At 35.1% G+C, this 61,764-nt stretch overlaps 1 protein-coding gene across 1 annotated transcript; it reads left to right on the top strand.

The window, feature by feature from the left end:
• The first annotated feature begins 1,804 nt into the window (after nt 1-1,804).
• On the top strand, nt 1,805-30,633 carry KIF14 (kinesin family member 14). The gene is made up of 29 exons (XM_010563419.1): nt 1,805-2,919; nt 3,304-3,558; nt 5,032-5,119; nt 7,301-7,399; nt 8,990-9,042; nt 9,400-9,430; nt 9,783-9,890; nt 11,017-11,133; nt 11,773-11,891; nt 12,198-12,370; nt 12,720-12,867; nt 12,980-13,043; nt 13,256-13,440; nt 14,200-14,302; nt 14,531-14,691; nt 15,571-15,718; nt 16,434-16,586; nt 17,142-17,268; nt 17,861-17,954; nt 18,976-19,114; nt 21,396-21,496; nt 23,921-24,015; nt 24,788-25,009; nt 25,161-25,345; nt 25,925-26,083; nt 26,653-26,772; nt 29,239-29,313; nt 29,971-30,109; nt 30,242-30,633. The coding sequence occupies exons 1-29, from the start codon at nt 1,805-1,807 to the stop codon at nt 30,631-30,633; spliced, it is 4,968 nt and encodes a 1,655-aa protein (XP_010561721.1).
• The last annotated feature ends 31,131 nt before the right edge of the window (nt 30,634-61,764 follow it).

The following is a 61,764-nucleotide window of genomic DNA, read 5'->3' as shown; positions in this document are numbered from 1 at the left end:
TCGGGAGCTGCAGAGCCGGGTCGGCAGCGCGGGGTGGCGGGCTCCGGAGGCGTTGCCCCGCAAAGTCCCCCCCCCCGGCTCGGTCAGTCAGCCGCTGCTTTCTCCCCGCCTTCACCCTGAGGGCGCGGGCGGGCTCGGCGACCCGGCGGGGCTGAGGGGTGCCTGCAGTCGAGAGTCCTACGGGGGCTCGCCTGAAGAGGGTAGGGTTGCTGAGGGATAGTGAAGCCATCGGTTCCTCCTACGTTTTCACCCAGCTTTGAACGCTCGGATTTCATCTCTAATTAGTATTTGTAATCAATTAAAAATGAGGAACGAGCGTGCTTTCAACAAGACTCGAACCTTATTCCACATTTTAGAATGAAGGAGCTTTTAGCGGGGAGATTAAGTTTTCCACAGAAAAGCTTTGTGAATATTCGCAAGGCACAGCTGTAGCAACAAGAGGGGAGAACTTCTGTTCTTATACTAGTTATTTTAAAGCTGAACGGAAAAGATGGACTTTTCAGCAAACACTAAAGCAATTCATGGCTTACAACCATGTTTCTTTGTTTACCGACTGCTAGAGGGAACCACAAAACGCCTATTTTACAACTCATGTAACATAAGTAGTTTCCTGTATCAAACTGGATTGAGCAATAAATACACTCTGGCTTGAAATTCTTGGAATTTTCCTTCCAACTTTTGAGCTATGAAAACTTTGTGCAGTCATGGCGTGTGTAGAAGTGGATGTAATTGCATAAATTCTGAGAGTACTCCAAAAGCTGTAACTTGCAAGTGTAGCATTAAAAGAAACTTCTATTGGAGCAATGGTTAAATGGTTGCTTCTACATCACCTGCTCTCATCTTGCTTCCCCCCCATCTGCTGCTTTTGTTAATGATATATGCAATTTTTGAAGGATCTAAGGCAGGTGACTTACTGTTGACTTATGGCAAATTAATTGCAGCTGGCAAGTCTGTAGTGGGTAGTAATGTCAAACCTGTAACAACCCAATAACTATGATCCATATGCAACAGTGAAAGCATACTTTTCTATACAGATTGGATATATACAGATTTCTAAATATTTACCTGTAGAAAGAATGTGGAACACCTTTTACAGTTTTTCTTCTGTCCCCTAGGCTAGGGATCTTTTTGTTTTGCTATGTATGTACTATAGTGAACTAAAACAATGTCCAAACGTATTGTAATAGTCGTCTTTAACTGTCTTATTCTGATAGTGGGTTTTATATTATATATCAAGATCCTGAAAAAAAATCTGCTTTCTGTATTCATAGACTTCCTTTTTTTGTTGTTCTGTTTGAGTCTGTTAGTTGTGAAACACTAAGAGCATAAATAGTTGTGAGTGGAGGCACAAACTTTAATTCCTTTTCTTTGAGGATCATGGTAGATCATTTGGAAGAAATGTCCACGGTGATCTTTGTTGCTGAATAGATTGTTCTTTGTACCAACTGGTGCTTTTTCGTGATGTTTGGTTTACTTCCTGAAACAAATCATAGAACTCAATAAATGGAATCAAATAGCCTATTATTGGTGGAAGCAGTCATTCAAATATAGAAGTTACTTTTTTTTTTAAGTGCGGGAGGTGAAACAGGATACTAATTGTAATTAATGTTTGGGAACATGTATTTACTGCAGTAAACATCAAGAGCTCCTCGTGCATCGAAACATAACTTGCACTGGATGTGAGCATCATAAAAAATTTTTGCTTTGTTTCCCTAGATTCCTTAAGAAGATGCAACTAGAAATGATGTTTTAGGAAACGTGTAGTACTTACTAAAAACCTAATGTTAACTTGCTGGAAGACAAAATGCCTATTTACACAGTTCCTGCGAGAAGCCCCTCTGAGGCACAATGTATTACCACTTTGCAGAAGACTTCTTCGCAGAATACCTTTACCAGCAGCAAGGTGTCTGGGCAGCAACTGAAATCACAGGTGTCAGGAGAGGAAAAGGATATTCTACTTTCACGTTCTCAGAATAAGACTGAGGAAGTTAATAGGACCTATGTGATTTCAGCCTGTAAAAAAGTGGGTGACACATCAACTACATTTAAACCTGAAGGCAGGTTAACACTCCGGAGGAGAACTGGAGCCAGCAAAAAATTAGTGTCCACTAGTGAACAACTGCATGCACACGCAACACAGGGCATGGAAAATATACAAATGGAGAAAAGACTGGCTCTGCAGAGGCGTGTGAGGACTGGCTCCATAGAGAAGAGTAAAATTAATCAGAATACTGTGCCTGGAATAGAAAATACTGACTCTGCTGCACAAAGAAATTACAAGATTGCGCTTCCACCAAATATGAATAATAATGATACCTGTGATACTAAACCAAGCTTTAAGTTAGCTGAGGGTCAGTCAAGTACAGAGTTGCAGTGTCACCCTAACAGCAAGGATTCCCTTTGCTTTGTTGATGGTCTGTGTGAAAATGATAGCTGCACACATTTAAAATATAGGACAAGCACTGCTGACACAAAACTTCAAAATAAAGTTCCTAAATCAGAACAATTAGTTACCTCAAAATATATTAATAGGCTATCAGGAGAACAAGTGAATGAAAAAGGCAATATAAATAAGCTAGCTGGAAGGCAAAGGTTACAACACTTCGTTATAAAACATAACAGTGTGGAAAGACCAAGGACACCAATGAAATGTTCAACAGAAGGATTTAAGCTTAAACCAAAGAACAGCACTTCTCGGGATCAGCCATCTCCGTCCACTTCAAATAAACGAACACCTCATCTTCAAATTTTAGCCAAAAAGAAAACTAATGTCTCCAGCTCTCCTTCTGTGAGTAGAAGTTCAGAAACAAAAGACAACACTGAAACTCTAGCTGAGAGCAATAGCACTGAGAAAGATGCTTTCAAAGTGGAAAACAGCAAAGTGATTGTAGCTGTGCGTGTACGGCCTTTCAGTAACAGGTTTGTATCCTGGACTTATTTCTGATGTTAATAGTAGCTTTTATAGTGTATGTTGATTCCCACTTTGTATTTTTTTAATTGTTTAATCATTGACCCAATAAGGATATAATACATATTTTGAAATTAGTTGATATTTCATGCAACATCAAGACAAATATTTTATTAAAAGTTTGAATTCACTTTATAGGTGTTTGGGGCTATTTTTTACATATTCATTAGCTGAAGTATTTTGATCTTGAATACTTTGTATGTTCATCAAACAGGTTTTTTTAACAATGATTACCAACCTTTTTATTTTCCATAAGGTCATTGAAATGATGTAACTTAAAGCATGTAGCTTATGCTTTTTAATTTTTTAACTTTTTTTTTTCCTCTCCCATTCAGAGAGAAAAATGAAAACTTACTCCCTGTAATCTCCATGAGTGGTTCAGAGACAGCTGTACAAAATCCAGCCACAAACCAAGTTTACAGCTTTAGTTATGACTTCTCTTTCTGGTCTTTTGACAAGTGTCATCCTAATTTTGCAAGCCAAGCAATGATTTATAAAACTTTGGCAGTGCCGCTCCTAGAAAGAGCTTTTGAGGGATATAACACTTGTCTTTTTGCTTACGGGCAGACTGGTTCTGGAAAATCGTACACGTAAGTTCCTAATAATAGTTGTTAAAATTCTGTAGGAGCCAATTGTTATGCATTGTAAAGTCATGAAAAGAGTTTGTGTGGACTAGATTTCATAGTTATTGAATTGTGTTAAAACGGTCTTGCTATTTTAAAAGAAAAATAATTAAAACAATATAATAATTAAGACAAAGTTAGCTGTAGAATATTTTTATTTGTTTGACACTGACCTCTTTCTACTTCTAGTGAAGAAAATAAAAGCTCTCTCCAGAGATTTTAGTGAAGAAAAACCTTTATTAATGTTGAGAGCTTCTCGGACTATCCCAGTGCCATTGTTCACCACTGTTGGTCATTTTTTGTGTAAAGTGACATGTTCTAAAGTATATTATGTTTTTTGGACAAGACCTTTAAGAGATCATTCTAATTATGGTCCTGACTGTTTCAGAACTTAAATAAAAAATCCAGTTTGTGGCACTGCTTATTTGAAATCTAATTTTTACTTGTCTAGGATTATTTTGTGTAACATTTTGAGAGTTTATAGCCAATTTTATACACCTTGTGTGTATTTTTCAATAGAATGCCTAGTGAACTGTTTTGTTTCCAAGCATGCATCTATTAAAATCAGTTCTATGAGCTTTATAATTCCCATGACGTGCTATAGACTTTGATATACATAGTTGAGGACCAGAAATGTTTCTATTGAATTTAACATAATTTTAATGTTTCTATTCAATTTATAATCAATATAGAACTTATACGGAGGTAGGATTTTCCTTTTTAAGTAGGAACTAATTTTTACTTATAATGTCTATTTACCTTGGCCTAAAAGAAAGATATGCTTAGTATTGCAATTGTTATCCTATTTGTAGGTTTGTTGGTTGTTCATTGCTTTTTGTTTTTTTTTCTTTTCCTCCACTTTCTGGTAAACAATTACTTACCTTCACCCCTTTGTATTTTAAGCAAGGCTGAAATTAATATCAGTAATAACTGTGTCCTCAGGTCAAGTGTACACAACAAATTTCTGCTGACAACTATGTTGTGCAGCTGTGTGCGTCTCTGGGCTGTAGCTGAATTAGTCCAGTACACTGGTGTTTTGCAGTGGCAGAACTAGACAGGAAAAAAACTACACCAGAGGTGGAGAGGGGCTTAGGTTACTACACTGTCAGTGTGCAGAGAATAAAATGCATGCATGTTAGGATATCAAACATCTATAAGTTTACTGTTTATAGTATAGCTTACTCTTCAGTTGCTGTAGGGTTTTAGTTTTACTTACGTTTTCAACCTATTTTTCAATGGAGATTAGAAAAGACCTCTGGACATTATCCTGTCCAACTCTCCGCTCAAGCAAGTGCCAACTTAGATCAGGTTTATTTCTGTTGCTTATTACTTTTTTAACTTAGAAGCATGTGGCACTTCAACTTTAGAACTATACAAGTATTATTAAAACTAGCTATAGACAGTTACAAAACTGAACTAGCAGTTTTTTTGTAAATACAGGATGATGGGATTTGATGAAGACCGCGGAATAATTCCAAGACTTTGTGAAGATCTTTTCACTCAAATAGCACAAATGGACAAGCAACAGGTGGTATGCTCATGCTATTGACCTTATATTGAGTTATGAGGAAACTGATGCATTTCAGTATTTTGATACCTGTTTCATTCTTTCATTTTATACCTTAGTGCTGATCCATTTGTTAATGTCTGTATTCTTTTGTTGATTCAGCTCTTACTTCTGTTCTGATTAACAGGGTTCCCTAAATAGTTAAAATCAACATTGTTTTGCTTCCTTAATGACAACTATGTAAAAAAGAAATATGGGCATGATTTTCTTGATGTGTCACCAGACTAGGATCTTTCCTCTATATAGCATGACTTACAAGATAATATTTATGTAAGGAAAGGTAAAAAGAAATCCTAGTGGGTTCCATACTTTCAGTGGAGGCATAAAAAATAGAACTTAAAAAATATGAATTTATCTAAACGTTGTCACGTATCAAAGCAAAATACACTTTAATAGTATTCTAATTCTAGTATTCTAGCTCAGTATTCTTGCTAAAATTAAAAAAAAAAAAAATCAACTACTCCCACCTGGATTTTTTTTTTTTTAAGACTTCAAAATTTTCATTGTAAATAATGTTTTGTTTCCTTCTCTGTTTTGAAAATAGATCTTTATTTGTCCATAACTCTATATGAAACAGTGGTCTTCTGAGAGGGGGTAGGAATGTTTCACCTGATCACAATGTATTTTGATTTGAATTCCTGTCCTACACCTATGGTATATGGATTTAAAAACAACAAAGTAGTAGTCCTTTACAGAGTATTTTAATGAAGGGTTACATTCTGTTTCTGCCCCAACTAACTGGTGTAGTAATGGTAAATTTACAGAATCATAACTGGAGATGCAATTACCTTAAAGTCTTAAAAATTTTTTTTAAACTACTCATTTCATATCTTAAGAAGAAAAGCCTGAAACGGAGAATGCAGGTATGCAGGGGGTTGGGTTGTGGGAATTCTTCAGGTACGATTAGTTTTCTGTCTGACTGTTACGGCTTTTCTAAGACTGAATTTCTGGAACGGAATCACTTTTGAGGAACCAGCTTGATTACAGTACAGTGCCTGAGATTTGAATTGTGCATCTAAAGCTTTCCGTGGTAATAACACAAATCATAATTTGTGGTTAGAAACTCTGAATGCCTCTTAAAATTGTGAAAAGGATTAGAAACTTATATTTCAGCTCTTTCTTGGGTAAGGAGTATCTGATGCAAAACATGCTGGTGACAAAGGCTGTTCTTTGCATTCTTTTTCTCTGTGTGTTTGTCCATGTCTGTAAGGATTGACTCGCAGGTCAGTAGATGTTAACATTCAATTAAGCTTATGCAGGCAAACTTTTCCATTTTTAACTATTCCAAATTTCTTTATTGCTTTATGTTTGCATTCTTGACTTTGAATCCTAATACCAGTGAACACATAATATTCTGATCCTATGGTAGATTTGATAGGCACTGAGAAATCTAAGAAGGTTATTTATTACTGGATTTGGCTAGAGAGTATAACTTTGAAAAAAACACAGAGATGCTAGATATGTTTGTTGTTCCTTTGCTTATGCATTGTGAATGAGTGATTCTGCTGCTGCAAATTGTCTCAAATCTTATATTTTTTACTTCAATGTTTTAGGTTTTTTGCTACAATCTTCCTTGTCTCTTAAAGAAAATTCCATTCTATTTAAGAAGGGAAAAAAAAAAAAAATTACCTGGATGCCTTCAGAGGAAGGAGATGAGTTTTTGTGAAAGTTTGTTAGGGTTTTTTGTTTGTTTTTTTTGTTTGTTTTATTTTTTGTTTTTTTAAATTGCTCTAGGTAAAATCAAGGTTTATCTTTCCGTTCTGTTCCATGTCAGGATGTTGACAATGTGTCATGCTGTAGAAGCACAATCCCGAAGGGAATGAAACTAGTGCAGGTGCAAACAAAACTATGTTTTCATGTTCTAAAAACCCAACACTGAAGCTTCTGAGATGGATGTATATACATTTTTTTAAGCTTGATAGCTGTCATCTGGGAACGGCTGTGGAGGGAATTCCAATAAATTGTGTTCTTGGCAATAGCAGATCCCTGGTTTAGGATATTGTTTTCTTGGAAAGTCCCTTCAGTACAAATGCTTGTAACATTGAATAGCAGGATCTGGTAATCTAGGTTAATTTGTGAAACAAAGGATGCTGAAAATGTTTTGTGGACTACATTAATAACTCTTATTATTAATTTTATTAGATTTTGTATCATCTTGAAATGAGCTTTTTTGAAGTATACAATGAGAAAATTCATGATTTGCTTGTCTTTAAAGCTGAAAGTGGACAGAAGAAACAACCAGTAAGTTGCTCACAGAAAGAAGTATATGCATAATCTCAAAGTAGTGGCATTTATTCTGTAAACACAAATGACAAGTGATCATTGTTTTGTTATCCACGTACCTTAGATTGTTGTGAATAATGGGTTTCAAGTAAAAAAAAAAACCCTCACTATATGACTTTAAGCAAAATGCTTGGCAATTCAGAAATGCTAAGCAACACCAAAATCTCACTGAAATAGAAACAAAGCAATTCAGTAGAACCTCAAAATTGTTAACATATCTATCTGCAAAACGAAGATGATCTTATCAGCCTTTATAAAAAATCTTTTAGAATATTATTAACTAAATCTCCAGTTTATATTGTCTTTTGTGCAATATAATTTGAGTTATAATCTTGTAATTTGGATTGAGTTCTAAAGTAGACAGGTGACAGTGTCAGGAGGCTTCCAGTGGTGTTTGGGGGGGACGGGGGGCAAAAGTATTTGCCTAATTGTATTTGATCCAACAGTCTCCTCAGTTCTCAACGCTACTGAAAATTCACTTTCTGAAAATATCTATTTATTGTTTATCTACTGGGATGCCTGTTTGCCACTGCCTCTACATATCTAACTGCAGTCCATAGTATATTAATGAAAAAATGTTAATACTTGCAAAGGGAGAATTTTTCCCTACTTTGTTTCCTCTGTGTATTTACGTTGCCCAGCTACAGAAAACTACTATCATGTAAGAGCTTAATACCGAAGTGGATAATATCTTCCCAATTCTTTCCCCTGGATTATTTACTACTTAGTGCTATGGGGCTGTCAGGAAGTTCCTTTTTTTTTTTCAGTTGGTTGGTTGGTTGTTTCCCAAGAAACTTGGGGGGGGGGGGGAATTCAGTTGTCTGATTAACTAGTTAAGGATCACTAGTTAAACTAGTTCAGCTAGTTTTGAATGCTTGTGTGTTAGAATATGTAAAACCATAAATTAAAGAAATTTGTGTTGAGTAGGGGATGTAGGGAAGGAATTTATTACGTTTTATATATTAAAAAAAAATACTTTCTGTACTTTGACATATTGAACACTATACTGGCCACTTGTGTGTAAACTATGAGTATTAGTTTATGATATAGAAGATACACTGCTTTCAACTTGCTGTTGAAATAAGTCCTTTATCCAAAGCTTGGGACTTGTGTGGACTAGTTATACAGAAGTAAAGAGTATACTATCTTGTTTATAGTAGGAGGGCTTTCATCTGAGTTTTGTCAATGATTTTGAGCTAAGCTATTTAATTTGGAAACATAATAGATTTCTGTTGCAGAAAAGGTTTGGTTTTTTTTTTTTTTTTTTTCTGATGTAAATGTCTTATATAAGATACATGTTCTTGCAGTTAGCTCTGTGAGCAGTGGCCTGGTACAGTCTGCTGTGATTTCTCAGGCAGCTGGAAAAATTCAGTTGTAGGTATTTTCCTGAAAATATCATTTTAGATGATTCATACTAGGTTTTGTTTGATAAATGTCATACTAGATAGACTTTCTCTTAATTTTAAGATATTCCTGAGTGCTAGGTCTAGCTAATGCACTCCTAATAATTGTTATTTTAATTAATTTATTTATTTTTATTCTCAACAGCTTCGTGTAAGAGAACATCCAGTGTTAGGTCCATATGTGGAAGGCCTGACAGTGTAAGTGTTAACTGTTCACATTTTAATAGGTATATGGTGTAATCCTGAAAGAGTGTGCCAATTATTATCTTGAGGCTCTGTGAAAGCTTGTGTACTCACCAGTAAATTAGGCAAGATCTTAGTGTCACGTAGTTTTATGAAAATGCATACCCATGTCTAGCTTTATTTGACACATTTCGTTTAGTGTATTGCTTTAGTGAAATAAGTGTGTGGGAGTCTCAAGACAACTGGAGCTTTCATGGTATGTTTGTATTATGTCTGTAACTGAGGAAATGTTTCAGAATGCAGGCAGCAGGGGAAAATGTAGAAAGAAAACAGTCTGAACCCAAGCTTTTTTTTTTTTTTCTCTCACCTTAGGAATGTTGTCAGTTCTTACTCTGATATCCAGGTAAGAGTTTTTTCTTTACTAAAAGGGAACGTAAATATTTCTACTTGTTCCTTTCTTCACTGCTGAAAACTAAGTTCCATGGATGGGAAGAAAATGCTTTACAGACTGTCCAGTAGTCTATGATATTTCAGTTGATTTTGTAAAAGGCTAATGAAGACTAGCCCTATATAAGGGAGCTAAGTAGATAGATACAGGCAAGCGTCACTCTCTTCACATGGTTATCTCTTAAGTTTTAATTTGTCCCTTATAGAGTCATGATTTGTGTTAATCACTCTATTTGCAAACATTTTAATCTTCAGTTAACTACCCAAAGTAGGTTTTGGTTTCACATCCTGACTTTTATCTTTTACAGAGTTGGCTTGAACTAGGAAATAAGCAGAGAGCAACAGCTGCTACAGTAATGAATGACAAGAGCTCTAGATCTCATTCTGTCTTCACCCTTGTCATGACACAAACCAAGGTATTGCTGGGTTTTTTATATCTGTTCAAACCAGGTAGTAAAAAGGTATTTTGTGTGCTGCCTAGAAAACTGTTGTGAGAATATACTTGAAGAAGATGAATAAAGCACAGGGCATTTTAACATGTCTTTCTGCACGGCAAAACTTGTTTTATTTTACATGCTTTGAGTAGTTTCTGATGTGTCTGTGCTACATATATTTATAGCAGCAATATAAATATGTCTAGACTGGCAGATCTGGGAGTAGTTCCAAGCTTCTGAGTGTGAGTTTTGAGATATAATTGGAATCCTAATTGAGACCAGACCTATTTTCACACTGCTGCCAATACATCTTAGCTTCTAAGAAGGTTAAGCTGTGCAAAGTGGATAGCTGTGCTGAGTTCCTGCAGGTGATGAGCTGGGACAATAGTAGGAGATGCAGTTTCTGCTCAGTTGCAACACAGTTCACAGAGTAAATGTTTCTTTACTTCAGGATGTCTCTCACCCATGTGTCTCCAGCATATAGGGACTACAACTCCTCACCTGATTTACAGATGTGTAACAGACAAAACGTGACTAAGTGAGATGAGCTTGAAAACAGAAGTGAAATAGGTAGAGCTCCTCAGAAGTCTACAGACTGTCAGTTTTCTCCATGCACAAATAACTTGTTGGTTTGGGTTTTTTGTTGTTCTTGATGGGTTTAATTTTTTTGGCCCAGTTTCCTAATCTCCTTCCTTCTTCCGCTCATGGTTCTCACCACTAGATTATTTCTTTTCTCTATCAGAACTAGTCCTGAGACTTTTCCACTGACTACTTAGCTGATCTTCATTGGTCTAAGTCAGTAACAGCTAAAGATTTCCATGGTTATTGGATAGCCACAGTAGTCAAACTTCAGATCCAAACCCCTAGTTTGCTAATCTGTTATGTTTGCAGTTTATGCTTATACGGTTATTCAATGGCAAACAATTGATACTATGGTTAAAAGTCTGAATTTAGTCTCCTTCAAGGGATGTACATGAAGGTACCTTGTCAAAAAGTAAATGGAAGTGTAGATTTTTTTAATGTATTTAAAGTGAACAGCTTGTTAGATTTCTGCTTGTCCTTGGCCTTTTTGTTTTGGTTTGAATGCAAACATCTCCCTTTTTTCCAGGTAAAACTTGTGGATGAAGAACAATGTGATCATAGGCTTACCAGTCACATAAATCTAATTGATCTAGCTGGTAGTGAATGCTGCTCAACAGCTCAGACCACTGGAGAAAGGCTGAAGGTAAACCAAGACTGGAAATCTGTGGAAAAGGACAGACTCCAAAGAATACCCCTAAACTCCAAAGCATCCCTCATCTACCAGGACTCTTGGGCAGGAACTGTAGTTATAAAAGGATATGTAGACCTTCTGCTTTTAAGTATTGCATAGCATATTGCTAATGAGGTTGGGTGGCCCTAAGAAGCTGTTTTGACTGTGCAGTATGGCAGGCCAGATCTTGCTTAGGACAGCACTCCCCACACTATGCAGGCCTAATGATCCTTTAGAAGGAATGAGGAAAAACTGTCCACATGACTTTCCAAATCATGAATTGGATATTGCATGGAGTTGGGGCTTGCCCCTTTTTTGGGGGGTTTAAGTAAATAGAGTTTCTTATAAGAGACTTTCTTTCAGGCTGCCCTCATAAGTTTGATGGTTCTTAACACTTCTTACTTTAAAGCCAGGGTCTCTGTTCTTTTCAAATGAAGATCTTCTAGGATACTCTGGCAGCTTATTGTTGTTTTTTAACATCAGTGGTGACATTTATTATGTTACAGCTGTACCATACATTGAATAAGCACAATTAAATCAACAGTACAGTCAATAACATCACAGAAGAAAATACAACTGTATTATAAGTATTTTTATTTTTGTTTTATGTAGGAGGGTGTGAGTATCAATAAATCACTGTTAACCCTTGGAAAAGTTATTTCTGCACTGTCTAAACAATCTCAAAATGGAAAGAAAACTTTCATTCCTTACCGGGAATCTGTCCTTACTTGGTATGTATGCTTCAGGATTTTTTATATAGAAGTAAAATCTTTCTCATCCTCTTCTCTTCAGGAGGCATCACTTCCCCTCCTTCCCTCCCTCTCTCTCAAATGTCCTATGGAGGGAAGAAATTAGAGTGTTGCATCAGGTAAAGGACAAACAGGACTTTGGTTTGTATTTTAGGTAGCTAACAATCACTCTCAAACAAGTAGCAAGACCCTAGGTGTTTTGTATTTAATCTGTTCAGATTGAGAAGTTTTAATTTTTCTTTAAATGTGGTGGCCAGGGATTGACTTCTACTCTCCTGTCAAATGAAGGTTGTTAAAGGAAAGTCTTGGTGGAAATTCGCAAACTGCTATGATTGCTACAGTAAGTCCAGCTGCCAGCAGTACTGAAGAAACACTCAGCACTCTTCGCTATGCAAAACAAGCTTGTTCAATTATCAACATTGCTAAAGTAAATGAAGATGTGAATGCCAAGCTAATCAGAGGTGAGGTTGACTTCTGCAGTCTTTGAGGGTTTTTCATCTGCATGTGTGTTTAACTTACTGCTCTGTAAGAGTTGTTGTTACTGGTAGTCTATTGTGTTGACTGACTACTTGTCAACTAGGCTAATACAACCTAGGATATCTTCCTTTTAATATTATTCTTTTGTGAGCTGCTTTTTTTGGCCAAAGTTCAGATGATATCTTATGCTACACTTGAGAACATGGAATGGGGAAAGGTGTTTTATTTTTAATTAAATGACAGGGTGAATTTTCTAGTATTGTACTGAAATGTCTAAACCCTATTTTGTCTTTGTTTTTTGTGCATGCTGTGTGTCTGGTTTGTCTAATGTAGAATTGAAAGCTGAAATTGAAAAACTGAAGGCAGCTCAGAAAAGCGCTCTGAACACTGATCCTGAAAAATACAGATGTTGTTTGCAGGAAATAACGTCTTTGAGGGTAAAATTGCACCAGCAGGAGAGGGACACAGCAGAAATGCAAAGGTTGGGCAATCATTAATGTTTTACTTCAAAATAGAAATGGTAAAATTTACATGGTGTAATTTTTCTCCTTTTCTCCTAATCTGTTGTGTTATTTTCCTCTCGATATATTAAGGGCCTGGAAAGAAAAATTTGAACAAGCAGAAAAAAGGAAATTAGAAGATATAAAAGAATTGCAGGTATGTTTTCTTTCTCCGCTTCACTTTCCTATAGGAGATAGTACAGAAAATATAACATCAGCAAGCCTTGCAGCAGAATTAGTAGTTGTAAGATTTGGTTTCCTTAATTCTATTCTTTTAACAGACCACTGTGATGACTTAGAAAAATTTGATACAGATACTTGAACACACAAAGTAAATTGTTTATTTATACAGAGCTATCTTTTATCTAGAAAGCAGGAATAGCATTCAAAATGGACAATCATTTACCAAACCTTGTCAATCTCAATGAAGATCCTCAGCTTTCTGAGGTCCTGTTGTATATGATCAAAGAAGGAGAAACTACAGTTGGAAGGTATACACCAAATTCGAAACATGATATCCAGCTTTCCGGAGTGCTAATTGCTGATGACCATTGGTATGTAGTGTTTTTATACTTTAAGTGAGAGCAGGAAATATTTCTTCTCACCCTTCCCTTTCTTTTGGAGTCACTCTTCCTTCTGGCAGTAACAAAATATGGTTTTCTCTCCAGGAAAATACTATTTAGGCATAATATTTGTACTGCTCAATGATTAAAGTAACGTCCTTCTGTTCCCTCCAGAAATCTGTTAACCAAGGTGTTTTAATTTCTTTGTTAACTTGATTCATGTAGCAAAGTTTTCTATTTGTGCTGAAGTGCTGGATAAGGACCTGATGAAACGATAATGTGTGATAACTATTACATTAAGTTCAATGGAAAAGCGAAATGCCTTGACAGTTCTTACTTAAAACTAAAAATAGAGAGCAACTTGGCCATATTGCAGAAATATTATTTAAAGTGTATTCTATGCAACTGATCCCAGACAAACTGCTATAAGAAACTTAACTAATCAGTTACTGAAAACATGAAAGATGTGGGTTTGTTGGGAAATCAAGCATTATCAAAGAAATGCTCAGATGACAGGGTAATGTAGTAATTGTTTGGCAGCAGATTCTTCTTGGATTTAAATATTGATTCTCTTCCAAAATATAGATTGTCACTCATTAATTATGTATGTTGTAACCAAACAGTATGAAGACAATCCGCATCTGGAAAAACAATAACAGGACACTATCTAAAGCATGAGTTTTAGTCTATAACAAACATCATTTGCAATTAACATGAGCTACTGATATTGCAAATGTTTCTTGTTTTCAGTGTTATAAAAAATACTGTTGGTAAAGTGAGTATTATTCCACTGAGAGAAGCAAAGACATATGTAAATGGGAAATGCATTTTAGACCCAACAGTTCTGCATCATGTAAGTAATTGTTTTGGTAATAGTAATATGCGTATGTGTGGATTTCTTTGCTTTGTTAATATTACAACTTCAGACTGAAGCTTTTCTTAGAAGGCTCTGAAACTGTAAATATTTGTCTCTTCCTCTTTGATTTCTAGCCCCACCTCTTATGTTATAAGCACTGTAAATTTGCCTATGAGCCTGAAAGTTATAGAACAAACTTTTTTTCCACCCCACCTTTCCAAATAGGGTGATCGAGTGATCCTTGGGGGAGACCATTATTTCAGGTTTAATCATCCAGTAGAAGTTCAGAAAATTAAAAGGTCATCTTGTGGGACTATGTTTTTGCATGATAGTCCAAAAGATTTTGAATTTGCGAAGAATGAGCTTCTTATTGCACAGAGAACACAGTAAGTATTATATCTTGTTCTAAAAACAAATTCAGTTGTTAATGCAACCGTGCAATAAGTTTAAGAAATAAGAAACTAAAGATCATTAAATATTTCACAATAAGGGAAAGTTGGAAAATAGCAAGGTTATTGTTAACTCAATTTATACTGGAAATGAAGTCCCAGACTTAGCTGAAATGAATGTATACCTGTAAGAGGTGATCACAATCTAGTCTGGTTGTCAAGAATGTAGACCACTATTAAAGAATCACTGAGCTCCAGAGACCTTCCAGGTAGCCTATCTCTTCAGTTTCATTTCTCTCCAAGCATATAATGAGTCTGAAATTGACTTTTGATGTTTTAGAGATATTTAAACCCTGAAAAGCAACTGTCTTAGGAAAATCGAGAAGAACCCAAAGTTACAAACTTGGTCTTCTGTGATGGTGGAGAATTGGAGAGACAGTGAAGCGTTACTTGTGCTTGCTTTGTTCCTGGGAGTTATTAAACCGCAAGACTCATTGACTTCAAATTTACTTTTCTGCATCTTAACATGATTTACTGAGTTTCTATTATGGTTCTTAAATTTTGTGAAAGGTATAATAATAAAATAAAAATGGAAATCAAGTGGACTTTAAAAATTTGGAATGTCTTCCATCTTTACCAGTGTCTACATTTTCCCTATGAAATCAAAAATATCTAGGTAAAGTATAAAAGTTTTTCTGAAAAAAGCCCCCAAAAACCAACCAAAACAAAAAAAACCCCAAACCAACTGAAAGAACCCCTCATATTTTTACTGTTAAAATTGGAGGGTCCTGTCATGATAGAAGAAACAATTACAATCTCTACGCAGTCTATAAGATTAAAGACAGCGTTCTAAACATATGATACTTCCACTTGTAGGCTTGAATCAGAAATTGAAGAGGCACGACTCAAAGCCAAGGAAGAAATGATGCAAAGTGTCCAAATTGCAAAAGAGATGGTTCAGCAAGAACTGACCTCACAAAAAGAAGCTTATGAAAGCAAAATAAAATTACTGGAAGCAGAGGTGGTAAGCTGCTGTTGCATGATTCGTAAAACTTACCAATAAAATAAAGCAGAAGCTGTTGTATTGCGTTTCTATTTGTTTGTTTTTTTGTTTGGGGTTTTCCTATTTTTTGTCTTGTATACTATAACAGTGTCTTAGGGAACGCTAAGCTCATTCTTCTTTTAAAAAAAAAAAAAAGTTAGCCTTACTAACACAAGAAGCTGTAAAGCAGGTATCCCCTTCAGAATTATTCTAGGGATTTTGGTTTGTAGAACTAGTCAGGAACTAAAATGTTAATCCAGTGTGAATTTGATGAGAGCGTAACTTATATGTGAAGAAAAATCCCTACCAAATCTAACTGGTTCTATGAGACTTTTAAATTACTACAGTGTTTTAGTTAATAATGGCTTTTTTTTCTTCCCAGTTTGCATGCTACTTTGTTGTTAGTCTTTTCAATACTTTTACAATATGCAGAAGTTGACATAGACTAGTACATCATGGTAAAACAATAATCATGATGGAGTATCTTATTTCTTAAATGTGCTATAGATGACATAACATGATGCTTGTCAACTGGGATGTAACCTTTCACTGCTGACACTGGGCTGAGTAGTCCACGGGGGCTGCATTGTTTTAAATGTGTTGAAGAGACAATAAACCTGAATATCTGCCTAAGGGATGGGTCAGAAATGCTGTAGAAGTGGCATACCTCCTCTCATCTGTCCTTTTTATATATTAGAGAGAAGAATCTCGTAAGAAGCAAATCCAAGAACTGAATAACCAAAAAGCTGCAACTAAAATACAGGAGCTAGAGAAGGCAAAACAAAACCTTGAGCTAGAACTACACTTCAGTAAGAAGCGTTTAGAAATGGAGACCTTAGCTACCAAGCAGGTAATTTAAAAAAAAAAAAACCCAAAAAAACCCTCAAACTTTTTAGGTGATAAATTGTGTTTTGTTTGAGGGGTTTTTTTTACATACATCATTGTAAATGAAATGTTTCTGAAGATTTTTTTCTTCTGCATGATTTTATGCAAAAGAACAGATGTTTTGTTTACACTCTGGGTATGATACTGTATTAAATTTGGGGATAAACTAATGCTGACCTTATTTCTTATGGCTTCAGGGATTAATATAAGTAATGACTGCTTTTTGGCTGTTGTTCATATATATCTGACTGCTGCAACAAATACGACTTAATTTTTTTTAAGTTTTATTTTTAATTCCGGTGGTTTTTTAAGCATAACAATATCTAAGCAAAACCAGAAAACTCTGAGTTTGAAGATGAAGGGTTTCATATTCATATAGCAGATGTCCAATATAAATTTTATCCTGCTCTGAGAGTCTTTAAAATGACAGCAACAAGAAATTGTGCTTCAATAAACAGCATTAAGAAGGGGTTTTTTTTCCTTTTTTTTTTGCTTTTTTTTTTTTAATCCCCCCTCCAAGGCCCTAGAAGATCATACAATTCATCATGCAAAGATACTTGAAGCTCTGGAAGCTGAGAAGCAGAAGATTGCTGAAGAAATACACATGCTTCAGAAGAATCGTGGAAGTGGGAATAAAACTATGACTAGTATGTATATATATAATGTTGCAAAGGTAATGCTGACTTCTCTTTTGCTCGGTGGGCTTGGATTTAGTGGATGTGGATCCAGGAGCTTTTCCTCTAATGCTTCTCTAATGATCCTAAATGAGAAGAGCCCTTTGGCTGCTGCGAACCTTTCTGTTCGTAAGCTGTACATATCAGACCATGCTAAAAGGTGTTTTAATCACACTAGGGGTGGTTCAGTGGATATGCATGTAGTCTGTATTTACCCTGATTACTTAAATAGTCCTTTCCCCTTCTAGCTGAACTGGTTAGGCATTAATTGGGGAAACTGGAGTAACAGAAATGATTCTGTTTAACTTCCTTTCTCAGATTAATATATAGTGTCTGGTGTTATGCCTCTATTTCTGAAATACCCTTTACCTGACCTTTTATAAAGGGTTATCTTGGCTGGGAGGGTCATTTTTTCCCAATGTATTGGGAATTCACAGAACTGTTGTTAGCTAAATTCCATTCCACATTTGGTTGTCATTTCTTTTTTGCATTTTTTTCTAACCCTACAGTTGTTGCCTCACATTGTTTGATCCACTTAATCATTATGTGCTATATTCTTTATTAGTTCCACTTAACTGGAATTCTCTGAAGCTATCTGTGATGATCAAAGAGGCCAACACCATTAGTAATGAATTAGGGAAAAACACTGTTTTCTGCAGGTGAGTATCTGAGTTAGTTAATTGTAAGGGGATATATATAATTGGGGGGTGGATTCTGGATGTGCAGGGAGCTCTTTGTTTTTCTTTTGACAGTTTTGTTAAATTGAAGATGATAGATCACTTTTGCAAACTAGGTTTAGTTAAGTGTGTAGTTTAGCCTTGTTAGTTTGAAATGTGAATTTCAAATTTGAATTTTAGATCAGGACTTTAAAGGTATGTCTACAGACAATTAATTTTGTATTGAGTGTGCTTTGGAGGTGAATCTGCTGATGCCCATGTCCATCCTGCTTTGGTTCATATATTAAAGTGGTCATAAAACACATTAACTGCATTCCTTTTGGACAGAACTAAACGGGGGAATGTGTGCCAGCCACTAGAGGGTGTTCAGTTCACAGGACCACAGCAGAGGTAGTTCAAAGTAAAAACCTCAGAACATAGTTATAGTGGGTATCGAGTGTTTGGGACCAGTTGTTTCACTCCACAGGTCTCTTGCTATGCCATGCTACTTGTTAGTCGGAGATTAAGAGTGTGTTCTAGAAGTTAACCCGTATATTGGTCAGGTGTTCTTTGTGTGAGCACAGATACATTAGTGCAGAGAAAACTGTATCATTTTTTAAAAAAAAAAAAAGCTACAGTAAATGCAGGTAAGCTAGGACTTCCTAGTAGGTGTGTGTATTACTGTGTTGTTCAGATGTTGCCTTTTCATATCCTTCACCAAGAACTCTGCCAGTAGAATTCTGTAACATATATTTGGTTCTGAGTGTCTGGAGAGCCAGGAACTTGTATGCTAGTAACTACTTCTATCTCTGAATGCAGAGATTCCTTTTTTTCCTTTACATAAAAATAATTTCAATGGCTACGCTAATGTTTGTTTTGAGATACATGATGTCTCAAGCAATTTCTGTTTGTAATCACATTTTTATTCTCTGTATAATCCTACCTACAAGTACCTTGTTTATTTTGGCAATATGAATGGTATTTTTTGTCTTTAATTTTTTTTTAAACTTTCTCAAATTCTTAGGCACGACAAAATTGATGATAAAACAGGAACAGTGTCTTCTGTTCAGGTGCAGGTTCGTAACATCAAACTGGGAATAGCAACTTTCTGGAGCCTAGAGAAATTTGAATGCAAACTAGCAGCAATGAAAGAACTCTATGAGGTCAGTAACAACTGAAGAAAAACTACTAATAATCAGTAATATTTTGTCCAAGATAAGATTCTGGTAATCCATACAGGAGGAAAATATTGGGGGTTTCTTCTGGTTTTTATGTGATCTTAAACACCAAGACACATGGTTATTTTTTTTATTCAACACATGTATATGTACTTGTACATCACACAGAAAGAGGACGGTAGAAATCAATTACTTTATTCAGGTTATCTTGTGTACAGAGTGGGAAGTAGTAAAACAAGGAATGCTTTGTCGTTTTTTTGGTTGTTCAATTGTTTATCTGTTCTAGAGGAAAACTTGACTTTTTAAAGGTATCACTTAAATTTTCATTACTACATTTTATTTTTCTTCGGTTCTGCTAAGTTAATTTGCTACTGTTTGCTTTTGTCTATATGTGCTTTAGGTTCTTCAATGGGAGTTTTTAAAGGCATTTTTCATCTTTTTTTCTTTAATCTGACAATTAGGGTGCATATTAATTCCTTTTTTTTAATTCCATTGCTTCTAATCAGATAAACTGTATTTTTGTACTGTATCTCTCTAAATGTGCAGTACTTTGTTGCATATCATACTATCTTTTGTATCAAAAAGGAAGATATAAAATAGAAGAAAGGGAGAAGTGGGAACAGTGCCTACATTTGACTCTGTATCCACAAAACCCCCTATAACCATCAGGTAAAATCTTTGTAATTATGTAAAGGTAGACATTGGTTCCAAATTATTGAATACACATAAGATTACAGTATCAGCTCTTATTTGCTGGGAAAATGGTACATATTTTTTTTAATCTCCTAAAGAGAGAAATGTTGTAAGAAATAAGTTTATCTTTATTGACTCCATATGAACAGACAGTGTTTTCATTGCATTTTTTAATGTGTTTTAGAGCCAAACACTTGAGAGGCTTAAGAACTACTTCGAAAACAAACAACCAAACCCCCCCAAATAAGCAAACAAACAAAATCTCTCAGATCTCTTAGTTGGCCTTTAAAAGTACTTTCATTTTTTTTTAGTGGTAATGGAGTATTCTGGGATTTTCCAATCTTCAGGGCTGATCATAGCATGTTGTTTGTTTTTTGGGTTCTGCCATATGAATCCAAAGTTGTTTTATTAGACTGTGGTGAAATAACGAAGGATAAAGGAAGGAAAGTTATTGGAGATGAGAAAGAGCTAGTTAACATGAGGGACAGATCCGAAGCAATCCAGTAGAACCATAATGATCTTGTATTTCATGCTATACTAGTTTGGAGTTTTTTTGATTAATGCACAAAAGAAAAATACATATTTAAGACCAGGTTTTAGATTGAGAGAGCAGCTTGTCTAAATTTGTTCTGTGCTTCAATTTGTGATTCTCCTGATCATATAAGTTCTTTTCATTCCAATATTTGTATTATGTTTAGTCTGGAGCAGTATTGAAAAATGAGTAGAAATTGTTTCAAATAATATATAAAAAAATATTTGTATGCTTGCTATTTCCAAATGTGAATCACATTCTGGCATAAGTAGCATATGTGAAGTTTGCAGAGGAAGACATCTCAACTGTTGGAGCACTGAAGGTGCTGGTGGAGAAAAATACGAAGGCTTTCTCACTTCAGAATGCTCTTTTTTTCTACCTTAGAAATAACTGCATCTCACTAAATAATTATGTTTTATTTGAAAGAATAAGTTCTTCATATATAAGTATATATCTGAATTAAAAATCTTTCCATATGATGTCCAAAAAGGAAAAAAGCCATTAAAGAAAAGCCAGATAAAAACCGGAGGAAACGCTCCTTTATGATATAACTCTGTAATATGCAAGTATTTCCAGTGACAGAAGAATATTGCTATGTTTATTGCTAAAAACTGTTTGGATCTTAACAATATCAGAGACTGGATTATACTTCCTGCAGAAAACTATTGCTAAAACTGTACACTAATCCAGATATAAAAATTAAAAAAAATTGTAAATTATATGTCCAGAGTTTTAGTGTATCTGGGACTTGGAGAGAGATGTGAAAAAGTTTTGTATTTGGTGTTCCTGTATCTCAGATGTTGGGTAGCTAGGTGTCTTCACTAAATGTTTACCTTGTTTTAGTTTGTTTTCAAACACTTAAACCTCAAGTTGGCTGGCAGTCAGTTACCTTCTAGATTATACATATCTTAATGTTTTTTCTTTTGTTAAAATTACTGTTCTACTGTTATTAGAACATGTTGTATTCATCCATAGGTTGAATGCTTTATTATCACTCTTCTTCTGTTTAACCCTTCTTCTCCCTTGTGTTTATTTTTTCAGAGTAATGATAGCAATAAAGCTGCTGATGTGTTTTATGACCCTGCTGATGAGTGGGAACCTGACCTTTCAGATGCTTCAGTTTCCTCCCTTTCCAGAAGAAGGTGATAATAATTTGTAGCTCTTTTATCTATGCTTAAAGCAAAAAATAATTTGTGTAATTATCTAAGTATGCTTCTGTGCCACTAACATAGTCTTTTATTTATTATTTTTTCTTTTACCTTATTATAATGTCAAACTTAACAAATTGATTGAGAATTTATTTATATATTTGAGGAGGGGGGGGAAGTTTAAATTAAATGTTACCTTACTACGCTTTACTGGCTTCACTTATGAAATGTGTGTTAGTATGCAATATGTTGCTAATAAGAATTGCACACCTGCTCAAGCAGTTTGGCAAATTAAACAGCAATGTTTCTGAGGTCCGGTATAGCTTATATGCAGTGTATGTCTGATCAGTGCCAGAGGGTTTTATGTACGACCATTGACAACTTCCTGGAGGTAATTAAAGGCTGTTACCAATTATTTCAGAGAGCTATCAGAAATTGATACATTTGTCTGTAGCACAGGACTTTTAATTAGCCTGCAGAGGACCCACAGGTTAAGATTATAGATACCCATGTATTTAGTTATAACGCAAGTGATTTGAAATAGGCATTTGGACATCTGTTCCCATCCTTGCTTACGCCATACACTGTGCCAAACTGATGAGTTCTGTTCATTCATTCTCTTATCTTTCCTCATGGGCAAGAAATAGGAATAAAAGTTCCTCCAAACCCAGAAGTATATTTTCTCAAAACGTGTAAGGCTTTCTAAACTCTGTATCTAGATATCATCAGTGCAGAGTGAAATGTGTAGTTTTAAATTTTTTCTTCACAGTTCTATAATATGAAAGCATTGTTTTTAAGGAGTAAATTGCAACTGGTTTGGGACCCTGTATGTGAAGTTTTGGCCTTGTAATGATATTTATAACTGACTTGCAAACTTCTGCAAATTGTAGCTTATAACAGAAATGCTAACAGGTCCTTAACTATAGCCTTGCTAGTGGGTAGCAGCCCATATGATTGTTGTTATTCTGCTGTAAAGCAGGTGAGTTTATCTGACTGTAAATTTTGGAAGGCATTCCTGACTATTCCAAGTAAACAAAAATTAACTGTAAAGAATGCAATGGGTAAACAGTTTCTGTATTTTTAGTCCAAATGCTGTTTTAATAATAGAATAATGTTGGAATACTTTTCTTTGTGTGATGCTGCATTCTGTACAGTATTATAATGTGTGTTCTTGAATCTCAGAAGTGTCTTTGGTTTTTGTTCTCCATATTGTAAAAATGCAACAATATAAGCTGAACTGAACAAGAAATGGTACTGGAAAGGGGAAACTGGCATTGTATGCTGCATTGACAGCAGTTAACTGATGTCAGTCACAAAGACTGGTGAAATAAATTTAATTCCATGTGCTACTCTAAGAGTTGGTGTTTCTGATGTGTAGTGTCATGGAGCACAAAGGACAGGCTGTTCCAAAATCAAAGGTCAGTTTGGGGCTGAATGTGACAAGAAGATAGACAGGGCAGTGCCCTTGCCAAAAAGAGCCTAGCCGCACAGTGCCTGAGTGAGGTGAGCAGAGTAGATCTGGTAATGGTAACCAGGGTCAGTCAGCAGTCTAGATCCACAGGTAAGTACGTAATGACAAGGCAGGGCTGAGGTTAAGTCAGGAAATAGGCTCAGTGAGTCAGGATTAGGTCCAGGGGCTGTTGGCAGGGTCAGCCTGCAGTCCAGTGATTGCCTGGCACGGCCATTGTGACAAGGTCCCAGGTCAACCTGGGAAGTCAAATCTGCAGGTCCAGATCAATGGCATATATGGCCAGGCACAGGCATGGTTACAACACAACAGCAGTCTAAGTCAGGCAGGACCAAGGGCAGGACACTCATCTTAAATGCAGCTCCAAGAAAAGTTGGGGAGCCCCTCCTGTGTCTCCTTCCAGCTGTTTCTTTAACAGCTTCAAGGCTGGCAGAGTCTTCTCAAACAGCTGTCTTACCAAGAGCTGACCTTGGGCACTGGCAGATAAGCACCCAGAGCCAGGCCAGAGAAGCTAAGTTAGCTTGTCTCACTGACAATGAAGAACTTTACAGAACATCTGCCTTCTACCAAGAAAAAAAGCCCTCCTATCTGGCTTTCCAAAAGCAATTCATTCTGTTCAGCAAACAACATCAAAAAAAGCCAACGTCTGCTTTCTATGGTCCAAGTAGGTACGGAAGAAATGTGTTTTGTCTCAAGTTTTAAATAATAATAATCCAGTAATAAACTAGTAGCTTAAAAATGGGAATGTGGAATGAAGATCCTGCCATAGTAGCAAGAACCTGAAGAAAGTAAGTAGGATCTGTCTTATGGTCTGGATTGTCTTGCTTTCACTCTTGTTTAGATTCTGTGTTAACAAGTTCCATTAATTAAAAGTAGATGTTGTTTTGTTTGCCTGATGTCTGTTAATATTCATTGAGCTTTCAGTGGGTCACTCTATCATCCTTTCCTAGGAGTAGAAGTTTTATGAAAAGCAAGAGAATTTCTGGATGTTTGTCTGAGATAAAATTGCAACCAATTCGGAATATGCAGACTTCCTGTATATCAGGTACTTACTATACGGCAGAACACCTTTAATTTCATACTGAAAGCTTGAAACTACTACATGTATAACACATATGCACTTTTAATAGTTGTTTATAAAAAAATAGTGTGGGTTGGAAAACAGAATGAAAAATGTCCTATTTATAGTATCTTCAAGTTTATAGTGTCAAGCTGTTAACAGTAGGGTTTTCTTGTATTTTTGAATATGCTTTTTTAGGGCAAAACTTCCTGACCAGCACTTATGACCCTTATTTAAGAAATTTACCTAAAATATTTTTCTGCTTAACTGTGTGGGTTAACTGGAGGAAGATGATAGTTCATGTACCAAATTGCCAGAGGCTGAATCCTGATACAATAATTTGGAGACTTTGTTTGCTTGAGTTGTTGCTATTCATTCAACTGCTGAGGTTCCCCCAAGTTTTCTATCAGGTTTTATAAAGTTTCTTCTGAAATACTAGATGCTTCAGTCTTCCAAATATTTTAATGCATTCAGTTATTTTAGAGCGGCTGGGTTTTGTTATTTTCTGTCTCTCTGTATGTTCAATTGTTGAAACAGACGGATTCATTTTGAAGAATTTCACTATGGAATTTGTCTTTGTGCTAACTGAATCTAGAAACTACTTAGAACGTTGTATACGCATTTTTTTCTGACTTGCTATCGTGAGTAGTTGAACATTGCTGAAGAAGTAATATAAAATAGTAATTACAAAGACGTGGTGACTGCTCAATCCTATGAAAAGTTTCTTGCGTGTATGTTTTGTTTTTACATCATACAGGTTCACAGAGTAAGTCCAGCATATGTCCAAGCTTTTCTGAACCATTTCTTCCCAGAATTTGCAAAGAATCTATAAGTTCAGCTTTAGGTTTACTGGAACAGAATCATGAAGGAGGAAAGAGCATAGCAGACATTCTCCTAACTAATTTGTTTATCATTTTCTCTGGAGTGTCTGCCATTTCAAAAGCTTATGAACAGCAAGATGAAGAATGTCAAGAAAACTGTAAGTCTCATTTTCATACCACTTTTAAGTAAATATTAGTAACGACTTGTCTTTCAGATGCACAAGCATTCATATGTTTGCCTATTGGAAAAATTAACGTTCCTTACTTTCATTTGCAAAGGAGACCTTCTGATAGATCTTTCTCTTGTAGTTTTCTCTCTTGATCATGCTGCTCAGTCCTACAGCATCAGAATTATCTCTGCTTTTGACCGGCTTGTGGTTCTAACCAAGCTCTGGCTTAGCAATGTCCAAAAGTGCCCTGGATCTATAAAAGTTGATGAAGAAATAAAACAGGAAGTAAAGAACTTGGGAGGTTATTTACAGTTACTTTTGCAGGTAAAGTATATTAAAGAATTCATCTGTGTCTGGAGAAGTTCTACGTATTAATGCAATACTTAGTACAGACTTGCCAAAACCGCTTAAATGACCGATATATGCATGACAGATGGGCACACCTAGGAAAGATGAACAGCAAATGGTGCATTTTTGCTGGCTGAACTGGTACTCACATGTGCTAGTTCAGAGTAATGTAGACCTTTCTGTGCCCAGGCCCTGACAAAAGCATAGATTCTTAAACATGAAAGGAGAAAATAAAGCATGCAGTGACAAGAGCAAATGCTAGTTTAGATTGTGAAGTGCTATTGTTTATAAATTTATAAACTTGTGGCCAGTAAATATTACTCTTATTCATGCTACAGCCTTGTGAAGAGTAATTTTTTTTAACTGTGTAGTATAATGATACCATTATTCTCTGTGGTTCCAAGGTATAGTTTTTTAGCTGTGGTAGATAAACCATTGAAAGCAGGTAGATGTAAAGTTATTGTGTGCTACGAACTCTTGCGTTACAGAAAGTTTGTGCTCTTCGACCAGAGATGCTTTATAGCTTTGGTGAATGATATGCCTTTTTTTTCTCAGGGATGTTCTTCAGATATATCCTCAATGGTAACAGAAGCATGGAGCAAAGTCAACCAAACAGTAAAACAAACAATGAAATACATAGGACACTTGGCAGTAGTCACAAGAGCTGATATTTCATTTTCTGAAGAGAACAACATTCCTGCAGCTAGTCTACAGGTGAAAAAATGTTTATTAGAAACAGTAATTAGAAATAGTAATTTTAATGTTGACATCACATTTGTTTTCAGTAACTGCTCAGAAACAAATCATTACATATAACAATTTGATCAACTGAATTAAGTATTTTCAGAGTTTATCTAATACTTCATTTTTATGGTGAAAATGGATATGTGTTAATACCCTTGAATTTTTTTTTTTCCCTTAAAAAACCCTGCACTTTAAATCTGTATAACTTCCACCCATAGAGAGAAAGCAATACTGTGCTTTTAGGATTGTATCTGCACTGAGATTGTACAAGTCTACCTATTTCACTAAAATGCAGTCATTATTTCAGTAATCTGTGCTTAAGTACCACATAAAATTTTCAGAAATCTGAAGAAAGTTAGGAAAAGAAGGTTGAAGTGCTGAGCGCCTATGGTCCAAGAATGACATGTGACTGAACAGACCAGCACTGAACAATTTGCTCAAAACAAAATAGTGTTTCCAGCCCACTACAGAAAAACTTTTTCAATTTAAGGGCACATCAGTTCCTTTAATCATTATGTTTTGAACCTTTATTTTAAAAGGAATTTGCACTTGCCATTTATGATGGAGTAGGCTCAGGGCTGGAGTTTCTTGTTGATACTGTACAGGAAAAAGCAAGAGTGGTGCACAAAGAACTTGTGAAACAATATCCACAAAATGAGGTGAGATGAAAGTAAGATTAAGAACTACTACTATATCTTAGAAGCACTTGATCATGTCCTGTTATTTTTTTAGCAATTCTGTCTAGAAATTTTACAGTAGGAATACAGTTATGATTAGTAACAGAGGTTTGAGATGGGTGGTAAGTGGGAATATTGACTACAATCTTGCAGAAATTTTTACAGTGTTTAGCTTTTCACCCATATGTAGAGTCAACATTTAAGTGTGTTTTATTTAGAATGATTTCTCTGTGCATTGGAGGGCGTTCTGTTTAAAACTTCACAGTGTAACCATGAAAGAGGCAGAAGATGAAAACTGGCTCAAAGGAGCAAGTGGACCTTTTATTCTGTGTACTACTAAGTTTGATTTTTAACAAGGTATAATATTTAATATGTAGTAACACTTTATGATCCTGGAAGTTAATTGTTATTTTATATTGATAATGGTAATCATCTCTGCTATTACTACACTTATTGATATTGTCAGGAAGATTATTAGAAAGTTTGAAGACTTCAGTTTGTCATACGTTGTTACAATCCTTGTCCCAAACAGCATGCTATCTAAATATTGAAATAGTTTAGTGTTATCTTTTAAGAGCTAGTGTTCTGATGTGCTTAATGCTTGGGGTACACCGAACCACTTCTATGAATTGGGCACTTCAGAGGGAAATTGGTTGACTAAAGTATCTATTTAATAGCACAGGAGCCAGAAATGCCCTGCTTGATTTCATGTTATTCACTGAAATCACAGCTGGCCTTCAAATACTTTCCAGATTGATAAGCAGCAGTGGTATTTTAATTTAAGCATCTCCTTTATAATGCTTTACAGGAAAGGGACAGCAAATTATCTATATTCTATTATTGAGTTGTTTCTGTCACCATCCAAATTTATTGTAATATGAAAAGGAATTACATCAATGGGAAGCTTTTATCCCTTATAGAAAGATCTCATTTTAATTATTCTTGTAATTTTAAGGAGAGATATTCCTACTACCTCATAATAAACAGATGTGTGCATACTTTTGGTCGTGTTCCCCCCCCCGCCCCAGATAGCAGTTTAGAAGTTATATATTATCAAATTGAATAGGTTTGGGTTTGGTTTTTTTCAGTATGCTGAAGTCAGAATCTTCTGGGGAGGAGTTGTTATTCCATGAAACAAACATACTTAGTGTGTGTCTGGTGTATTTTGACACTTAAAGCGGAACAGACCTCATTACATGCTGCATTCAGTAGTAGGTTGTTTGGGTTTTTTGCCTGGAGGGGCTTTTTTTAAGATACAGCCTGTCATTTTGTGCTTTTATTTTCCTTAAGCGACAAATTGTGAGGAAGATGATACTATAGGGAGTTACACAAAGTAGAGAAAAAAAAGTATAAGGAATAAGCACCATAGTTAAAAATATTTCTGTGACTGTATGAAAATTTCAGTAGGCAAGTTTAGAGTACCCCTTGGAAATATGTCACTTTTTTAGTGGGTGAGCCATTTTGACAGAAAACCTGGCTGAATTTCTAGGAAATACTTTGGAAAGATTGAAATGTTCTTCAGCAAGGTACTAGGTGTATATAGTATATATGCTTCCTTTCAGTGTTGGGATATATATAGGCTTGTTCTGCCACTTTTCTTCTGAATAAATGTTTTGTACAGACAGCACTCAAGGCCAAAGGGGACAGTTTACCTGTGCCCCAGCAATCTTGTGTTCTGCCTTGTGTTTTTACTTTTGTTCTTTTTCTTCAAATTTCTCAACTTTGCAGAATTGTGGCCAATAAGAAAATCTCCTTAATGAGTTGGGATATATAAAATACTTATTTCCAAAGAATTTGTTACTACGCAAAAATCTGTAATATGTGACCTAGGATAAAAGGTTCAAATCAGTTGGAGAGCAGTGATAAATAAGGAGAGCAAAAATTTCTTCCTACTCTGGTTTTCACTGTTGTCAATCCTACAGATAATAGTGAAACTGTCCAAAACCTTTTATGTTCCTATCTGCTTGCTTAACTCCCAAATGCTTAATGTTTCCAGCAAAAGGAATTGAGCAGTCTGCTTTCCAGATAATGCTGTTCACTTGCAGCAGATCCCTATGTATCTGCATGATTCCTGTATATGCTTGTCGTTAGTGGAACTAATGTGAAGTTGAGGAGAGAATACCAGAGTATTAAGTAAGAGGTTACCCCTGCCACTTTGAATGACAGTGATACAAAAATTACAGGAAAACCTTCCTCTATTGAATACTTAAATTTAATATTCTGTATTAAGGGGTTATTTAAAACCTTGTGGATATAGTTAACAATGTCTTCTACTAGTTAACTTTTTTTTTGAAAAACTGCATGTTATGTTGCATAAAATGTTACTTCTGCTTTTAAGTATTTTTTCTCGCTAGTATGCCAGTGTTCATTTTTATCCTTCTAAAATATTAAAGTACTTGTACACTTGATTCAAGACAAAGTAAAATATAATTAAAAGTTTCTTTGTAGATTCAAAATCGAATAAAGGACAACGTTGTGGCACTAGCCAGATTCCTTGAAAATAACATCTCTTATTGCAGAAAGGTAAGAGAAGTGTTTCACAAAATATGTGCATTGAGCCTGGGGTTTAAATATAAAAGGATGCATTTACAAAGAAGAGGAGTTGAAACTACCTTCAGTATATTTATAATTTGCATGGTAATACTTCCTGTCTCAGTGGCATTCTTGTGACTGGAACACTAAATTTTCTGGCTACTGCACTTCCACTCAAAACTATTTGATTTTAATTTTACTTAAAGTATTTCTGGAGGTACTTGTATCTGATCATCCTTATTTTTGTGCTCATCATGAACAGCCTAACCACCTGTTTTTTTTCTTTTAAGTTGAAGGTCTCAAGTTCAGTAATGCTAGTGTAATTGTGTTACAAGTACTGCAATAGTTTTCTGGCCATAGTTATTGGTATTTTGAATTAAAAGTCTGGATAGATTATTTAATCTATTTTCTAAGAGCCAAATATTTTCTGGATTTTACACTTTCATTTGTCTTTTCTCCCCTGCTGCCCCTGCCCCAACCATCTGCACTTCTTTTTGGAGCTATCTTACGTTTTGTGAGTTGGCATCGCTTTCATTTTGTGTTTCAGCATTGGCCTGGTCTATGTGACTGAATCCATAATAGGCATGTTTAATAGTTAATATACTGTCCTGTGTTTGGTTCTTTTAATATTGCTCTTTATTAATACAGAAAGAAATACAATCTCAATTACCGGAACAAGAATCTCTATATCAGGAAATAAAGAAAAGCACTAACATTGCTGCAAAATATTTGGAATTGGAGCAGTGCCTAGCTGAAGTCTGTCAAATTGTTTCTTCTATGTTGCAAGGTATTTAGCTGGCTTATTACCCGTCTTGATAGTAACTTGCAGACTACAGGGAGACCTGTAAAGCAAGAGGGAGGAAGGGCTACTTGGTCTCTTTGCAAAATGCTGCATTTGATTCTTCTTGTTTTTTTATAGGGTCATACAGAAACACAAACTCTCTCAGGACCTTTGCAGAAAAGATTTGTGTCATAGCTAGATATTTTAACAACTATTTCAGTTTATTTGCCTTGTCTTCTATTTCTGCAAACAATCCTATCCAGAAAATACCCATGCCTTTTATGAACTTGGATGAATTGGACTCTCTGGTTGATTCCCTTATCATGAATTTTGAACTTGAACAAGGACAGCCATCACTGAAATCTCAAACTCTTTGTAATGAAGCTACTGAGACTCAAGGAGGACAGGTTGAAACAGGTGAAGTTGAATTTGCTTGGAAACAGAAGGGGATTCCAAAACAAACATACAAACTCCAGTCTTCACCTCCATTTCCTGCAGAGCTTTCACCTGGTAGGATACAGTGGGTATAAAATGCTATTATCAAGAAATTCAGGGAATATCTTTCCCTTTACATGAAGAGAAAGCAACATATCACAAAAAGCTGAAATTTATTGCTAATATTATTAGTAAGTGTTATGAAAGTAAATGACGTGACTGTATGAGGATAAGTACCCTAAATTTCACAAGAAAAAAAGGAAATTCTTAAGGGGCTGTTAGACTTTAAAATATATAGTGCCTTTTGTTTTAATAAAAGTCTATTATTACCTAAGCCTATAAGAAGTAATTGAATGTGGTAAGTAAAAAAATCTATTGGACATAATATGAATGGAGAAACTAAAAACTGTTAGGGAGTAACTGGGAAACACAGTAAATGCTTTGTAGGACATTCACATCTCTTCATCTTAAACTTTTGACTTGGGACTCTTGTGTAACAGTGGAAGGAGATTGCTTTTAAGGACATCTGTAACATACATTTATGTTGCATGCAGTTAGATAAGACGACTGCCTTCCTATCTTAGACACTTGAAAGGTAGATTGTTGCTCCACCTCTGCTGCATTACGATCTAGGAGTGCTACTGCAACTTTAAAGTGTTTGTTATGCCTTTTATTTTTTTTAAAGCAAAAACTTCATATTTATTTCTGTAGGGGAAAACTATGAGAGATGGTAAACGTACTTTACAACCTTATTTAATGAATGCTTTAAGTGGTTTTGTAGTCCATTGAAAAATCTGGGATTAAAGTATCAATGATGGTGCTCTTCAACTTGATTTGAAGTAAGTTCATGTTGAGTGTTGTTGCTAGTGAATTATCATTTGATTGCTCAAATCAATTCCAGTACTATTCATAATGGATTAGAAGCATAGCTTTCCCTAAATAATATGTGAGTCATCCCATGAGGTTGTAGAGACCTTTCCCAATTAACTACTTCCCTGTGCTTTTTATTGTAGTCGTCATTTAACCTCTTACCTTTAGTCTGCTCGCTGAAGCCAGTAAAAATTAACAGCAAAGATGAAAATGAATTCGAATTTTTATTCTTTAATACTGGGTTCTAGGAGGCCTGGACCTAGCACGTTTTACTCAACAGTGCTGAGAAATTCATAAGCTAAAACCAAAGTTTTTCCTGTATGTCAAAGCTTCCAGGTCAGGTATTCATAGCTATCATCTTTCCTTCTGAGGGAAGATGGTCAACATTTTGAGAATTTCAGTCTTTGAGAACACATCAGGCTCTTAGAACTATTTTCTGTGAAAAGACAGAAAGTGTAAAGAGAGTCAATCATCTTTTTTCTTTGAAAACTTTCACACTATAGTTATAATTGATGGTGTTATTCTGTGATTTTGTGCTTTTCTGATTTATAGGAAATGGGGACAGGTAATTATGCTGAACCAGTAACCCACATACGTTTTTCTTAAGACTAGTATACCTTAACACTTTGTCAAAAAATGTCTTGCAGTGCAGTCCTGCCATCAAAAATATTCAGTGATTTTTATTGCAGCTAATAATTTCCTTCTCACATGAGGTGTGATGTTGCTTAATCACTTTCCTACTGTAGAGGCCTTTAGAAGACTGCTCAAGGGTTAACAAAGTATATTCAGTTGTTCAGCTTTTTATGCTTTAAAAGTGAAGAGAAACCTGGTATTTTTTTTACATTTGTAAATGTATTATTTTGTGTTTGGCTGAAAGTTTTAAAAAGATAACTAGTTCTTCTGAAACAGGTATCTAAGCATTAGTGTTATAAAGAGTAAAACTAGATAGATCATGTAACTGATCACCAATTTTTACAACTTTAAGTGTAAATTCCTTGTCAGTCTTCTTCTGTATACAGCTGTTTTTGAGACCTTCCTTTGTCACTGAGAGTACTGCTTCCTTGCTGAAGTACTGTAGTATAAAAATCTGAAATATTAGTAAGAGGTGTTTTCTGTAGCTTACAAGTGAAACAAAACAAAAAAAAAGACTTCTTTACCTAAATTTCTTTCCTCTATTAAGACACTTATTCAGCCTCTAAATGTGTGCTGTTACTCATAAGCTAATCTATACCAATTAATGTCAGAATACTCAATCCCTTCCAATTTCTGCCAATAAATATAGCGGTGTCATGTCAAGTCCCCATTGCAAAATTACATTCAAGTGTGTTAATGATGTTTCACCAGCCCAGATGATTAATCATGTTTGCTTTTGTTCTTGTTTTTAATGAGAAGCATTGCTCAGAAAACATCTTTGTTTCCTGTTTCTGTAGTTCTGTGCATTGTTATGAGGATTTTTTTGTCTTTTTTTTTTTCTTCCTAAAACTTAAAGACAAGTTCTTCGCAAACTTGGAGTTCAAACTGACTTTCAGTTTTTAGCCTTTCTGAAAATCGGGAGCAAGAGACCATGCAAACAAATGGGTTTTGGATAGAGTTTTAACTGATGTATCGGATGGGCAACCTTAATCATATCAAATTTAGCTTTTGCAGGATGAGTAAAAATGTTTCCAATAGCTTCCTGCTGCTTGGTTGGTGGTTCCCCCCCTGCCTCCATGCTAACCAACTATGTCTAGTCAGTCAACTAATCAGTCTCTTATTCACATTTGTTAATACTATATTCACATTTTAGAGTAATATGTTAACAAAACCTACTTCTGGTAGTGTTTTCTTCAGCTTGGTGCCCTTGTTACAGTTATACATCATTGAAGTACTTCATTCTTATGATATATATGGTGACCGTACATCATCAGAGTGAGCTAGTGCTCTCATAACATACTGCATTAATACATCAACAAGCCTAGCTGAGCCTCCAGTAATCTATTGGTGTAATATACCGTAAGGTGAGGTATATTTATAACTATAGGCTAGTCTGTCTATAAATTATGGATGTCAAGGAATTGGGATCATAGCAGGCAGATTTTGGGATGGACTGATTTGAATGATATGTTATTTTACTAGTCTTTCCAAGGAGTTGGAGGTATGTGTGGGTTAACCCAGGTCAGCAGAGTAATTGATGTGGCTGACCACCATATCTGCATCACCTGCCAGGCATAGTGATGGAACAAAGTAGACCCTAATATTGCTGAGATAAAGGGCTGTGCAGTATGATCCAGATATTTTCACCATCTGGCATTTTTGCAGATCTGACTAAGTCAGAGTCTGGATAGCTTCTGGCAGATAGTGGTAATACACAGAAGAATCTTCTTGTGAATAATACCTTTGGAGTTTCTTCTAAACCATAAACTAAAGTAGAACCAAAACAGTGCAATTTAAGTAGAGTTTTTACTTTAGTATGTCACAAAGTTAATTACTTTTGCAGGAATATATATTGGTGTTGTAAATTTCTCTGTTGGGGGAATAAAGATGGGAGTGGGATCACAATCAGTATTTATTAAAACATCTTTTATTAATTAACTCTTGTTAATAGAATTAAGATGTTTGCTTCCAGCAGATAACTGTTCACACAGTACATTAATTTATTCCTTCACACTTAACTTGCACCCACACAAAAACCGCTTATAGCTACAAGGCTGGAGCAACAACTGTGAGCTTCGGACTCTGAAGTGGAGGCTCATGTTGGCTTACCTGTGAGACTTCAATGTGCTATACCCCTCAGTATGTATGCTTCCTCTCTTTGGCTAATGCTTTCTCATTACTATTTCTCAATCTGCAGCCATAGGTACCAATAGAGCCCATTCACACACACTTGCACAGACAGGGCTTTTTTGTCTTTGCCTGAAGCTTAGTTGCTGTAGTAGCTGATGTCATGCTTCTGCTGTGAGCACTAAATTTAGGTTTCTCTGAAAGGCTTTTTCTCCTTTGAAAGGCTTTTTCTGGGGTTCTCAAACCTACAGTCTCCAGCTCTGTCGCTGAAAGAAATGTTCAGTGAACAGTCAGGAACAGGCACGGGGTGGGATTGGGAAGTGTTATGAAGAAATGTTTAGACCTGAATGGGATGTATTATTGACTGAAGTTATGATGGTTTTATTTTGTTATATGTATTGATGTAATCTGTAGTTTGTGGGTTGTTTGTTGTGTTTGTGTTTGGGGGTTGGTTGGTTTTGTTTGTTTGTTTCCTTTAATGTCCTCTCTTATTCCCTCAGGAAAATATTCTGTGGTAATAATAATAATCTGTACCAGATTTCAGGTAAAAAGTAATTAGAACTTTATGTACTTGACCCATGGATTTTATTTACTAACATAAAAGAAAACGAGGTGGCTTTGTTTTAAATATAAACTGGGGAGGTGGGGTATTCAGACTTCTGCGCCCTAGTTTCATTTGAAAATATAAAACTAAGAAAAATCTAATGAAACAAATTCTCTTCATAATAGAAGTCACCTAAAGAAGTTAAGAAATAAGTATTTCTTTAGTTCATTATTTTATTTGAAAAATAGCACTACATTAATAAAAATACATAATGATTCTGAGAGTACTGATATGTGAGTTTACTGCTTTTTACAACTCAGCCTCTACTTTTATTTGTTTAATAGTAGGAAAATAAGATTAAAATTACACACTTTAAGATCATCCAGCATTAATACATGAGGTAAACTACCACACAAAAATATAATGTAAATTGATTTTTGTTGTAGAAATTGGTAAAACCATGGGAGTCTAACTGTGATTAGGCATTAAACTGTTCTATTTTATCTCTAATCAGGAATAAGAAATATCTTTATTTCAGGTAAAGATAACAGTCCTGGGAGGAAGTATATCTTCAGAATATGAACGCTGGATTACTTGAGAATCCTTCAAACAATGTTAGCTCATCTTTATTGAGACATGTTGTATGTAAATGCACTTTTAGAAAAAAGTGCATTCTAACTATGCTTTTTAAAGAACATGTACTAATGTTAGAAATTAAGGATAAGTAAAGTCCTCTAGCACTCATTGACTCATGAGGATACTCTAGATGAAGGAAAGAAACAAGCTGCAGTTTAGGTTTAATTTGATCCAGTAATGGCATCTGCAGGCAGAAGAGAAGACTACATCTGATTCACCTCTGCAAATGCAAGCTATAATTTTTGGACAGGGAATTTCTTCTCACTCTTTATCTACTTTGACATACTGTAATTAGATGACTCCTGTTGCTTTTGTATGTTTTGCACCTTTCCTGATTTCATGGTAAGGTGAGTTTTTTGTTTGTTTGGGGTTTTTTATATTATTATTTTAGGACAGCATTTTAATTTTTTTCCTAGCTTTTGGTAGGATCTGAGATTATTTATGCATTTTCCCAAGGGAGGCTGTTTGCTTTTTTTTTTAAGTCCTAATATTTTACTTTTCTATATTAAAAAGATCTTTGCCATCTCTTCTTTGTTTTCTGCTCTTTTTAGGACTGTGAATCAGTATATGTAACAAGATTTGGTTACTCTTGATTTTTTTTTCCTGCCCTCTTTTTTGTTTGGTTTTTTTCTTGTCTTTAGTATGTTTATGTTCATGATAGTATTGCTTTCTAGAATAGGAGATGGTGTATATAATTTAATTGACATTCATATAATTTGATTGTTGCAGTGAAAACAGGACTAAACTGAGAAAGAGGTCTCTTGAGCTAACATTTCATCAACAGTGAGCACCACAGACAACATAAAAAAGGTTATTTCAGGTATTTTTCAATCTGAGTTAATTTTGAATATTCTATTTAAGTCCAAGTAAATTGTAATCAGAAAGATTTATGAAGAGTTGAGGGAAAGGAAGGGAAGTACCAGAAATAATCGTAGTAGTCATCTAATTAAAAAAATAAAACTAAGAGCCACAAACAAACAAAAAACCTCAAACCACCCCCCCATATTCATATAGAGTTAAACTATACTGAATGTCTTTCGTGCATATTCCTTAAGCCTATTGCAAGTATTACTTTATTTAATCTTTACACAACTCTGGTAGCTTAATAAGAAATACTTCACTTATACTGGTATATACTATTTTTCTTATATAGCTATATATAGCATAGAGACAAACTTCAAAGGTTAAAAAAAACCCCTCAAACAAATTAACCATGGTTGCTTTATGTTATTTAAAATATTTAAGTCTTTGGATTTTTTTCAAATGTTAATTGTGGTGATTTAAATAAATGTTAAACTACAAGTTTAAGTGCATTTTAACTGCTACAACACTGTTTTTGGTCTCACAGCCTACCTATTTGTATTATATATGGGTATAAAACTCTCTTTTACTGAATTATGTTAAGATGATATATGTGTTAATTATCTATCATCAAAAATTACATTGCACTAATGCAGTTCTACCTGTCCCCCTAGTGTGCAAATGACAGTATTGATAAAGAGATTGTTTATTTTGGAAAAATGAGAAGCTATATTACATGCTGACATATTTGTACAAAATCTTGCACTCAAACACTAAGGTATATATGTATCTAGCTAGACATGCATATACATGTATAAGCATAGAAGGCACATCTGCAAAATAGTAGTGGTGCAAGAACCAGTCAGATATGAAGTAAAACTTATTTCCCAAAAGCTGAAGAATAATTCTTACTCCTTTGAGCTCCCAAAAAAGAAACAGGATGGCTAATGTTCTGTACATCTTTGCTGTGGTGATACTTTTCTTATACCTTAGTATCAGCTAGTTGTGTCTATCAATTTGGCTTGCTTCTAAGGATTTATTCAGGCCTTGGTATTGAGTTTTTAGAGAATCTTTTGAATTTTTACTTTGAACATGTGCATTCATTCACATGAACACTTTTCCAGTTTTCTATTTAAGTCTACTGCTTTTTATTTTAACTCTATGTTTCCTCCTCACCCCTAGTTCTGGGAACCTGTTGTGCCCTATTTAAGACTGTAAACTACCTGTACTAGAACAACCTGGTTTAGTAACTACTGCCATGGAAGCCTGATCCTGTGCTAAGACTATGTGCCACTGCAGTAGCTCTTATCATAGTGCATTCCATCAAGTTTATTGGTGGCTAGGGGGAATTTAAGTATGTTTTTCTATATAGCAAAATACTCATGCTGGCATTCTTCAGGCATTTAACATCACAAAAGGCAGTTCTGGGATGGAATTCAGAATTGTGTTCATGAAATATAAAATATGAAAGTAATAATACAAGATTTATAAGATTCAGAATTTTTCATAGAAACAGAATAGTTTGGGTTGGAAGGTCATCTAGTCCAACCCTCCTTGCAATAAGCAGGGACATTTTCAACTGGCTCACGTTGCTCAGAGCTGTGTCCAACCTGACCTTGAATGTTTCCAGGGATAGGGCATCTACCACTTCTCTGGGCAACTTGTTCCAGTGTTTCACCACCCTCACTGTAGGAAAATTTTCCTTATATCTAATCTGAATCTATCCTCTTTTAGTTTAAAACAGTTACCCCTTTTCCTATCGCAACAGGCCCTGCTAAAAAGTTTGTCCCCGTCTTTCTTATAAGCCCCATTTAAGTATTAAAAGGCTGCAATGAGGTGTCCCTGTGAGACTTCTCTTCTCTAGGCTGAACAACCCCAACTCTCAGCCTTTTCTCACAGGAGAGGTATTCTATCCCTCTGATCATTTTTGTGGCCCTCCTCTGGACCTGCTCCAACAGGTCCATGTCTTTCCTGTACTGAGGCCTCCAGAGCTGGACACAGTACTCCAGGTGAGGTCTTACTGGAGCAGAGGGGCAGAATCACCTCCCTTGATCTGCTGGCCATGCTTCTTTTGATTTTCTTTTATTATTTTTATTTTTGTTTGCTTTAATTGCAGAACTTTTAAACATACTATTGCATTTTCTATAAATGTAAAATGAAAATCTTATTGCTTAAAAAATGAATGCATAATGAGAATGAAGTATGTTTTTTATGAAGCATCAACTATTGAAGATGATCGACATACATAGGAGAGGGAAAGATTATGTAAATCGACTTTTGAAGCACCAAACTGAATATGAAATTCTCTCTTGGTAGTTTGTATCATAGCTTTAATATCTATATACAGTCATGTAGACAGGGAGAGGAAAAAAAACCTAAGGTGAATCAATAAAATGTGAAGTTGAAACATGTAAGTTAAATGATATTTAATGTCAGATACTTTGCTTTAAAAGTAAATTGTCCTGTAGTTTAATTCTGGAGTATGCTGAAAGTAAGTGTCTTAAATGCTTTTTAAAAGAATGCTTGACCACAAGGGACTTGATGAAGTCAAATGAGTAAATGTGGAATGAAACAAATGCTGGTTTTGAACTCCTGAGCCATCTTCAACAGTAGATAGCAAAGTTGATAAACAGGACTTGGTTTTGTTGGTCTGTTTTGCCCCTCCCCTCTTCCCTTACAAGGAAATTCTTTCGGTTTTGCTTCTTACCCCTAAAATACCAAACTCTATTTTTAAAAGCATTTGTTTAAATATTTGATTAAAGAAGATAAAATCAGAAAAGCTTACATCAGTGTTAACTTAGCTGGTCTTCAGTTCTTGTTTGGTTATGACCAGTAATATGCAAGTTTCATCTCACAAACTTGGATCTCTCTACAAGATGATTAATCAAGTTGTAAAGTGTGTGTATATTATACATAAACTTTTTATACTATGCTTACCCCACCCAGAGCATGTAACACACAGTCCAAAGGGAAGTATGCAAAGGTGTTTATACTCCTCATCCTGCTGTGCAAGCGTATTCTAATGCTGCTGGATATCATGAGAGGGAATCCAGACTGCTATGTAAAAATGCTTACAAAGCGCTATTAGGTAGCATTGTGAGGTTTGTTGCATGTAGCAGAGGAGTGATAAGCAATGGATTAATGCAATGATGGTATCAGATAATTATTTTTTGTTTGCATAAAACTTCTGTAAGTGTGTCTCTAAATAGTCACCTTAGCCAGCTGTGGCTACCACTACAATGTTGAACCCATGCTGTTCCCTCGACTGCTGCTATCATTAGAGGGTCGCTGACTTCTGGGATTAACCCAGAGAGACTGCAGGGAGTTGGCTCTAGCTTCATGTGGTCTGGGGGATCCATATAGAGTGCTCTAGACATAGCTTTTGTTAGATTGTGGACCCCTAAGACACTCCAGCAGCAAGAGCCCTTGCTGGTGTTCTGTGTTGGTGTGGTGCCGTGTCTCATGACTATTTCAGGAGATAACAGGGATACCTCCTGGATTGGTTCTACCATAAAATCAAATAAAATCTCCCACTGCCATGGCTGATTGAGTAAGTCTCTATACAGAAAAATTTGTCATTTATTAACACTTCTTTCATGATTCTCTTAACTGGTTTAATTCTGCCTGAACAGCAGTCTCAGAAGAAGATAGAAGGTAACAAAAATTTCTAGGCTTTTTATAGTTTCAGATTTTTTTTTCTTATTTTAGAAAAGTTCTGCTGGCTGTAGTGTTTCCTGAAAAGAGCAGTTTCAAGAAGATGGATATTTCATGTGGTGTGCCCCCCCCCCCCCCCCCCCGTAAGCTGGTGGAAAAGCTTGGTTAAATATTAAGCCATTTATTAGAGGACCGTTTACTAGAAGATTGTGTCAGCTGTTTGTATTCCACGTCGCAATTTACTTCAGCAGTTCGTAGTATTCCTATAGCAGCCACTAGATGGAAGTGTTTCACAAGGGTGTACAAGTTAAGAGCCCTTAGGCAGCACCTCCTAACTAGGCATGGAAGGAATCTCATTGCCACCTAAAAGTTAGCACTCCTATCATATTTGTAAAAAATTAGTTTCTATAGAAAAATCTGTTTGGGGGTTTGTACAGTTTATAGAATAATTTTCCTGTTATATATTCCCTTAAGTAATTATGTGATAGCTATAGTATAGCTGTAACGATGAAGATAGCTGTTGTTACATGCAGAAATACGTACTATCCTATTTTTCACATTGTTAGTTTAGCTTTTTCAGTGTATTGAAGTGCATTTTCAGTGTATTAAAGTTACTATTAAGGAAAAAGCATCTAATTTTGCTTGTGAAAAAATATGTTTCTAAATACATTTCACAAATATATTTCTAAAATAGTGGGCCTAACTATATCAACAATCTCAACAAATAACTTTTCCTGTGATGTTCACGTGAATAGCACAGAAAAAATAATTTTATTAGCTCAGATTTAATATTGGAAAATGTAAAGCTAGGGGAAGTGATGGCCCAGTGAAGCAAATCTTATGTCTGTTTAACTTTGAGTTCATTCTCTAGCCATTTTTAATCACCAAAATGCTTACAAATAAACTAATGTTTTGCTGCACAGGGGCTTGGATGGCTCCTTATTCCTTCTTGTCTTTCCTACAAGTCATGTAGTGGGTTGAGGATGAAATTCAGAATGGAACTTGGAAATTCTGGTGTTTCCTGTTGTAACTGGTAGGTAAGAAATAGCTTACAATCTTTTTTTTTTTAACAGGTTAACTTTGTAAATAGAAGTTGTTGTAAATGTGTTCCAATGGTGAAACTGAGGTTTATTAAGGTTTATGTTTGCACTGAATGAGAGAAGTATTATTAGAAAAACCTGTCAATGTCTTCAGAGAAGCTCAATACTGAAGAATTATTTATTTAGTAACTTTTTTGTTCTCTGTTTAAAATAATCCATGGTGTTTGTTAGCATGCCTTACATCATAATTTCAATCTGTATCCAAATGTCTGAGATCTGAGATAAACTATACTTGTCTTTCTCTAGCCTTGGCTATTCTTCTGAAAGTGAGGTTGTAAATCAGATGGGGGGGCGGGGAGAGGTGGATTTTTTTTTTTTGAGAGAGATAGATTCCTTGTTTAATGAGCAATTTGCTTTTACTCACAACCCCACCCCTCCAATAAAAGCATAAAAATGGGCATGAAGTGACCCAACTTGTCAATTATCGTGCTTACAAAAACTCAGATCACAGGTTTAGAAACTGTGTCTTGGTAGCATGGGATTCTTCCAGAATTGTGTTGTCTGCATTTTAGTAGCATTGCAGTGGAATAAAGGGGTTAACAAAACATGAAAACCTGTAAGTAGATGTGAACTGAAAGCAACAGTAGGAAAGCAGTCTCATCTCAAAAAACCCACCCAAACAAAAAAAAATTTTTTAAAATCCTCTTTTCAATAAATGAGCAATATTAAGTATTATGCATTTTGCAGACAGATCAGTAAGATCAGTATTGGATATATCTCCTGATTTATATTTCAAGTCTTGCACTTAATGTTGGGGCTTGCTTTTTTTTGTTTGTTTTTAGAAAGCCAGAAGTAGGTACATTTCTTGACAGATATAATGTAAAGAGAGGATTTCTCTTTGCAGAATATTAATGTACTTGGATCATAATTGCTGTGGCTTGACCTCTCCAACTTCTGATGCTATTGAGTAATCATAAAACTATCTCCTGTTCTGCTGTGGCTGGAATTGCATGAAAATCTACAGTGTTTCTCATCTAGTAGATCTCAAAGTGCTTTGCAAAGGTGAGAAACTATTTCTCATTCAGCAGATGGGGGAGAAAGTACTCAAATAGATTAGATGGTTCCTGTCTCTCAGTTGCAAAGCAAATCAGTGGTCTAACTGTATCTTTATGAACAGCTCTTATTGAAGAAATAGATTCTTAACTTCAGGAAGATCTGCTTAGCTGAGGTGGTATTTTTTAACCTTTAGGGAATAGCCTATATATAAGTTTTCTTAAGAATTTAACTATTAACTTAGTGCACACTTTGCATAGATACAGTTATAATACTGTAAAGGAACTTACAGCTAACTACAAACCAGCTGTAGACATCCTTGTATATAGTAATAGGTGAAGTAGGCTTTATTACTTGAACTTAAGAACACTGCATGTAGGTGAGCCCTGCAGTTTTGCTTGCCTGTGTTTTTTAATATTTATGTTAGATGAACATGTGTGGTGATACCTACAGTACCTAGAACCCCAGTGGCACCTGCTTTTTAATCTGTCCGTTGAATGGTGCCTTTTCACTGTGCTTGAGACTAGACTTCTATGCTATTAGTTTACAGGAGTTGTCTAGGAAAGATGAGACTTCAGTAAGATATACAATACATAAAATACATTTATGATATGTTGCACTGGCAACACTGTATCGGTACACTATGATGTCCAGAGAATAAAGATTGTTCTCAGCTATGTACTTTAACTAAGCGATGCTGTGTACTGAGAGGGCATTTACCAGCATTCTCTGCACAGAGAACTAAAGACATCAGTGACCTGTTCTTCACAAATGCCAAATGGAATAGTTGGATTTTCTCCTGATTTCTCAGATAATTGGGGCTTTCAGAGAAAAACAAAATTCTAAACATGGAAGAAGAAATCCTTGGGAGAACTTGTTGTTCATGGTATCTAAAAAACTGTTTTGTAAACAGTATTGAAAATCATCACAGTATTTTGGGAATGTTGAATATTGCATACAAGTAGTTAAACCTAAAACTAGGTTCTTGTAGCTGGTACATTTAAGTTGAATTGGGAAGTTTCTTTGAAGCTAAAGGCATAATGTAACTCTGAAATACTTCTCTGCCTTGTTTAGGTGTTAGAATGTGGAAGCCATGTATTTAGCAGGCTGCTGATACTTTTTACAGTTACACAGTGTTAGGGTGATTACTGCTTAACAGAAATTCCCGTGTCATAAAATGTCTTCATTTCCTATGTCTTTTGTAAGGAAGGAGTCATCTTTCAGGCATTTTCAATAGGACCTTAATAATTCAGTAGGCAGTGCAGTGCACCAGCTCCTTTTCCCATTTCTGTTTGGGCTGTATAGTCACGATAAGATGTACTAGTAAGACTTTTGTTACTATAGAATGGAAAATATAACTCTGAATGCACAAAGTTGGCTTTTGTTTTGAATAAGATTATTTTATTTTTGTAGTCACTCTTTCTGATTGTGACATTTGAGTATTTGTTTGCATAAATTGGGAGCCATGTATATTTCTTCTGACAGCTTATCAATGCTCTTTTTATGATCAAAAGAGGTCAATAAAAGCCATATTCATGTAGAATAGTGGTTTATGACCGAGTTACTAGATTCCTGTTAAATTTCTTCTAAACCTGGTATGTAATGGATCTCCGTGCAAGTATGTTTTCTTTATCAATAAAGAGTAAGCACATTCTTATGTGTGCGCACGTCTGATCTGTTTTCTATTACTTCTATACTTTTAAATTTCACAATATTCAGAACACATTGGTATATTCCATCTTCATGAGATGCAGACCTCTAGGTTGATACTGTCTGTAATTTCTTAGCCTGTGCCTTGTCTGCTGGAAGCAATTTTTTCCCTTCAGTTTTTCTTATATATTTTCACATGAGAAATATATAGATATTTCTGTTTTAGTGGAAGTGCAAAATCAGATTGTAAAAGTAGTTTGAAGAAGGTGAAGCTTTTTTTAGTTCGCCACTACAGAGGCCGCATGAGGAATTTTCTTAGGTAATGATATTTGTTATTATTTAGATTGTATAAATGCTCACGATTGGGTAGGCATTTTCAAAACTTAGAGGAAATCTCCGTGTCAAAGAGTTTAGAGCTGAAAACAAGTGGGGGAAAAAAAATTCATCTGGAAATTATAGCAGGGCCTGAGAATCAAAATTCCTTTATATTATACAGGTAGTACTTTTACATTACGCTGTTGTTCTTAGAAATGCCATCTAGAAGGAGAGTGAGTTGTACTTGTTTTGAAGGGAAGTCAAAGAAGGAAAAAAAATTAATTAAAAAAAAAAATCCTTAAATCTCCAATATGATGAAGGTGACAAAAGGTAGGAAGGTAATGCATGTTAAAATGAATAGCAGTTGTGTTGTACTCAACAAGTTTTTCATAGGGTTAGAAAAGTTAAAAATACAGTATCACTTACATGATTTGATTCTAAATTCAGAATTCCCCCAGCATGTTTACTGTGTCCATTCTGCAATGCCAGTGCATATAACATAGTCATCTATTTGTCAAAATAATTTTAATCATAAGCATAGAAGTAGGCCATGTGATATTACATGAACAGCATATAGGATATCTCAGAATTTTGTCCTGGTAATAGAAGAGATTCAAGATTAGCATGAAACACCTCTTTTGACACTTAGATGGTTGACACCATCGTATTAAATAAAGGAAGAATTCAAAAGTTAAGCAAATTACTTTTCAGTGGTAATTGTGGACTCCTGCTTCCTTGAATGAGTAGTATAAATTTTGCTGGTTTGATGTTCTGTGCTATTGTACAGTAATTATGCTAGGCTCTTCCTTTTGCTTGTTTATCCACTAGAAAAGTGTTGATGCTGTGTAAATGATAGCAACTCTCAGCAAATATGCATGTTTTGCAGTGTGGTCTTTGGAAAATAGCTGCACCATTCTCTGGTAATTATAATTTCACAAATGTCACAACAGGCATCTAGTTCTTGTAAACCCATACCACTGTTAAAATACACAGCTTTTTATAAAAAGATTGAATACAATTTTTCAATGACATGACAGCTGCATAAATAAGAAAGTTCTCGAGTGGTGTATTTTATCGGGAGATTTTCCAAAACCTGCCATGTTCTTTGGGTGCACAGATACCACTAGATGGTAAACGGATTCCAGCTTCTAAATCTATTTGGTTATTCTGAAATCCTCCTGCCAAGCTTTAAAATGATATTGCAAAGAGATAGATAAAGTGCACTTAATCCTTCCCAGTGGTAGATTTAAGTAGCCAGGTTTCTGATTAAGTGCTTTCTTTGATGCCTTGTTGAGCTTAAAGCTTCTGGCCCGTCAACACTGGACTGAATTCTATGTAATAGGGAGCACTGGGGGCCAGAAATTCAGGTATCTCCACTCCTTTTTCCAAGAGATCTCGCTCACTCAGGTTCATCTTGCAAATCTATGGAAAGGTGTTCCTATGTCATCCTTAACATCTTGTGGAACTTGCAATGGGTAGAAATATTTTTCTTCATTTTGCTTTTAATTCATTGATGTTATATTCTCTGAAACGGCAACTTTGTTTTGGTGTGAACAGACCTGGGGTCAAGAAAAGCCTAAATGTGTATTTTAATAGTGGTATGGATTTACAAGAGCTAGATGCCTGTTGTGACATTTGTGAAATTATAATTGCCAATGTAAAATGCATTAATGACTAGAAAATTAGTAAACAAGCAAACAAATTACAGAACTGCCTACTCAGTTGTTCTAGTGAACAAATGTTACTGTAACTTATGTACTGAACAAATTAGACTACTCCTTCAAAACCTGCAGAATTTGCACATCCAGATGAGCTGGTGATGTATACAAATAGTGGTCCCTTCAGCCCTTTGCTCAGAATAAAATTCGAATTCATGGTAGCTTTAATGTCAATGGGAAGTACACTTACTAAAACAAATTTTAAAAATAATAGAAAATCAACCATAAACTGGAACATATCTAATTATGTTTCAGTTAGTGCAATTTGGTGCATTCTCTGTATTTGTGTATTCTGTCACTTTTAATGTAATTCCTAGTTTTAATTTTTTCACATTGAGAACTATATTTAAAGAGACTGTTTTTAAATAGAATCATAGAATCATTTAGGTTGGAAAAGACCTTCAAGATCATCAAGTCCAACCATCATCCATGCCCACTAAACCATGTTATGAAGTACATGATAGGGTAAAAACTATTTATGTTCTTGGCTGTCTTGAAAATACAGACCTATAGGTCTACTGTTGACCTTAAGTTCACTAAAATTAGCATCTATGGCACAACTTTGAGAAAGCAGAAGGGCAATGCGTTCTTTTCATTTAAAATTACACACACACAAAAAAATCAAGTGAGTGAAATTCTGAACAGTTTCAGGAAGAAAGGCTTGTGGATATTTTAACTGTTGCTTGATTTATTATTATTATTATAATTATAAATATAATAGAGTTGGTTTTTTTAATGAAGTAAATAATACACCGTTCTTCTGACATTTTTTCAGATGAACAATTTTTCAGGAGGATTACAAGGCTGAGTAGTCAGTTTTTGAGAGGTGGAGTATAGTTTAGTTGGTGGGCCTGCTGTGATTGGAATTGATTAATGGGTGTTGTGATAAGCATAGAAACAGATCAGTGGCAGCTTATCCTGCTTTCAGCTGTCACAGCTGTGCCTCTTCACTCTTCTTCTAGCCCTATCGCACTCCCTGGCAGCCTTTAAAGTACCTCTTTCCCTGTGGAATTTCTGCAAATCATTTACTCAAATGCCAAGATAACATAGAAACAGCTGTTTCTGAGAAATTTGTTCAGGCTTACATATTTTTTGTGATGAAGACTATTACGTTAGAGAATCCCTTCCTACTGTGCTAGGAAGCATGCTGTGCTACACCCTGAAGAGAGGGTTAAACGATGGTTCTGATGGGCAGGTGTGCTCCTTAGTCAAGAACTTTCAACCCTGGCTGGCAGCGTGACACAGTTTGCAAACCTGCTGGCTAAGTGATATCACTGTTTCTGCTTCACAGTTGCAATAAATAATCACTTATTTGTTAATTTTATTATTAATGGCTTGATAGAAGCTACGCTACTATGTGTTTAAAATTCTGGTAGCTGTCACTTTTTGTTGTAATGTTCAGTAGACTTTTATAGACATTTATAAATGCAAGTTTTAGAAGTTCTGAATATGTTTTGAAAATGTTTTCCTGGTTTCTTTATTGGGAACTGTGATCTCCAGCATGATCGTATAAGCAGCTAGGTAGGTTGATAGGAATCATGCAGTTTTAACAGAAGACTAGAGATATGTGGATTGTATATAAAATAAGGGCTGGATCTTGGCTTTTACCAATAAAGGTTGAATCAGATGATCCTTGAGGTCCCTTCCAACCTGGTATTCTATGATCCAAACTTTATATGTAATTCATGGATTTGAGGAGGATTGCCTAGTAATGAAATGGTTTGCAGGATATGAGACTTAATGTTCTGTAAGATCTCTCCTGTTTGTTACAAAAATATTTTGTTCATTCAATTGGAAACTGAATAAGCCTAGAGCATGAAAATAATTGTACTACTCTTTCTGGACATTTTGTAGATTATAATACTTAGGTGGCCAATAAATCTTTGGGTGTGATGTAAATAATTGTTGGCTTCTCTGCTTTAAAGCTGTATCAGCATTATCAATAAATATTTAAAAAAAATAAATTTGTGCAAACTCAGGCAAATTAAAGCTAGACTTAAAAGCAAATGATGCACACAGAAGGTCTCATGTCTGCCTAAATCTGCAGGATGTCTGATTGATCCACTAAGATAGTATACGGTTTATCTGCTGTGGCAGTCTGTGAACAAGAGTAACTTTAGACAATTTGGAAAAATAAATACTTACAACCAAAAAGAAGATTTGTGAAGTTTCTATTATATGTGCAGGTACAGTTCCTGTGATGATTATTTAGAGTCAACTAAGTCATATTAGTGGAAAACTACTTCTCAAAGAGATTTTAAAAAAATAATCTTTTTTCTTTCCATTTTAAAATATATATTAGAGAGAAACATATCTAAAAACCTTTTTTGTTTTAAAATTATGCTATTTATTTATTCTACAATTATATTGCATGTCAGCTATATCTTGTAATATCTTCTGTCATACAAAAGCAAACAGTCATGTTACACTAATGACTTGTCTGAGATCACATGACTGCCTGCCTATAATTCCATGCTCCTTTGCTATGGAAAAAACATGACCCTGAATCTTAAACAGCTTTTGAATAAAGGCGCTTACAATTATGATATGGTAAAAAAAGTTCATAGGTTTATGACTTAGTTATTTCAGTTTTCTTCATTTAGTGGTTTTAGCTTCAATTTTAATTTGCATGCTATGCAACTAAAAAAGTAAAAATTAGCCATACTGAAAGCACTACTTTTTTCAGAATGTTAAAATAATATTAAAATAGTTGACGAATAACATCTATGAAGTTGTACCTGTCCTTTCTCAAGTTAGAATTAAGCTTTCTTTTTTTGTATGATATTTTAGATATTTGAAGTCAGTACAATTTAAAAATGTCCTGTTTGTATATTATCTAGTGCTGTGTAAAATTAGGATTTTAAGTGAGAACTGATCAAAAGGAAAGAGAAAATGTGATTATGTATTGTTCACGTGAAGTGTGGTGGTTGAGTTTTCCACATCTTGATCTGCTACAGGGGGCTTGTTCTTTGGGGATCCAGCCTGCACTTTTGTCCTTCCTGTGATTTCTTATTTCAAGCTTGACAGGGAAAGCATCCACTGTTGTATCATTTCCTTCAGCGTTAAGAGCTTTTATTCTCTTCAACAAGTGTTTAGAGAAAAGTGTTGATGCTTATTAATCTGTTTCTTGTCTTACAAATGTGCTTATGCATGATTTGTGGTAAAACTGGCATTTCTGACAGCTCTCAATGTAATCTGCATAGCACAAGAAGATTGTTACGTTGAACAGATGTGGTCTGGAGTTGTTATTCTTTGTAATTACCATCATTAAATGAAAGCATGTGTCAATCAACTTTGTACTTTAAACACACCAATCATTTGTGAGACATGCATTTGCATTCAGATATAGATATAAAATATTTTGTTTTGCAATTTATTTCTGTTGTTTCTGTTTAATACAGTAGTCTGTGAAACACATGATGACCAAAGATGACAAAGCAACAGATCATCAAGTTAAGAAAGGCTTTACTGGGGGATCATTTAGATTTTTTTGGTTTTTTTTGGTAAAAATAGACTCATGCTACCTTTCTGATTTAAAAGGAAGGAACTTTAGGTTTCGTTTTATGATTTTCCAAAGTTGCTATGCTGCCTTGATCTTGGACTACGACTTCCTTATTTGAGGGAAGGAGGGTCTGTGGGTGAGTCCCTGACTTCTCTTTTAGGAGGATTTTTAGTGTGATTACTTGCAGGCAAAAAGGAATCTGCATCAGTAAATTGACATACTGCCTTTTTAGGTATTAATGTTTGGGTCATTAATGTTGTTTAGGATACCTTTTAGGGTCAAAAATGTTCACACTGGTGATACACAGGGTTAGATCATGAAGTTAGATTTTGAGTGGAGTTGAAAACAGGTATTGTAGCCTGATTGCACAAGTGACAGTAGAAGTCTGAGTGAAGCATACAAAAGCAAGGACATTTGGAGCTGACATTTGTTTTCTTCTTGTTTTCTTGTCTATAGACTTCAGTTATTTGTGTTAGAGACAGTAGAGTTGATGGCACCTATGTATTGGTGGTTTTGTGGTTTTTTTTTTCATCCTGTGCTGTGACGTTTCTTCTCAGTGCCAAGTAAGATAAACTTGTATATAAGCCACTAAGTGTAGTTCATCATGGTGAGGTGAAATGCCCCTCAATCTTTGAGGGTATTTTAGCCTATACCTTTACAATTAAAGTGGTTGTTCTGTGATTTTTTTTTTTTTTAACACACCCACACCCACACCTAATTAAGAAAAAAATTTTTTTTACCCTTCGGTTTCCCCAGAACACATTCTTTTACAACTTTGTCTGCTGTGTTAAAGATGATTTTGGTATCCTGTATGTGGTGTGTGACTTATATCTGCCTTACTAATCAATAAAGCATTGCATAACTATCCTTTGGTATCTCTCATGAAAGTAAATTGTTTAGACCCTGCCAGAGGCACTTAGGATTTCATATGGATGTTGGTTATTTGTTAGACCCTACTCATCTGATTCTTGCTGAGTCTTCTGCTAGAAATACTAGAATAGAAATTGAGAAAGCCTCCCTGAAATTTAGAAGCCATATAAGCTACATCGAAACACTAAATGATAGAAAACTAGGAAATATAATTTTTTCTTCACAGTTCCTTGAAAAGTTATTTGCAGTCCAAGTCTAGTGCCATATATAGAACCAGGAAAAACATGGAAATTACATAGGGAGCATAGTAGTACAGTCTGATAGCTACAGAAAATTCTGTTATCTCAGCCCTTTCAGTTAAAGAAGAAACTTTGTGAAAGTAACTTGCAAGTTATCTGATAGCTGTGTAAAACCAATCACTGGGAAACATGAAAACCAGGTCTACGCATTGATTAGTACTTAAGTGGTCCCAGACTTTGAGGTCCTTTTGTGGAGGAATGGTGTTTGGTAATTCTCTTTGCCTTTAGTTTCTCCACCTGTTAATGGGGATAATACTTGGCCACTTGGAGTTTATAACCATGTTTGCAAAGCAGTTTAGAAGTGTTAAAATTCACACAAATGCATATCTCAATCTGGGGGCAGAGGAAACCTTAGCAGCCTTAGTAATGACTTTGGATAATTGTCCATTATGCTTGCAGACTTCCAGCTGTGCTATGTGGAAGCAAAGTGCTGGGAAGAGGATTCCCTTATATGTTTTTATTTTAATATAATTTTATTCAAAATAAGGCACTGAACTGTTGTGTAGGTTGGACTTGATAGTCCTTTCATCACTAGAAGAGGTGGTTGTTTTATTAATGCTAGTAACACAAGTGTTGATATACGATGTAAAAGATATCACTGCAGTTCATAGAAAGTAGGCTGCAGAACAAATAAAGCATCTTGGTGTGACCCAGATGTATGAATTCTAAGCCTTTCCTGTGGGGTGCCAAAAACTGCTTCTAGTAGACCCAACTATAAACAGACATTTGAGGTGGTAAGGCAGCTAAAAATGATGGCATGCTAACCATTTCACTCCCTTGCATATGATGGTTGTAGAAACAAGTATCTCTTGATTTTATTTATTCCTGCCCCTGATCCCCTGGGCTAGCAAAATTCAGAGTAGATATTTTGATTATTTTGATATTTCTTACCTGAATGCATTGTCTTTCAGCTTCTTCAAGTATAAGGTATGAATAGTGACTACTTCCCATTTTCATCAGTATAAAGAATCTTACATGAAGTACCATATGAATGGCTATTATCTGTTTACTACATTTTCACATATTATCCTGCTAAAAGAAAACTTGATTTCAATTGGGAAGTGTTCATTTCTGGTGCTTTTTTGGTAATCAGTAGTTTTCTTGTTCTCAGACGTCCTCATAGCACATCTTTGTTGAAGATAGTAATACATATGATTTTATGTTTTGCTGAATGTTTTATTTTAAATAGTTTAGAATATTTGTTTAGTATTCAGTAAAGAAATGTAGGACTGAACCCTGCAATTCATAGTACACAACAGACATAGTCTGCTTCTGTGGTGAAACCCTAACATCTATCTAGCTTTCCTGCAGGCACATCTATTCTTTATCATATTGTAATTTTAACAGCTGGACTTTCCGAGAAACTTGGCATTTGGCATCTTTGCTGCCAGTTACCAGCTTTACTTTAGTTGTTCTAGCATGCAATACTTTCCATTACTTGAAATGTAAGGGAATACTACATAGAGGTAATGAAAATTATACTTAGCTTTAAAAAGTGGCATATACATTTTTACAGATTTGATTTTATTTTGGCAGTTTACTTAGTTTTTTGTACACTGCTTTAGAACACGATGTTTTGTTTCTTGAAGTTTGGTACCTTCTAGTTATTTACGTGTATAAAATGGATGAGTTTGAACAAAACCTTTGCTCACGATGATAAGATTTTCAAGGGGATGGTGGCAGAAACAAGAGAATAGAATTAACTGAATTGCATACTACATGGAAGTGAGCAGATATTTTATTTGGTACAGGTTTTAACACATAATTAAAAAAAAAAATTGTTTTATTTTAGGGAAGCTGTACTATTGTTCAGCTGGGAGAAGCTTGTAGCTTCTTGAAGTGGCCGAAACAAAATATTTAAATATATGTGAAAAGAGAGGTAGATTCCTGGCTTTTTGATCATGGGGTTCCTCTGAAGTAGAAGCTACATTATGAAGAAACTTTTTTTCCAGATGTTCTCACAATTATTGTTATTTAAAAAAAGTTGTAGGCATATTTTTTATAGGTTTTGCTTTGGGTTCATAAGAAACACTGTACTGCAAAGCTATATTTAACAAAAATTTCTATATCTTTATGTCAAACCTAAGTGCTTATAATTTGGAAAAAACAGCTATCATTAACATCCAATTTTTGAGAATTTAGAACTCAGAAGAATCAAGAATGAAGAAATGTTTCATACCTTCCTGTGGAGTTTATATATCATTCTAAGTTGATATGGTTTTGGTTAGATAGTGAAGTTTTTAATTTTGTGTACTAATCCCACTTTTTTTTCCCTGCTATGATATTACTTGAATAAAGGTAACTGAAAATATCTTTGGTTTTGTTTTAAGTTAAATACCAGAGTAATTTATCATACTCTACCTTAAATAGAAGTGATGAAAAAAAATCTTTAGCCAGGGCCTTATTATCTTATTATTATTATCTTGGAAATTACTGAGATTATTTGCTTTGGAAATAGCAGCACAAGAGAATATAAAGTCATATCACTTTAATAACTTATTTTCAATACATAAAATTAAGAGGTTGAAAGAGTACTTTAATTTACTCCTATCCCCTGAAGCTGTAGAGGCTTAGAAGTTAAGAAAGACATCATAGTAAAAAGTTGGTTGTAAAGATATTTCACTGTTCCTCATGTGTTCAGAAATAGGCTTTTGCAATTAGTCAATGGTATTAGTTTCTCTTATACATATTTTATTTATTTTACTTTTTAATGTAGAACCATAAACAAATTTAGCAGTAATTATTTAGGGATGTTGTGCACGTCCTAAAATAGGATATGTTTGAAATCTGGAACAGGCATATGTTGTGTTGAGAATAGTAAATTTCTTGTGAAAATCAACATAGCAGGGCATTTTCTTTTCTTGAGGTGCATATATAGTTTTCATGAATGTTAATGAGATCTATAGAACTGCAAAGGAAAATGTACACCAAAAATATATATTGTATATATGATATTAACATTCTGTAAGACTTTTGTCGTCTCCTTTATATGCTATGCAACCCAGAGATGCACAAAAGTCTAGCTTAAGACTTTGACATTTTGTTTGTTGTATTTGGCATAATTACCTTTGAGTGTAATTAGGTCCTTTTGACAAACCTGTTCCTGTCCCATTTTGGCAGTGGTCTAGATATTTATTGATAGAAGTACATGTAATCCACATTAGTTGCTAAATATGCATTGACAGCTAAAAGAAAACTAGCTTTCCTGATGGTGTATGCTGGGTTAAATGGGTGTTAGTAATTATATTAACTCTGTGTTGAAATTTAACTTTTTCTATTCCCACGAGTTTAGCCTTGTTTTGCTTGAATACTAATATTATCTTCAGAATATCAATGCAGTGCCTTGAATTCTTCATTCACTACCTATCACTCAAACAGTTCTGCTTGGATTTAAGATCTATTCCAAAATGTGAAGGAAGCACTTTAGCTGTGGATAATGAGATCTGACAGTACCTGAGCTGCAGGAGGAGATGAAATCACCATCTATAGAAAATAATATTTTTCTACATATTCAGGTTAAATGTGCACAGATCTTGGTAGCTGGAACATCTGTTTCTAGCTTGTTGTTCCTCATGGCTGCTTCTCAATTGGATTTCCTCAAGCAGGTCCAAAGCTTGTCACCTTAGCCAGGGTCTGTTAACTATCACCACTGGCCCCACATTAAGTAGGAGGTTCAGGGCTAAGCTAATAACTCTCCTGCCTTTCTGACTGATCACAGTGATTCTCCCTGTGGCTACTTATCATTCTGTGCTCCTATGGGAGAGTTATCTTCTTTGTCTGTACTTCAGCTAGGAATTGTTTTTGTTTTCTTTATTCCTAAGTTTTCAGGTGGTAATGCTGAAAGCATTGTTGCTTTCTGAAGCAGCTGTTTGATTACTGTCCATTATTTCTCCCTTACCAGTTTAAATAATGCATTCTCACATATCTAAATTTTGCTTCTTTCCTTTTCTCTTGCTGTAAATGTAACTGCTGGTTTTCAAAGCAGGGATTGTAACTAGATGTGTGTGGCAGAACAACAAATGTAATATTGTAATGCTAGTTTGTGTGAACCTTGACTCAAATCTTATGTTGTCACAGGTGAAGTGATTTTCATGATTTTGGCTTCAGTGTACAGTCATGTGTAATATTTTAACATTTTTCTTCTAGCATGTTAGGCTGTACCTACCCTGTGCTTTTTAAGAGAGCTCAAAAGAGCTGGGTGAAAGAGAAGAATCTACAAAACTTATCTGCTTATCTGATTTATGGTCATTTGCTACCTTTGAGCATCATGTAAAACATTACCAAAGCCTATGAAATTGTTTTGATTGGCTTTAGTGGGCATTGAGTAAGGCCCAGAATGAATATTAGCGTATTCAGTGGGGGTTTGTTGCTTGTTGGGAATTTTGAGAAAAGACGGTGATGGGGTGGCAGCACAGGCAAATCCACGTGTCTCGCCTGGAAATCCTTCTGTGGAATTTAGACTGTTGTCCTTAGAGTAAAGCTAAGATGATTGAAAAAAAAAAAAAAAAAAAAATTTTAATCAGATTTGAAAAGTGCATCAGGCTTGATATAACATCCTAACATTTTGAGAACATGGACAGTTAAACCATGTTAGTTCTCACATTGTAGTCTGTGCTGCTTGGCTTTTTAAATTCTTCCTTTCCTTTTCCTAAGTATTCCTGTATTAACGGGTCAGTCAATAAATGGAAAAGACATTGGTGTGAAGTGTTTGAGGGGAGTTTGAGTTTCAGTATGGTAGGGAAAAAAATGTAGGAAAGAGAAACAAGGTTGTTATCTTCTGGATTTGGGTCTGGAACAAAAGTATCCTGGGTCACAAATAATACTGTGGAGAATTGAAATGTTTTACTGAGTGAAACTAGTCTTGTTGTACAGTGTTCACCTTTGGCTGTTGTCTGCATGTGAAGAGATCAGCACAGAACTACAGTGTGTCATGAGAATGGTAGCTTTTTGAATTGAAAACAAGGGTAAACACTAACCCTCGCACAATTGTGTCTCTCGCCTTTTCTTTTATCTTTACTGTACTATGTTTAGCTTGGGACCAGTCAATGAATAATCACAAAACTTGGTATAATCAAGGACATGGAAATACAGCAGCTCAGTGGACAGCTAGTACTTGGTCCTACCAGGATCAGCTTGCTTTTGTTTTCTCATGCCAATAATTGTGAAGTCTGAACTGAGTTATTACGTGCTCTTGAAAGACTTTAATCATTTAAAATAAAAATCTTTCCAAATCTATTAAGCAGCAACTATATTTTCAGTTCACGATGAAGTACTTGATATTCTTAGATCTCTTTTAAGAGCCATGAAATGAAGGAGAATTGGTGATGGCAGCAGCTTTCCCCAAGACATAGGAAGCAGCAGATTAAAAAGGATTCTGAATTGAGATGGAGCCTAAATAGGAGTGATCCCCAAATTGATCATAAGTCTTGCAAGGTATCATAGCTTATGTCAGAAATAGTCTGAAGTGAACTCAAGAGAACAGCAATGAGAAAGATGGCACTGGAGACTGAAATGTGAAGAAAGTAATGGCCAAAATGAACAAGGAGAGATGACTGCAAGCAGATGACAGGAACAGGTAGGGTTGCCTGGGAAATGTGAGAAAATATATAAACAGTCTGAAAACAAATGGGCACCGAAACCTCTGTGTGATAGTGCACTCCAGACAGACAAGGCAGATGCTAGAAGAGAGTAAGGATTGCTACTGTAAGAATTCTCTTGCCAGTTAACAAACTCATTTTTAATTTCTTCCTCGAATTTCCTCCTCACCTAAGGGTAATCATTTCATTGTTTCTTTCTGTCCTTTAGTCATAGGGTCCTTTTGAATCTCATCCTTCCTGGCCCATCCTCCTCCTTCCATTTTTAATTTTTTGTTCTGTTTTTCCTCAAATATCTGATGCTCTTTTCTTTAAACACCTTATTTGGGTCATAAATGTTGTGGCAATACTGAGTTGAAAGGGCTAGTAGAGGAAAATTCTTACTAGATTTTTTTCCCCTTTTATATTAATCTTTAAATATTTATAATTTTATGTAAATATAAAACATTACTAGCCAAGTTCTTGTTATAACTTATTGTAAGTAAATCTGATTCCTAGCTGATTAAATTAGGACAGTGATCTACATGGTCAGCTCAGTTGAGCACTGGCAGACATGAGATTTGTTATTTCAGTCACTAAAACTTGCTGGAGAATTTAGTGAAACTCCCATAATGTAATGGCCATACTCGGTTTAAGTTGCATGTAGTGTATTCTCTTAACAGGAAGTCTGAATTAGGCCGCTTAAAATGAACAAAACTATGAAGCTGAGAAGCCCCTATTTCTTTGCATTTTTTATCTGCAACATCAAAATAAATTTAATAGGGATAGATGCAGCATTAAAAACTAATAATGAAAAGTAAATAAAAATATTCTTTGGCTTTCTGTGGTAGCAGTCTGTATTGTCACTTAAGCAAACGAAATACTAAAAAATATTGTCCAGAATAAAATAAAATATTGCTTTTTAAAACATATTTTAATTCACCCTACAACTATCAAAAATTTTACTCTGTGACCATGTAGAGGAAAGCAAAGAAGGGAATAAGGATAAGGAGAAGAAAAAAAGACAGAAAAGTTATTAATAGTTCTGTAATGATAGGAAGTTTATTCTAGGGTTGAGGTAAAACTTAATGGTTCATAAATAGCACATTCATTATGTTTTTAATACTCAGGTTATATTAACACTATATAACATCTTTATGGTACCATTAGTACCACTTAAACTCAGTTTAGAAATAAACATTTCCAAACCTTTTTTTCATGGAACAATTGCCCAAATAAATTATTTTTTAAAAAAATTATCTGATTAGTGCATAGCTTGCTCAATCATAAACAGACTTATAAATGTTTTATGTCAACTCTTACACAGAGTTCTTAAACGTTAACAAATTAATTTATTTTAAAGGCCATATCAAGGTGAAACCACCAGGGCCCTAGGCAGCAGGACAATACATCACAGAGCCATTTCTCATTCAGTCACAGTAATGGCAAAGGATATGTTAAGACATAAAACGTGATATGGTTTGTTAAATATTCATTTATAATTTGCATTCATTATTAAATCATGTGTTAGAACTAATCTTTAATCTCAAAAATACATAATGTGTCAGAAAGTCTATTTGAAAACATAACAATAAATATTTTATGCTTTTCATGTTGCTTTTTAAAGGTTGACTAGAATACACCAAAATGCTTGTCATTTATGTAATTTAATTATTCCAAAGAGATTTGGACTACACTGATGTTGATTTCAATAATTTATTTCAACCTTTAGGTCAATATAAAATAAATACCTGTTTGGGAGATGGTCTGTTCTATGATTAATGACAATTTAGCTCCCCCCAGTACTCCATGGCAACACTGTAGTTCATTGTCTGAAATGTTTGCGGCGCAATGCGGTAGCTCCAAGAGGCTTATTTTATAGTGGTCCTTAATGCTTTGCTTGGTGGTAACAGGGAAGCTTGCTTTTCTACATGTTCTATTTCATTGCTTGGAATTAGAGTTTTTCTCTATATGACACAATAGCCTAAACATTTTTACTGTTGGGAGGTATACTGACTAGAATGTAATATTTGCTGAATTACCATAGAACTGCTATTCAATTTGCATTTTGTACACTGAGAAGAAAGGCCTGTATGAGAGGGCCGAGTGTGACGGAGAAGTGATTTGTATTATAGGAGACTAGGAGCTACTCAATGAACCATGTAAAAACAGTTCATTAAAATGTTTATGTGCTTGGCTGGTTAATGCAAAGAAAGCTTTATTGCAGTCTTATAAAATCTCAGTAACTTCAGGCTGAAGTCAGATCAATGCATCTGTAATAATTTAGACAAATGCCCAATTCAGTTAAGAACCACCAAAAAACATGGCAAACCCCAATATTCTCAAAGTCTTTCTTCCAAACTAAAATACGTTTTAGTATTTAACTTGTACAACTACAGAACTTCCTTAGTGAAAGATTTTTGGACAGAGCTACCATCTCTCTAGATTTCGCTGGACCTTTTAAATCCTGAAATATCCGTTAGGTGGAATCTGAGGTGTTTGGAAATTTGCTAACTCTGCAGCCCTTGTGCTGAGGCACTGTGAGTATGTGGGATGCACTTAAAGTATGTATTGTGTCCTGTACATGCACTCTACACCTTGCTTTATATACAGATCTGGAAGAATTCTGGTTATCCTGTTTTTGAAGACTACAGTAAAGAAAGAAGTTAAGCCTCTAAATTATATTTCCCATTTAACTGTTGACTTGTCCTATGAGTAAGCACTTAACTGAAAATAAGGATGTCAGTGAAATGGCTTTTTGTTTGTTTGTTTTATCTAGGCACAATGAGTGTGATTGGCCTAGTTATATGCTATGGGATTAATAGTAGCAAAAGTAAAACCCTTGTAAAATGAGGTTTCCTGCTCCCCTGTCAGAGAGAGGGGCAGTAAAAGCTACAATTCTTCCCGCTTAGCTTAGCAGGCAACTAGCAGAACCTCTGCAAGGAATGTGACATCATGGAGATTCTCCAAAAGCTAAAATGTTGGCCTGTGTATGAACTGCAAGAAGAGGAGGTGGAGCTGTCTGAGAAACCATGCTGGGTTGTCTAAGAACTTACAATGAGTTGGATGGTGGTTTTGATTAATAAAGTAATGAAGCAGACCTCCCTCCCCTAAAAGCAATACCTTAGTTGAACAGTGGGGATTCTACTCTTATTAGTCACATTGTTCTGAAAATAGTGGTAAGAGGGGAAAGAAATATCTTTAAAAGATGCATAGTCAGAGCAAACCCCTGATTCCTAATCAGCCACATCCTCTCCCTATCCTTCTGGAGAATATGGACCATCAATTTCCCCACAAGATGAAGGGGAGGTAAAGCAATAGTTTAGCATCCTATGCATTATCTCTCTTTTTATGATTACAAATAGAGCACTTATGTTCACTGACCCATATCTCATACCAGACATCAGTAGCCAGGTCCAGATTTAGGTTATTGTTCCAGCACTGGATTAGGCCGTGCGATCAGAATCAGATTTATCTAATATGATCACTTGATTGTGACATTTCTTATTGGCACTGTACGTATGCACAGCCGAAGCTTGAAGACATAAAGCAAATGCTCTTGAGGCCCAAAAGAACAACTGTCAGTGCTTTTGCCATGAGCTTCAGAAAGGTTGAGGAGATGCTCTCTATTGGGTTAATTAAGCTGTCCTTTTGTGTGCAAGTTTAAAAGGGAAAAGCTAGTTTGCTCCCCATGTGGCTTTCCCAAATTCTTTCAGCTGTAGCTGTAAGCTTAAATGACCCTCAGTCCTGGAGATATCAACTTGATGTGTATAATTGATTGCTAAACATTTTTTACAGCTTGTTAAATGGTAAGGCTAAAAAAAAAGGTAATATATGAATGTTGATTAAAGTGCTTTTGTACAGAGGGGTCAGAGACGTTAGCAAGTTAAAAAGAAAGTGGGAGCTCTGCTGTGGTACTTATAACCTGTACACTTTGTTTCGCATAATTGATCCCACATGTCTACTCTAAGGTTTTTTTGTCAGGTTTCAAACTGCAAATATTAAAATGCATTTAGAGTAGAGCATGCTTCAGTAAGGACACTATGCAGAATGCTCAGCAATGTAGATTGCTGATATTATAATGGCAATTCTTATTAAAGGAATAATTTAAATGACCACAGTAGCTTGTAATTGTGTGGTAAGGTAGGAGAAAAAAATGGCGAGGTGTAAAACCTCAGAGTAACTGTAAATCTGAAATGGATTAAGATAGACATTCAAATGGTAATTGCCAGTAATTTTTTCATTATAATTTGTGGTGTTTTTTTTTTTAATAACTGACATAAGACATAATGTGTTTTTCAGGCTTCTTTGATAGCTAGCCAACAAATGGAATCTGTCACAAAATATTTGCAGCTCCTGTTAGTGAGAAAGGTATGATGCTGTTACAAGTACAGACTGAAAAACGTTCTGAGTGTACATCTGTGAGGTTTTTGGCTTAATAATGTGTTGACTGGCTATCTGCAACAGAACAAATTGTTAATCCATTTGTAAAAAAGCAAATAATAAATCCTCAACCTTCGTTTGGGAAACAAATGCCTCGAGTTTAATAAGCATAACTTTTTAATACCAATATGATATTCCAGATTTTTTTCTATAAATCATTAGTACTGTTAAAGAAAAGGTGTAACTCGCTAGAGTTGCCCTGCCAAGGTAGTTATCAATGAAATTCACAGGATTAGAAGAATAGTTTGGTCATGACTATTTCTCTGCTAATTATGCCAGTTAATTCTAGTTACAGAAAACACTCACTATGAATTGTACACAGATGCATCTGACAGTGAATATAAACCAAGAGCTTTGTATATATTGTTGAACATCCAATGCATAAAAGCAGGTTTTAGTCTGTCCCAATCCAAGCAGGATTTGAAACAGTCATTTAGGGGTGAAAAGTTCAATGTTTCCTGTACAGAACTCCTGAACTATCCCTTTCCTTTACATAGGTTGGTTTGTCTGTTTTTCCTAAAAAGCCTAAATGTAGAAGCTTTATTTTCTTGAATCCTTTTTTAGTAGATTTAAGCATAATTTAATTTAATTTTCTGGAATGTGGTAGTTCAATTCTTATTTTCATAAATGTGAAATTTCAAAAGGATGTTTTATATTTGTATCTATGCTATTGGAAACTGAATAGAATATTTTTCTGGATGGTAAACTCTAGCAGGTGTTTGGTTATTATTATTATTATTATTATTTTAAAGTTATAAAGTTATTTTAATTGGTAATGTCACCTGCCAGAGATATGTGCCAGTTCTAAGAGTGAGATACTAAACTGTAATGATTTATTTAAAAAATTGCTCAAGAAGATGGAATTAACTTTTGAGATTTTAGATTAATTTATTTTTCATGTATTCTAAAACTATAAATTTTAGTAACATAACCTTAATGTTATTTCAACTCCCCTATTTACCTATAAATAGGATCAATACTCTTAATGCTGTATGGAATGTTTTAATTTTTATTTTTTTAAAAAGAAGACAAAATGGGTTTAATTAAAAATAAACTAGTCATTATTAGAGTACTAATTCTAAAATGTTTCAAGTATGTCACAACTTTTCAGCTGCATACAACAATACAAGTTAGCTAAAATGAATTTAGAATCAAAACCAGAAAAAAGCTCCAAGCAATAAATCCTATTGTAGTGGTAAAATGATAGGGAAAGTCACAAGAGGAAATGGGAAAAGAATATCTCTTTTAACAGAAGTAGTGCGTTTTATTTTTTAAATTTTGCAGAAAATTATCAGTAAGACTTTTTTGTTGTTTTTTTACTGCACAGTATCTTGTTTATACAAAATTAGCTATGTGCCCAACTTTAACTTGAAAGCAATGTAACTTGGACAAAATATTTCTGGAATAAGTTTTATTTAAGACAGCACAACAACATTGAAGTTAGAAACATGTTTGTGTCTTTTTTTCATGACTAGCCCATGTCTATTCTCTATGAAAT

Source organism: Haliaeetus leucocephalus, unplaced genomic scaffold (genome assembly GCF_000737465.1).
Source record: "Haliaeetus leucocephalus isolate CR32 unplaced genomic scaffold, Haliaeetus_leucocephalus-4.0 Scaffold166, whole genome shotgun sequence".
NCBI lineage: Eukaryota > Metazoa > Chordata > Aves > Accipitriformes > Accipitridae > Haliaeetus > Haliaeetus leucocephalus.
This window is presented reverse-complemented; position numbering and strand designations above follow the sequence as displayed.

Excerpts from the sequence above, each read along its gene's own strand:
- KIF14 (XM_010563419.1), top strand. The coding sequence starts at position 1,805 with ATGCCTATTTACACAGTTCCTGCGAGAAGCCCCTCTGAGGCACAATGT. Across the intron at positions 17,955-18,975 it reads AAAAACACTGTTTTCTGCAG|GCACGACAAAATTGATGATA; the intron begins GTGAGTATCTGA and ends TCAAATTCTTAG. Across the intron at positions 29,314-29,970 it reads ACATCTCTTATTGCAGAAAG|AAAGAAATACAATCTCAATT; the intron begins GTAAGAGAAGTG and ends TTATTAATACAG.